The sequence below is a fragment of the Schistocerca serialis genome, chromosome 9, assembly GCF_023864345.2.
Source record: "Schistocerca serialis cubense isolate TAMUIC-IGC-003099 chromosome 9, iqSchSeri2.2, whole genome shotgun sequence".
Taxonomy (NCBI): domain Eukaryota; kingdom Metazoa; phylum Arthropoda; class Insecta; order Orthoptera; family Acrididae; genus Schistocerca; species Schistocerca serialis.
In genome coordinates this window covers 90,529,568-90,584,439 of record NC_064646.1, presented here as the reverse complement: position 1 = coordinate 90,584,439, position 54,872 = coordinate 90,529,568, and the positions used below count along the sequence as shown (strand labels likewise).

The window sequence follows — 54,872 nt, the reverse complement described above, 5'->3', positions numbered from 1 at the left end:
GATGGTATGGGGTGCCATTGCTTACATGTCTCGGTCACCTCTTGTTCGCGTTGACGGCACTTTCACCAGTGGATGTTACATTTCAGATGTGTTACGACCCGTGGCTCTATCCTTCATTAGATCACTCCAAAACCCAACATTTCAGCAGGATAATGCACGACCGCATGTTGCAGGTTCTGTACGGGCCTTTCTGGATACAGAAAATGTTCGACTGCTGCCCTGGCCAGCACCTTCTCCAGATCTCTCTCCAACTGAAAACGTCTGGTCAATGGTGGCTGAGTAACTGGCTCGTCACAATACGCCAGTCACTACACTTGATGAACTGTGGTATCGTGTTGAAGCTGCATGGGCAGCTGTACCTGTACACGCCATCCAAGCTCTGTTTGACTCAATGCCCAGGCGTATCTAGGCCGTTATTACGCCCAGAGGTGGTTGTTCTGGGTACTCATTTCTCAGGATCTATGAACCCAAATTGCGTGAAAATGTAATCACATGTCAGTTCTAATATAATGTATTTGTCGAATGAATACCCATTTATCATCTGCATTTCTTCTTGGTGTAGCAATTTAAATGGCCAGTAGTGTATCATGTTACGTGTGGTGCACTGTGAGCGGAACATTGCGTCTTCGTAGCTTACAGTATAACTGGCAATAGCACATTTTTGTAATCAGCATCACGAAAGTATTCATACAAACCGCAACTCAGCATCAATTGCGACTGCAAATTGCGCTATCTCCCTTGTTAGTTACACATTTCCCAATATTACCTCGATTGTGACAACGCCAGTCTTCGAGTACCAGCGTCTCCACTTCCACTCTATTCCCGATTACTCACAGAAAGGCGTTATACTTCACGTTCTTGCGTTCTTTGTCATTCAGACTTTTTTGGCCACACTGAAAGCATCAGCGCCAACGAGTCACAACAAATCTGATGATGCAGGGTCGCCACACATTTTCTCTCCAACTCAGCGTGGACTGTGGCACTGTTGCCTCCTACAACAGAATTGAACGTTGCACTATGCTTTACTCCACATTATGAATGTTTTCCTGCTCCATTTTCTGTTGCTTCCTCTAGAAGCGAGGTAAGGGAATGTTGCGTGGAGACATCGGTGCGTACCAGTATCAATGTAGATATGTACTTTGAAATAAATAAAAAATCTCTGACGTATCCCTACCTACGCTCTCGAAAGTTCAACAGGAATGGAGAGGGTTGTTTGAGATGGGCCCATTAAAGACTCGCGGTTCGTTGCGGCCAAATGCACCAGTTACCTGGGAGCGGAGCGGAGGGAGTCCCAGCTGGAATATTCTGGAGGAACAATAGGAAATGTGGTCGCAACAGGGGGATTGGGACTATTTTAATTTACTTCACGGACAATGTTAATAATTTTCTGAGAGGTAATTAAATTGTGTGTGTGTGTGTGTGTGTGTGTGTGTGTGTGTGTGTCTGCAGAGGAACAGCTGTGGGAGGCATCGCAGCAACCAGCATAATCAATCTCCAAACATATATTTACTTGTATGGGAAGCTGTATCCCTTGTGATCTCTTGAGGCATCTCTACTGTCTTTCATTCTCTTCTGAGGCTATATGTTGACTGATACATTGGGAACTATTACCGGTTTTCATTTCTTACTTTTTGATATGAGGAATCTAATAATTACGCCACTTCCATAAACACCGCAGGATACGTCACTGAAAGATAATAAACAGTTAGCAGACACTTGTATCCAGTCTTTTTACACATATTGAATGTTGTTTTCACCTGATGAGACATGTGGCCGTTTACCTATTCGCTTGGTGATTTATTGAATGGTATTGTAAATAAAATAAATAAAATAATTCCCCATTTAAGGTGAAAGTTTACCGTCTACCTCCTTGCCTACGGACGCCAGATGAAAGTTGATGTCGTCAAGCCCTGAATGAAAATTGCGCAACGGATAACTGGGAGGGGAGCTTGAGAGCGCTACCTAGAGAGCGTGCCCTTTCTGTACGATACTAGGCAAGGGGCTGGAGGGCTCACACGCTGATTTGTGGGTCCCTGCATTCTATAGCTTTTATTTTAAGTAAATTCTTTTAACTTGACTTCTTTGTGATTTTAAGGTATGTTAAAGAATGATGACAGTTGATTACCTATTTATTTGAAACATTATCACTCGACTTTACAGTGATTGCAGCAATTGTTTCAGTTTACAGATTTTACAATTTTTCAACTTATATCTCGGGTATATTATATACTAATCTGCACGCACATTTCTACGGGTAAGACGGAATTGCGTTGGCTAAATGTATACCACCAAAGTCTCCCAATATTTTACATAGGATATTCACAATGTGAGGAGGATAACGGGCAAACTGGGGACCAGATACTTTAACACAGGGGGTCAAATTTCCGGAATTAAACGAGCACATTCATTACCTTACACAATCCGAAGCTGGAAATAAAAGAATTAGTACAAATATTCAAATACCTCTCTGCCATGCTTAAACATTGAGACAGACGCACTGAAGGCACGTTTGCTCACTTACCCGTCTTCTGTAACACCCCTAGAATATGGCGGGCACCTGGAGGTCTTCCTGGGCCCCGGTGGAGGGGGTGGTCGAACCACTTGGCCGTGACCAATCTCTCCACCCCAAATCTTGTGGCACTGGAAAGTCTTTGACATTTACCTGCCTGTGATGTCTCTCTGATCCCCTAGCCAGGAGTAAGGTTGGCACTACTATACTACAGAACTACTTCCCAACAAAGATTTGGCCACGCTTTACGGAAAGGTGTGAGGAGGATTAGGAAAGTTCATGTGCAGATTCACATTCACGTAAAAGAAATGCATAATCCACGACACATATAAATACGTATTATGAAGCCTGACACATTTCTTTCCACCCGTCCACATGGGTTCTGTTGCACCCGCGACCGGCCGCGTCGTGCAATAAAATTGGCTGCGGAGCCGCCTCTGTTTCTATTTCCCGGTGCGAGCGAGCAGCGAAACCTGCTGCTTATAGAGCGGAAACTACTGTACCGTTTCAAAGGTACTACGACCCGCTGACTAAAATGTTCACCTAACTGCGTAATATGTTACTTGTTTTCTTCCCTATTCACATAATACACTAAAGACCTAAAGAAACTGGTACACCTGCCTAGTATCGTGTAGGGCCCCCGCGAGCGCGCAGAAGTGACGCAACACGACGTGGCGTGGAGTCCACTAACGTCTGAAGTAGTGCTGAAGCGAACTGACTCCATGACCCTACAGGGCTGTCCATAAATCCGTAAGAGCACGAGGGGGTGGAGATCTCTTCTGAACAGCACGTTGCAAGGCATCCCAAATATGCTCAATGATGTTCATGTCTGGGGAGATGCGGCGCCAGCGGAAGTGTTTAAACGCAGAAGAGTATTCCTGCAGCAACTCTGTAACAATTCTGGACGTTTGGGGTGTCCTGGGCTTGCCAAAGTCCGTCGAAATGCACAATGGACATGAATGGATGCCGGTGATCAGACAGGATGCTTAGGCACGCGTCACCTGTCACAATCGTATCTAAACGTATCAGGAGTCCCATGTCACTGAAACTGCACACGCCACACGCCGTTACAGAGTCTTTACCATCTTTAACAGTCCCCTGTTGGCATGCCGGGTCTGTGGATTCATGAGGTTGTCTCCATATCCGTAAACGTCCATCCACTCGATACAATCTGAAACGAGACTCGTCCGGGCAGGCACTATATGTCCAGTCATCAACAATCCAATGTCGCTGTTGAGGGGCCCAGGCGAGGCGTAGAGCTTTGTGTCGGGCAGTAATCAAGGCTACTTGAGTTGACCTTCGGCTCCGAAAGCCCGTATCGATGAAGTTTCGTGAATGGTTCGCACGCTCACAGTTGTTGATGGCCCAGCACTGAAATCTGCAACAATTTGCGGAAGGGTTGTACTTTTGTCACGTTGAAAGACTCTATTCCCTTGTCGTTGGTCCCGTTCTTGCAGGATCTTTTTCATGCGATGTCGGAGGCGTGATGTTTTACCGGATTCGTGATATTCACGATACACTCTTGAAATGGTCGTACGGGAAAATTTCCACATCATCGCTACTATCGGAGATGCTGTGTCCCATCGCTTGTGCGTTGACTACAACAACACGTTGAAGCTCACTTAAATTTTGATAACCTGCCACTGTAGCAGCAGTAACCGATCTAACAACTGCGCCAGACACTTGTCATCTTATATAGGCGTTGCTGACAGCAGCACCATGACATATATCTGTATTTGAATACGCATGCCTATATGAGTTCCTTTGGCGCTTCAGTGTATGAAAGTTTCAACTCCCGATGACTAATAATTCACTCCACGAAATAAAAGTCTTGCACCGTTCGTGATTACCTTTATGTAAAATCAACTTTTTCTGAGGATATTAATGAATAAATGAAAGTCACATTTCTGTTTCCACACACAATTACATCCAGTTACGAAGGAAAATAAATAAACTGCTATAATTCAGGCTGATGTATTCTGAAAACATTATATTACGTGTTTTAAATTCACTGCACCTCACATTCCCTAATTTACTTTAATTATTTCAATTAATTACTTTTTAATATTTATCAATAAAATATTGCCTTCTCGCCAAATAAACTGAACTGGACCAAGTAAAACACAACACAATAATTGAATATCCAATATTAGATATTTTTCGTTTTGTCATTCAGTAGAAATGAAATGAAGAAGATCATTGACACAATGCCAACGTTACTCTTGCAGCATATCTGGATACTGCCCGGCTCATTACAATAGACAACTTCTGAAACATATTGTGTCAGCTATTACACTACTAGCCATTGAAATTGCTACACCACGAAGATGACGTGCTACAGACTCGAAATTTAACCGACAGGAAGATGATGCTGTGATATGCAAATGATAAGCTCTTCAGAGTATTCCCACAAAGCTGGCGCCGGTGGCGACACCTAGAACGTGCTGACACAAGGAAAGCTTCCAACCGATTTCTCTTAAACAAACAGCAGTTGACCAGCGTTACCTGGTGAAATCTTGTTGTGATGCCACGTGTAAGGGGGAGAAATGCGTACCATCACGTTTCCGACTTTGATAAAGGTGGGATTGTAGCCTATCGCCATTGCGGTTTATCGTACCGTGACAGTGCTGCTCGCGTTGGTCGAGATCCAATGACTGTTACCAGAATATGGAATCGGTGGGTTCGGGAGGGTAACACGGAACACCATGCTGGATCCCAACAGCCTCGTGTGACTAGCAGTCGAGATAACAGGCATCTTATCCGCATGGCTGTAACGGATCGTGCAGCCACGTCTCGATCCCTGAGCCGAGAGATGGGGACGTTGGCAAGACAACAACCATCTACACAAACAGTTCGACGACATTTGCAGCAGCATGGACTATCAGCTCGGAGACCATTGCTGCGGTTACCCCTGACGCTGCATCACAGACAGGAGCGTGTGCGATGGTGTACTCAACGACGAACCTGGGTGCACGAATGGCAAAACGACATTTTTCCGGATTAATCCCGGTTCTGTTTACAGTATCACGATGGTCGCATCCGTGTTGGCGACATCGCGGTGAACACACATTGGATGCGTGTATTCGTCATCGCCATACTGGCGTATCACCCGGCGTGATGGTATGGAGTGCCATTGGTTACACGCTTCGGTCACCTCTTGTTCGCACTGCCGGCACTTTGAACAGTGGACGTTACATTTCAGATGTGTTACTACCCGTGACTCTACCCTTCATTCGATCCCAGCGAAACCCTACATTTCAGCAGGATAATGCAAGACCGTACGTTGCAGGTTCTGTACGGGCCTTTCTGGATACAAAAACGTTCGACTGCTACCCTGGCCAGCACATTCTCCAGATCTCTCACCAATTGAAAACGTCTGTTCAATGGTGGCCGAGCAACTGACTCGTCACAATACGCCAGTCACTGCTCTTGATGAACTGTGGTATCGTGTTGAGGCTGCATGGGCAGCTGTACCTGTACACGCCATCCAAGCTCCGTTTGACTCAATGCCCATGCGTATCAAGGCTGATATTACGGCCAGTGGTTGTTCTGGGTACTGATTTCTCACGATCTATGTACCCAAGTTACATGAAAATATAATCACATGTCAGTTCTAATATAATATATTTGTCCAATGAATACCTGTTTATCATCTGTATTTCTTCAAGGTGTAGCAATTTTAGTGGCCAGTAGTGTAACAAAACGATAAGGGCAAGTGGTGCGGCAACTGCCATCGTAGGGAACCTGGACAGGAGCAGAAATGATTAACGAAAAAGTTAACACCGTAAACTGAAGATTTACTTACTTGTACTTCTCCAAGCTTATGAAGACTCGTTACAGCAAATAATGCAGAAAGAAATAAGAGTCCAATTCTCAACATCAAGAAGGCAGAGACTCCCTGACTAAAGCATTAAATATGGTATAAGAGCCGCAACGACGTGCCCCCTGCATAGCATTAAATAGCATTAAATAGAGGAGAGGCTCCAGCTGCAAGTGGTCCATGTGGCGGCCGCTGGTCATCCTATACTCGTGGGGCGGAGCTGCTGGAGGCGTGCCTCAGCGGGCGTGCACCATTGGGTCCGCCGAATCCTGCACGACTTCAGTTGCCGTCTACAGAAACTTGCAGTTCCCTTGCCAACTTCGACGCTGATCGAGCAGTATAAATGATGTCACAAATATGTTCTCTTGCTTGCAGTTCGCATGGACAATCAGTGGTTTTTCTTGATATAAGTCTCCTATCTTTACGATGTATTCAAGGATTAAAATGGTGTACTGATGGTCGTCCTAGGCGATCTGTCATACTTTTGGACATATGTTTTAGTGGTTGTTTGACAGTTGCATTGAGAGGAATGGGGAGCTATGTAGGCATACACAGGGAATCATAACACTGAATGTAGTTGCCAGACATTTCGTGGTTGTCTAATGACGTGCAGAAAATTCAGTTCCTGCATAAACAAGTTACTGACGTATTAATGAGAATATGATGTTAGAATCTTAATGCTGTGAATCAGATTTAAGCAGATGAGTCTTTGCATTGGTTTTCTGATCTCGTTCTTTGTATTTTGGATGTTGTGAGGTGATGCTACACAACAGCACCCCAGCATAGACACAGGATTCGTATTGAGTCCTAAATTGTCTCATATGTACTTTCCCTTATGATACTTTCCCTTATGAATAGCTACAGATGCAGGTACGCTGACTAATATCACATGTTAATTAGACTTCGCTTTCTTTATAGCAGATCCACAAATTTTATCTAATAGTTTTTCAGGAACTGACTTGTTTGTACACCGAACTTTCCACTTTTATTGCTGACAGGATCTGATACTGTTCTCGCTAACAAAATAATATTGATGTTCCCTCCACATTGCTCTCTTTCTCTCTCTCTCTCTCTCTGTCTCTCTCTCTCTCTCTCTCTGTGTGTGTGTGTGTGTGTGTTATATATATATATATTTCTCTTTGATCCACAGCTTCTAGAACAGCGCAGGAAGACCGGCATGATACGAAACGACCTTATAGATATGCTCCTGAAGACGCAGGAAGACCATCTGTCTGAAACGGTCGTGAAACAAGACGTCACGAATGGATCCTGTGACTCATTTGACAAGGCATACAGTGAGTTACGCAACTCATGGTCTCTACAGTGATAAGTCAGTTTTATGTACATTTCAAAGACCAGGGACAGCACTGAATTTAGGAGGTGATTTCCTTCCTAAGATGCCATTGTCTCCACTTCTTCCTGAGAAGTGCATAACAAAATGACATCACTGAGTAGCTTAAACAAGTAAATTCGACATCTTTTGTTTCTGTAATTATTGCTAGTTTTGGGAACAATGAAATCAACGTCTTTACGTGTTTTTCATGTTGTTGTTGTTGTCGCCTTTGGTCGGAAGATGTATCTCTCCATGCTAGACTGTCCTGTGCAAGCCTCCTCATCTCTGCATAACTACTGCAACCTATATTCATTTTATGCTGCATACTGGACTCGGGCTTTCCTCTCCCTCAACAATTTTTTACTCTCCACACTTCCCTCAGTTACCAAACTGACCTTTTGCTGATGGTTTAGGATGTGGCCTAACCGCTGATGTCTTCCTTTAGTCCAGTTGTGCAGTTAACTTCCTTTTTCCCCACTTCGTTTCAGTAGCTCCTAACTTGTTAATCGATCTATCCACCCTATCTTCAACATTATTATATAGCACCAAATTTCAAAATCTTCTTCTAATTTAGTCTGAAAAGTTTGACGTCCACGTTTCACTTCCGCACAAGGATACACTCCGGACAAAATTGAAAACTACCTATAGAAATAGTAACAATTTACAACAGATGAGACAGAAACCCAGTAAACAGAGTGTTTTCCGCAGTCAGAAACATAGAAAATTAATTATGAAGAACGCACAAAACTTTAAATTGGAGAAACATGACACAATGTTAGCATACGATTTAAAGAACACATGACAACCAACGGCAACCTTTGCTGCATACTTAAGATACCAACAAGAAAAACCTAATATTAATAAAATACTACAAATATTACTTAAGTTACAGAAAGGTAAAGTCATGGATGTAGTGGAAAAAATTGTTTGCATCCACCTAAAAGACCACTCCGACAGAGTTGTAAATAGACAAAAGGACCTGTGAAATGGAAAAGTCATTGACAGATTTTCACCAGTTATACGAAGAAGCGTTGTAGGATCATAGAACGCCAAGTTATTGCTATACTCATTAATAAATATAACTGTCATGCGAAATATCAGGCAACCATAAATCAAGTCATGAAAGAATTTTATGACAGCACTGTGATTGACTTTTGCTTAAAAGATCTTCGCAACAGTTAATCGAAAGTGATGTGTTTCCATGATAACGGAATACATATTTGCAACTTCCTTTCTGGAAATTGCATGCAGTCATATCCTTATGAAAGAAAATTAAATATATGTAAGAGCAAAGACCTATAGTGCTTAATTAACAAATTTATGCAAAATAATCACAATCTTACTATTGTATTTACATTATAAACATCGACCTCATACATAAGAGCTCTAAGATTACGAAAAACGACTTTAAATTTATTTGGTGACAACTACATGCAGTCAAAGAAGAAGATACATATATGGCATAATATACCATTAACGCATCCTCTATAAATTAAGTTATAAACCTCCTAGTAGATCTTCACACATGAGCTGTTGTCATCTTTAATTGATTGGTGATACCAATGCCTACAACGTATATTGCTTCCGTTTTAGATACTTGAAAACTGACAAAGGCCGAAATTGTGAGATTGTGCAAATAAAGAAAATGTCAGCTGAATTCAACAGAAAATCATGTAAAAAAATTTCATACAAGACTTTGTCACACATTACTTTGTATGCGATGTTAACACACTTCTCTTTTCCAAACTGCTATTCCTGCTATTGACTGTTTGTATTTCGTATCCTCTCTAGTTCTTCCAACATCAGTTATTTTACTGCTCAAATAGCAAAACCTGTCTAATACTTTCACTGTCTCATTTCCCATCGTAGCCCTTCAGCAACATCTGATTTAATTCCACTACATTCTAATATCCTTGTTTTATAACTGCTGATGCTCGTCTTATAACCTCTTTACATGATAAAGTTTATTCTATACAGCTACTGTTACAAGTCGTTGGCCAATCTATAAGTTTTCGTTTCTTATCCCCAACTTTAGTATCTTATCGCATAAACTTTTTCGGTAGCTCACCACTTAATACTGAAATGTTGAATGCTCAGCAGCGAGCATTTAGACACATAATTACTGTCTAGAAGTCTCTTTAGGTAGACGTCTTAACACTATATGCGTGCCATCACCGAATAAACAATATTTGCTGTTTGGATGAATTGCGAATTGGTTCTGATACACGAAACCGGTATTCCGTTAAATAAAAAGAACTGAATTTGGAAAATTTGTCTGTTTTCTACATCAAACTGGTTAACGCAACTTGTTGTCTTATTATTAAGATTCCATGATGGAAATCCTAAATTAACAGCTTTTTTTTAATTTTTTACTCCTCAGTCTTCCTACTGGCTTGATACTGCTCACGACGATTTCCTCTCCTGTGCCAATCTCCTCATGTCAGAGTAGCACTTACAACTTACGTCCTCAGTTATTTGTTGGTTGTAATCCAGTGTTTCCCTCTACAGTTCTGACCCACTACAGCTCCCACTAGCACCATAGAAGTTAGTCCTTAACATCTTCACAAATGTCCTACCATCCTGTACCTCCTTCTTGTCAGTGTTTCCCACATATTCCATTCCTTGCCAATTCTCCAGAGAACCTCCGCATTCCTTACGTAATAAGTCCGCCTAATTTGCAACATTTTTCTGTAGCATCACATCTCGAATGCGTCAATTCTCTTCTTTTCCTACTGTCCACGTTCCACTGCCATTCAGAACTGTGCTCTAAAAGGACATACTCAGGAATTTCTTCCTCAAATTATGACCCGTATTATATACTGGTAGACTTATTTTTTTCTGGGATGTACTTTTTAGGAGTACTAACTTGCTCTTGATGATCCCTTTTTTCCGTCATTGATGGGTTATTTTGCTACTTAGGTAATAAAATTCCTAAACTTTATCTACTTTGTGATCATTAATTATGACAAATTTCTCGCTGTTCTCATTTCTGCTACTCCTCGTAACTTTCGTCTTTCTTAGATTTACTCTCGATCCATATCAGCACTCATTCCGTTCCACAGATCCTGCAATTCCAGTTCCATCGAGGGTAGCAATGTCTTCAGCGAATTTTATCGTGGATCTCCTTTCACCATGGAGTTTCATGGACTTTTGAATATTTCTTTTATTTCTGTTATTTCTTCTTCGAGGTACAGATTTAACATTTGGAGCGAAAGGATACATCCCCGTCTTACACTCTTTTTAATTCAAGCACTTAGTTCTGGACATTCCACTTTTATCGTTGCTTTTGGTTTTTGTGTATACATTGATGAGGGGTTGAACAGGAAAAACACACTGAGCATCTGCTGAAACGTTTCACTTCAGCTACTTATGCTATTAGGGTTATTGCAAATTTTGGCGATATACATCTTAGTCAGTTAGCTTACCATGCCTATTTTCCTTCTCTGCTTTCCTATGGCATCATATTCTGAGGTAACTCATCATTGAGTAAAAGAGTGTTCATTGCACAAAAGCGTGTAATCAGAATAATTGCTGGAGCTCCTCCAAGATCATCCTGCAGACACTTATTTAAAGAGCTAGAGATCTTCACTGCAGCCTCACCATATATATATTCAATTATGAAATTTGTTATTAACAATCCGAACGAATTCAAAAGTAATAGCAGTGTACATGGCTACAACACTAGGAGAAAGGATGATCTTCACTACTCAAGGATAAATCCTTGGCACAGAAGGAGGTAAATTATGCTGCCACGAAAGTGTTTGGTCACTTACCCAATAGCATCAAAAGTCTGACAGATAGCCATATAGCATTTAAAAGGAAATTAAAAGAGTATCTTAATGGCAACTCCTTCTACTCATTGGATGAATTTTTGGATATAATAAGGGGGTAATTTCCCCAACCCCCACCAAAAAGAAATTGAGTGTCATGTAATATTTTGTGTAATGTAATATCTTGTATAGACACCTTTTATTGACCTGACACGTTCGACATCATTACGAAGTGTCGTATTCATGATCTATGGAACAAGTGCTAATCTAATGTAATCTAATCTAAGAAACTTCCTGGCAAAGGTCCCGAGTTCGAGTCTCGGTCGGGCACACAGTTTTAATCTGCCAGGAAGTTTCATATCAGCGCACACTCCGCTGCAGAGTGAAAATCTCATTCTGGTAATCTAATCTAATTTGTACATATTGTATATTACCTGAGCTTCCTCATAGTTTACCCCTGTTTTCCTCGAGATTCCAAACATGTTGCATCCCCTTTTGCGTCGTCGAACGCTTCTTCCAGACCGAAGACTTGCATGAATATTTCTTGATTTATCTTCAGTCTTGCTTTCATTATCAACGGTGACGTCAGAATTACTTCTCTGGTGCCTTTATCTTTGCTAGAGCCAAACTGATCTTCATCTAACCGTGATATCGAGTTTGTATTTTTGGGGTTCTCGCAGAAGTGTGTGCACTATTTTCCGCAGAGATGACGAACGAGAGCATCGCGGGGTAGCTGATGTCGTTCCTGCGAGCCGGCTTCGACACGTCCGCCTCCGCGCTGGCGTTCTCCGTGTTCGAGCTGGCGCGCGACTGCGAACTGCAGCAGCAGGTGCGGCAGCGCCTGAGGGCGGTGCTGGGCAGGCACGGCGGGCGCGTCACGTATGAGGCGCTCAGCGACATGAGGGACCTCACCAACGTCATCAACGGTGAGTCGCAAACTCCGCTATGCGAACACAGCCAGGCAATTTACTTTGTCTTGTATAACAGAGTAGAATAGTACAATACTGAAATGATAAGATGTCGCCAGTTGGAATTTTTTGTGATTTTCTGAGGTGGCGGACTGCGTATATCGTGATACTCTCTTAGAAAACCTCCACGTTTTATGCAATTGATGGCTTCATGAGCACCTGGTCTGAATCATACTGGACAAACAGAATGCAATAGATTGTGCTGAATAATGCAGGCTTCGTCGGGAAGATAGAACATTATAGTGTATGGGGAAAAAGAAAAGTCACAAACTGGGTACCACAGGGTTCAAGTTTGGGTCCACTCCCATTCCTTATGCACGTGACTGACCTTCCACTTAACATTCAGCACGCAAAATTGTTAATTTAGCAGATGATACTAGTGTTACAACAGATTCCATTAGATAGAAACCCACAGATGAATATGTAAATTATATTTTCCTAAGAATTATTAACTGGTTCTCTGAAAATAAACTCTTCCTAAATTAAGGAAAGAAACCACAACATTCAATTCTGTAGAACAAATATTCATACCAGCAATTGATGTAGCACACGAGCAGGAGTAGGGTTAGAATGCTACATATTTTCGAATGCACTTAGTGATGAAAACTTGTACTAAAACATTCATACTACTCAGCTTCACAAATAATTAAGTTCAGCTACTATTTCTCTTCCTACAGTTCTTAATATTGGAAACAAATTTATCAAAATTCTGACATTTTTTCCACTCAGTAATGCTGTACGGAATAATTTTCTGGGGTAACTCATCACTTACACAGACAGTATTTATTGCACAAAAGTGAGCAGTAAGAATATTACGTAGCGTTCAACCACACACGTTATGTTAGTATCTCTTCAAGGAGCTAAGAAGTTTAACTGTGCCCACAGGATACATATATTCGCTAATGAAATTCGTCATTAATCATCCATGACAATGTTAAGAAGAATTGCAATGTACATTTCTGCAAAACTAGAAGGAAAAATGACCATTATTGTCCATTGTTAAAGCTGTAAGTGGCTCAGAGATGAGTTCAATACGCAGCAAAGAAAATTTTGGTTATTTCCCCAATAACATAAAATGTCTAACAGGTAGTGAAGCAAGTTTTAAATCTAATTTAAATAATTTTTCCTGGACAATTCCTATTCCAATGATGAATAAAGCTGGAAGCAACACTTACGCTCATAAATTAAGTATGATTCTGATACATAGTGAATGCTGATACATAGGGATGCTAATACATAGTGAAAAAACGCTCTGGTGGGCGGTTTGCGGACTATATTACCTCGGGGTATGACCATGTGGTACATTTGACCTGCGGTAGTCGCACAGTGACGCTGGCAGCAGTCGACATATGCAGAGCTGTGTTGATGCATGTCAGAGTACGGTGCAGCGAGTAAGTGTGCATACGTTTCCAGACATGCTAATGGTGACTGTGTGTAGAAAATGACTCAAAGAACGCATATTGATGACGTTATGAGGGGTAGAATACTAGGGCGACTGGAGGCTGGTCAAATACTGCAGGTTGTAGCACGGGCCCTCCGTGTGCCACAAAGTGTGATCTCAAGATTATGGCAATGATTCCAACTGACAGGAAACGTGTCCAGGCGCTACAGTACGGGACATCCACAGTGTACAACACCACAAGGAGACCGATATCTCACCATCAGTGCCCGCAGACGGCCACGGCGTACTGCAGGTAGCCTTGCTCAGGACCTCACCGCAGCCACTGGAACAGTTGTCTCCTGACACACAGTCTACGGACGACTGAACAGACATGGTATATTCACCTGGAGACCTGCAAGGTGCATTCTACTGACCCCTGGTCACAGAAGAGCCCGTAAAGCCTGGTGTCAAGAACACAGTACATGGTCATTGGAACAGTGGTCCCAGGTTATGTTCATGACCGAGTCCAGGTATAGTCTCAAGAGTGATTCTCGCCAGGTTTTCATCTGGCGTGAACCAGGAATTAGATACCAACCGCTTAATGTCCTTGAAAGGGACCTGTATGGAGGTCGTGGTTTGATGATGTGTGGTGGGATTATGATTGGTGCACGTACACCCCTGCATGTCTTTGACAGGGGAACTGTCAGAGGTTAGGTCTGTTGGGACGTCATTTTGCACCAGTATGTCCGCCTTTTCAGGGGTGCAGTGGGTCCCACCTTCCTCCTGATGGATGATAATGCACGGCCCCACCGAGCTACCATCGTGGAGCAGTACCTTGAAACAGAGGATATCAGGCGAATGGTGTGGCCTGCCTGTTCTCCAGACCTAAACCTCATCGAGCACGTATGGGATGCTCTCGGTCGACGTATCGCTGCACGTCTTCAAACCCATAGGCCACTTCAGGAGCTCCAACAGGCACTGGAGCAAAAATGAGAGTGTATACCCCAGCAGCTGCTTGACCACCTGATCCAGAGTATGCCACACATTGTGCGACCTGTGTATGTGTGCATCATGATTATATCCCATATTGATGACTGGGTACATATAAAGGAAACAGTTGCGTTTTGTAGCACATGTGTTTCGGGACGGGTTTCTCAACTTATCACCAATACCGTGGACTTACAGATCTGTGTCGTGTGTGTTTCCTATGTGCCTATGCTATTAGCGCCAGTTTTGTGTAGTGCCACGTTATGTGGCACCACATTCTGCAATTATCCTTAATTTATGAGCATGAGTGTGGTTAATAATAAAAAAAAGAACAGTTAAGGGTGGCTGCACGAGCAGAAGTAAAAATAGTAATGTCTTCGTTACTGTTAACACCAGTTATGTATATGTATCCTGTAAACTGACTCATTACACATCATTTCGATGAAACAATCGATCATATGACCTAGGGAATGTATAACTAACTCATTAACTGACTTATGTGTTACTGTAAGAGCTACAATTAGTCACCTTTGGTTCCTGTTACTATTTGTTTAAAAATCAACTGAGACGATAATTAAATAACTGAAGACGAAGACCTGTCAGGACTGCCGTGGATACGGTGGATTATATATAGCAGAATACTAAAATACTGTGCCGCATATGTTAGTACAGCAGTTAGCCACATGTGTAGTTTTTCTTTTGAGAATGATCAGTTACCTGAACGACTGAAGTACACAGTGGTATAACAATTATTGCAAAAGTTGTCATGATGATATAATTTTATGTAATACTGTAATTTTAGACTTATTTTGATGCCATCAGTGTTTGTAAGAGTTATTTGAAGGGTTTATACGTAAGGGTAAGTGATCATTTCACTACACATAACTTGCTGTCAAACATTCAGTTCCGATTTATAAGAGATTTCTCAACAGATAATGATGTATCCTCTTCTGTTTGTGAGGCATTAGAAGGTTTAGAAAAATCTGCGAACGTTACAGCTCTACTTCAACTAAGGCGTTTGTCTCTGGTGATCACAAAATATTACTGCAGGAGTTGCACCATTATGTAACAAGAGCTGCAGCTCACAATTAGTTTGTCTCATACTTCAGTAACAGACAGAAAAAAGGTCATCTACTGCAGTAATGAGAACGGCTGTTGGGTGTATCCTGATGGAGGCACGGTAGAGTGAGTGGTACTGCGGAAATGGAAAGTGCTATTGATGTGTGGTTTTCACAGAATAGATTCGTAGTCAATGACTTGTACTGTCTGCCAATAAACACAATGTGATAATACTTAGAAAGTCTATGTTTTGTTCAAACATACACCTTTACAAATGGAACAATGCATATTGATATTAACAGAGTTATAGTAGGTTGGCTTAGAATGCCAGTGGTGTTTGTTGTAGGATTCTACAGTGAGTCGTTTACGAGATATCGTGTTTTGAAAAGTTCCCACACCGACACTTGTACGACATCTGTTGTGGCACACACTAAAGAACAAGTTTATACACTAGTTGTGTGGATGCTGGCCAGTAACGAGACAACTGACCATCAGAGGTTGTGTTCAAAATGACTGCCGGCAGCGGCAATACATGCTTCCTCTCTGGTATGGAACGACTGCTGCAGGCGTGCAAGCATTTCAGCGGAGATGGCCTAGCAGGCTGCAGTAATACGACGATGCGTACCGTCGAGTGCATCTGGTGTGTCCTTGTAGACGGTATATTTCAACTTTCCCTACAGCAATAAGTCTATAGACGTCAAATCCGATGAACGAGCCGGCCAGGGTACAGGTCCTTTGTATCCAATCCAACGATTTGGAAACAATTCGTGAAAACATGCTGTACATGCACAATGGGCCGGACAGTCATGATGTTGGTACCACAGGTTCCTCCTACTCTGTAGAGTACCGATTTCTAACATCTGTGGAAGGTGGTCTTTCAGAAAACTGCGATTCTTGTGCGCATTCAGTGTTATGTCTGTTTAAAACTGGCCAATGAGCTAATAGTTCACTATCCTACACCACGCATTTACACTCATGGACGGTGACGTTCCACATGAAGAAACCAACGGGAACTGTCAACAGAAAAATAGTGCATGTCTCGGCGGTTTACCTTGCCATGATTGGTAAATGAGACTCCATCACTTATCATGGTAGTTGATACATCTGGGGTATCCAGTAAGTTAACACGAATCTGGTAATCATTTCCATGCAGCTCCTGATGAAGAGAGATGTGCTATGGATAGAATCTATGGCACTGGAGAATGCATAGAACTCTTGGCTGACTCACGCCACTTCCTCGAGCTACTCCGCCGGAGCTCACGTGCAGACCTACTGCAACAACAGCAAGAACATTAATTTCCGCCTCTTCTGTCATTACTTGTTTCCTTCTGTTATGTTGTCTGCGTGTTACGCACTTCCACGTAACTGGCTGTAGGGGTTGCTAAATAAATTCCGGGATGATTGACATCTACTGGGATTTCATACCACATACACTGTACAAGAACGAACTGCATTCTTCCTACACGCTCCGTACACCCTGAGCGTGTCGGCTTATTCTGTTTTGGTAAATCCCATCCTCTACACTTCAGCTACTACTAGGACTGTCGCGCACTAACTAATTAGCAAGTCGCAGTGCACTAAAGGAGCACACAAGCACAGTTTAATCAAACGAGACATCGTACCTAGCAACTACACAGGTTGAATGGCATAAACAAGTGTTGGTGTGGAAACTTTTCAAAATATGATATCTCGTAAGCGTCTCCAGGGTGTATACGATCGGGGACAACCAGGAGATCCGGGAAAAACCCGGGAATTTTTTAATCCGGTAGAAAACCGGGAAAAACCCGGGACTTGTTTAATTCCGGGAATTTTTCATTGTTTCAGTTTTCAGTTAAATTTTTGTGATTTTGACTGGAAAGAACCAATACTCTGACAAAGGATATTACTGTATCCCGCTACTGCAGAATAATACTGCTGCAACGAAACATGAACGAGAGAAAAAAAAACAAAATAGAACTTAAGTTGCAAAGAAAATGCGCCGTGTACAACAACAAAACGGTGCTCATACAAGCGTCTGCCAACAGCAAAGTGTGTCAAAGGCTTTAGGAAGACTATGCAATGCTTCATAACAACAAATTGCGTCCGATGAGCGTGACGTGACAACTGTTTAAATTAGATTCGTTTGAGCAGTTGCGGGCGGACCCTTGCGCATGCGCAGTTGAGTCGCGTGTGAGTAGTACCTTCTCCCGCTTCTGGTTATAGAAGTGTGGCTGCGTGCCACTACTTAATATTGCCCCGGTTCTGAAATGTAGTAAATCTGGGGCTGATGCACAGAGCAGTCTGAGTTGTGGTGGGGAGGTGGGTCGTCTCCACGTGACCTGTGTTTACGTTGAGTGATTTTGTTGTTTCCTCTTCGTTTATTGCCGGCCGCTGTGGCCGAGCTGTTCTAGGCAATTCAGTCCGGAACCGCTCTGCTGCTACGGTCGCAGGTTCGAATCCTGCCTCGGGCATGGATGTGTGCTATGTCCTTAGGTTAGTTAGTTTTAAGTAGTTCTAAGTCTAGGGGACTGATGACCTCAGATGTTAAGTTCCATAGTGCTTAGAGCCATTTGAACCATTTTCTTCATTTATTTCTCTCTTGATAAAAGATAACAAAACGGATTTTTGTACCTGGAGCTATCAAATGAATTTGAATACGTTCGCATATTTAGGAAAGCATCTTTCTTGACAGTCAAGCATTAATCGCCTTGCAGAAGAAAGAAGTTATTTTTGCCAGTTTGCTAAAGAGATTTGGTTTTTATTCATCTTTTCTGCTGAGGCAGTCAATTTATTTGAAACGAAGTCCTTAATTTCACACTGTTGGCTAGTTTCAAATGTTCACTGCATTTCAAGTGCACGTATGGCATTATGCCATAATAAAGAGCCAAAGATGAGATAATACAGTACTGGAACTCCCAGAGAAAATTACATACAAATGTGCATTTTAAGCCGAGTTATGCATTTTAGTATGGTTCACGAAATTCCGACACTCTTGAAGAAACCTCTGATTTCTTGTTTCTTTTACGACTTAACGTAAGATCTCCTAATGTTTTACACATACGAACATATTGGGTTCCTGCGTCATCGTAGCTGCGCAAGCGCCGTGACGCCTGTTATCTGGCACTCTCTTGTAACTGCTGAAACGAATCTATTTCTAACAGGTCACAGGAAAATGTTGCGTATGGTGATCTGAAAAGCGTTACATTCAAAGCAAATTTCCTTTTACGCAAGAAGAGCAATGTCTGAGACTGTACAATGAATTTCTTAAATCACAAAGTATTCGACTCTCATTAAAAAATCAACTCTTTGAGGACGACCATTTAGAAGAATTTCGAGGACAGAAGATCAGACATTTACTTCGTTATTAAAAATTTTACTGGCACATTTGTGTGATGTATCTTAAAGTGTAACTCGCTCAAAAAAGGTCAACATTATATGTGGAAGCTTAGCTTCTCTTCCAGCTTATTAATCTTCGAGACCAATATTATATGTGAATGCTATGTATGTTAATTTAAACCATTAACTTTTCTTATCTGTGTGTTCGCGCTACTTAAGAGTGATCTTGCTATTGGCTGAGTAGATCACGTGTCCTATACTGCCATCAGCTGGCGGGATCACGTGACATGAGCTATGACTGGCTTACAAAAGCGCATCGCAATCTCGATTTCAATGCTTCGGAAAGTGACATGCGGTATTTGGTGGAATTCAAATTTATACTTTCGTAATACGAAAATATGCAGCGTACATGCTGCTGCACATTAAAGGTCTTTCAAAACGTGTTTTTCCCCCTGTGTTTCGTTTTCTTAAGTGCCAGGAAATTCTACGTCAGTTCATAAAACCATAAACATTCAAAGGACTGATGAATCTGAAACTTCCGCTTTGAAAAATTAATGAAATACTGTGCTGATAGACCTCTTACATTACTTGATTTTCAAACAGCTGAGCAGAACTGAACGTACTCAGACATTTCGCTCTTTACCTATTCTGATCAACACTAAACTGACACACAATATTTTTAGCGCAACGCAATCTGACTTTCAAAAATCCCTACAAATGACTGGCCCTGACTAACAATAACCTATACCTTTCATGAATCACTTACCTCATAAAAATATTCGTTACTCGAACTACTGCAATACAGCGAGCGCCACTACTGCCAGCTAAATAAAAGATTGAAACTACTGAAGGCACTAACTACTGATAGGCTTAGTTAGCAAATGAAAGATTTTGATAGAGAACAAACAATGTATTTACCTTAATAGTGTTCAAAAGTCATTATATATATCAGTTCATGACATCCAGTCTTACAAATTTACTGTCTCTGATGGACACACGCCCAGATCATCCGCTCTCATAACTGCGCCATCTCTCTCCCGACATCCACCACTGCTGGCAGCTCACCTCCAACTGCGCAACGCTATGTGCTGTTAACAGCCAACTGCCCAACACTACAATAGCGACTTCCAGCAATGCCACCCAGTCACAGACTGCACACAGCCAGTGATTTTCATACAGAGCGCTATGTGGCGGTGGCGTTACCAATATAAGAACCTAAACAGCCTACTTACAAATTGTACAGTGCCGAGGAAGACTATACTGTCACTTAACACGGAAAAAGTTTTTTTTTTCACCAGGGAGAAAGTGTATTTTTAACCGAGAAATCCGGGAAAAATCTGGGAATTTTTTTTCCTTGTCCACGTATACACCCTGGTCTGGCAATAAACACCACCGACATTCTTTTTTTTCCTTGTCCACGTATATACCCTGATCTGGCAATAAACACCACCAACATTCTAATTTACCGTACTTTTACTTTATTAATATCAGCAGGGATTGTTCCCCTTATAAAAGTGTAAGTTGGCACAAAAATACACTCTCTAAGTATTTGACTGGCTAAAATTACGAGCCCCTGCCTACCACTTCATTACGTGAAAACCACACCTCAACAGCATTTTCCATTTTCGTAAAATGTGCGGTGCAGAATACATATGGGCATTCTAATATGACAGATTGTTCTAAAATATTCCTGTTTGCTCACGACACTAGTTTGCTTCTGAAGGATAATCAGCACAGTATAGTTTATGTATCATATAATGCAGTTCAAGGCACAAATTCATGGCTTGTAAAACATAAATTGGTGCTAAGTCACAGTAAGACTCAGTTTTTACGGTTATCAGCATACAATTCAACTAAAACTCAAATTATATGGTCTGTGGGGTTGCAACGCCAAAAATTTGTAGGTGTTCAGATAGATGGTGAGATTTCATGGAAAGCCCAAGTTCAAGAACTTGTTCAAAAACTGAGTGCTGCTATATTTACCATTCGGACAGTACCTGCAATAAGTGATAATCTAACAAAATTAATCTACTTTGGTTATTTTCATTCACATGTGACACACGGGTTACACTCTGGGGTAACTCTTCCCAGTGACGAAGGGTATAGTTGGCTCTGTGGGTAGTTCGAGCAGTGTGTGAATATATATATATATATATATATATATATATATATATATATATATATATATATATATATATTCAATGAGCTGCCACACGAATCAAAAAATCTTTGGCGTAACCTACACACTTTCATGTGCAGACTGAGCAATTTGCTTATGACCCACTCCCTCTAATCTACTGGGGAGATCCTGGAAAAAATTAAGCAAATTCCTGTGTTATATATGTACATAGTCTGTAGCTTGTCGTCTGAATCGGATCCGTGTAAATTTCATTTTATGTACTACCACCTTATCTGTACTGAATCATTCCTTGACCTTGGAGACTTGCTCCTCAGCTTGCTCCTACAGAACTATACATGTAAAGTTAACTGATCGGTAAAGCTACGCTCTTGGTGTAGTTAAAATCCTCAGTGTTCTGAACAAATCTGAGCAACTGAAATTTCAGTGTAACAGAAAGGATCTCGTATGAATCTTTCATTTATGTACCATTTCTAAAGAAACTACTATCGTGAGGTACGCTGTAACACTGCGGCACGTTGTAAACGGTTATCAATTTTCAGCCTGCAGACTGAATAACATTGGCGAAAGGTTACAACCATATCTCATTGTCTTCTCAACCACTTTAATGCCCTTCGAATGTTGTACCTTAAGTCTGGTAATCGTACAAGGTTTATATAAATTCCCCTCCCTGTATTTTATCCAGTCTACCTTCAACTTCCCATATTACTGTAAAAATCCAAGTTTCGTCTTTCCAAGGTCAAGTTTATTTATTGTTATTTTATACACATTAAAATAACGTTGATAGTTACTGCACAAACGGCTCTGTCCGTGCTGAATTAGACTGAACTTAAATTTTTCAAAAAAGAATGAACATAAAACCCGAAATCGTACTTTCTTCCCAGGAATAAAATGGTACACTAAATTGCCCAAGGCAACTTCACTTATCTGAAAAGGCAGTTCAAAACTACTTATTAAACAATACAATCTGTTAAGTGAAGAGTTATTTAGATAATACAGAGTAGTGATTTTCGTATAAAATATAACAGCAAATGATAATAATAATAATAATAATAATGATAATAAGAATAATAATAAACGTCAAACATTGCTTGTTATAAAATGGTAATCATGACCCACGCAGTTTTCTATTTGTAACTTTGGCTGGTAAATTGCTGTACTAGAGCCATTGGTATTCCTACTCGGTATAAGTTAAACAACGAAGGTTTGGCAATCTGTTACTTGTGGATTGAACGAAACGATGGTGATCACTTCCCCAATTGTTTGCAAGCATACTTTATTTTCAGCATACGATTAAGTTCCCAACCAGTTGCACATAAACGGTAGGTCCACTGAACTGGGCTTCGACACGTACAAGGGGTGTCTTCATCAGAATAAATGTTGCTAAATTCATAAAATAATACACAGGAAATGAGGTATGACCAAAGCACATTAACCAAGATGACAGTTATCATGATGCGCAGAGGTTACTAACGTAAAATTACGTTGTTAAAAAGCAATAGTCAGAATTTGGAGCAGCTGTGATACTGCCAAAGGGAAATATAAGGTTTAGTTTTTACAACGTAATTTTACGTATGTAACTTTCGCACATCATGAAAACTGTCATTTTGGTTAATGTGCTTTTGGTCATACCTCATTTTCTATGTACTATTTTATACGAGTTAGCAACATCTATTGTGATAAAGACATCCCTAGTAAGTGTCGACAACTAGGCCCATATACCTACCGTTTATGTGCAGCAGGTTGGTTGTTTATCCTCTGTTGAAATTTTTATACGGTTGCTGAATAACAGCCACGTTCAAAACTGTAAATATACGTTATTGTGTTTGCTTCCCACTTTGCGTCAAACAGGAGACGATATGAGTGGGTATAAACGACAAAACACTTGGAAAGTCCTAAAAGGCGAAAGTGAAATGAATGTTGGGGGAGGGCATCACTTCCAGCGATTGTGGATTCAGCTTGTATTAGTAATTCCTCTGTAAGTAATGTGTGTAATTTATATGATGAGGAGATCATTGTATATGAACATTATATCGGTCATTTGATGAACAGAAGTCGACATCTAACGGACAAGAAAATATTTCAATGGCTAAAGTGCATCTGGGTACCTCCTACCAAAGTTTGTTTTCCTCAAGTTTCAGAAGGTAATAAAACGAAATGATTCTAGAGGTAACGGAAAGAAGAAAATATTTGACTGGCGTACAGCAATAAATTAAGGAGTAGATTTTGGAAAGCTTGCGTTCTCTTCGGTAGGGCTGAAAGAAGCAGCACTTATATAAAATTTGAAAGATTAGTGAATGCACCAATGAAAATGTGTAGGAAAGCAAATGGAACTATACATAATCATCGAAATAAAAAGTATCACAAGAGAACTTTCTCCATGTGATTGAAGTCAATAAATGTTTTAACAACAATAGATGATAGGAAGAGAAGGGTGGACGAAAACAGAAAAAAACTAATCCCCATCATAAAGACAATAACTTTATGTGGGGTCCGGAATACAGGGTGTTACAAAAAGGTACGGCCAAACTTTCAGGAAACATTCCTCACACACAAATAAAGAAAAGATTTTATGTGGACATGTGTCCGGAAACGCTTAATTTCCATGTTAGATCTCATTTTAGTTTCGTCAGTATGTACCGTACTTCCTCGATTCACCGCCAGTTGGCCCAATTGAAGGAAGGTAATGTTGACTACGGTGCTTGCGTTGACATGCGACTCATTGCTCTACAGTACTAGCATCAAGCATATCAGTACGTAGCATCAACAGGTTAGTGTTCATCACGAAGGTGGTTTTGCAGTCAGTGCAAATGTTTACAAATACGGAGTTGGCAGATGCCCATTTGATGTATGGATTAGCACGGGGCAATAGCCGTGGCGCGGTACGTTTGTATCGAGACAGATTTCCAGAACGAAGTTGTCCCGACAGGAAGACGTTCGAAGCAATTGATCGGCGTCTTAGGGAGCAAGGAACATTCCAGCCTATGACTCGCTATTGCGGAAGACCTAGAACGACGAGGACACCTGCAATGGACGAGGCAATTCTTCGTGCAGTTGACGATAACCCTAATGTCAGCGTAAGAGAAGTTGGTGCTGTACAAGGTAACTTTGACCACGTCACTGTATGGAGAGTGCTACGGGAGAACCAGTTGTTTCCGTACCATGTACAGCCTGTGCAGGCACCATCAGCAGCTGATTGGCTTCCACGGGTACACTTCTGCGAATGGTTCATCCAACAACGTGTCAATCCTCATTTCAGTGCAAATGTTCTCTTTACGGATGAGGCTTCATTCCAACGTGATCAAATTGTAAATTTGCACAATCAACATGTGGGGGCTGACGAGAATCCGCACGCAATTGTGCAATCACGTCATCAACACAGATTTTTGTGAACGTTTGGGCAGGCATTGTTGGTGATGTCTTGATTGGGCCCCATGTTCTTCCACCTACGCTCAATTGAGCACGTTATCATGATTTTATACGGGATATTCTATCTGTGCTGCTATAACATGTGCCTTTACAAGTACGACACAACATGTGGTTCATGCACGATGGAGCTTCTGCATATATCAGTCGAAGCCTCTCAACAACAGATTCGGTGACCGATGGATTGGTAGAGGTGGACCAATTCCACGGCCTCCACGCTCTCCTGACCTCAACCCTCTTTCATCTATGGGGGCATTTGAAAGCTCTTGTCTACGCAACCCCGGTACCAAATGTAGAGACTCTTCGTGCTCGTATTGTGGACGGCTGTGATACAATACGCCATTCTCCAGGGCTGCATCAGCGCATCAGGGATTCCATGCGACGGAGGGTGGATGCATGTATCCTCGCTAACGGAGGACATTTTGACAATTCCTGTAACAAAGTGTTCTGTTGCTGTGTGTTTCTATTCCATGATATTCCCTGTATATACTTATGGGGCACAGATATGGTGGATTATTGCTTGGTGAAGGCAGTCAGGAGATGGACTTTGAATAATTGGAATTTACGTCACAGGGAAACTTCCGTGCTTTACTGAAACCTTGTATGGACGCAGGCGATGAAATATTAATGCAACACATGCAGTATGTCTCAAAAATGCCATTTACACCAGTAAGTCAACACAGACTGATTTAATACACTGCTGTGCTGACGTTATTGCTGGACATATGATTGATTCCGTAAAGTAATTTTTCGCCCTAATAGCAAATGAGACAGCTGATATATGCATATCTGAACAATCATCACTATGCATACGCGTCTTTGGTGTTGAGAGTAGTGTTGTAAGACAAGAATTTCTGAAAATCTTTACTGTTACTGACATGCCTGATGAAAACTTAGCAAACACCATTCTGCAGAAGATCAAAGCAAATGGCATTGATGTTGCTTCTGGCCAAATATAATCCTATAGTGGAGGAACGAATGTGAGTGGTTTAATTTAAAGGAATTATATCCCAGGAACAGTCATTTGCAGTTTGCAGCCACTGTGCTAGTCACAGGCTCAATCTTGCACTAAGAAAAGTCTATACCTTTAAGCAGTGTACGAATTGCTATGGGTAGAAATGGTTCAGTAGCGGACATCGTCAGAGAATCTTCTCAGTGAGAGTAAAGAAACTGTGTGAAACACGTTGGTTAGAGAAGCATGATGCTGTCCTGCATTTTCAAGACATCGTTTCTCCCCTAACTATTGCACTACAGGAACTAAGTAACATTCGCAATGGAAGCAGTACTGCAGCGACTGCATTTTACTTACTTCTTGCTGTGGAGTTATCAGAATTTATTTTAAGTTTACGTTTACTTGCCATAGTGCTTGGGATAACAATGCCTTTCTCGAGAACTGCAAGACAAGGAAATCAGAAGAAGTGTCGGAGAAATTTGGAACTGAGATAAAACTTCCTAGAACAACTGCCCTACATAAGAATCGAACCAATGCTCCAGCTGAGTCACATAATAAATACTTTAGAATGGCAATCTGGAATTCGTTTTCTAGATTTTCTATGTATTGAACTGGCTTTTAGACACCCCAGAGCACACCTCGAAGCCGTTGGTCATTACAAGAATCTAATACCAATGTACGTTTCCGATGGGACCACTGCGCTAGTGTTAAACAAAGCTGCAGTATACAAAAATGTTTTGCCATGTTTCGCAGCTTTGGAAGGGGAGCAGATGATCTGGATCCGGTTGGAAAAAAAAAAAAAAAAAACAAGACCGGAGTCAAAACTGTCCAGCAGAAACTCATAAAAGTTCATCTTGTTTTCCCAACATCGCAGTTCTCCTTCAGCTCCTGTCGATTCTACCCATCACTACTAGGACAGAAGGAAGATCCATTTCTGCGCTGCGATGCATAGACACCTGTCTTCACAGCAACGCAACCGAAAACCGACTGAATGACTTAGCTTTGATGCACATCAAGAGGAACATCAATTTTACAATAGAATAAGTGCTAAAAGTCTTCTGCAGAAAATTGAAGAGGAGAGTTAACTTGTAGTATTTTTGATAGTGCAAATTGTTATACATCTATAAAAATGTTTATTTCACTTGCTTAAAATCGGCAGTAAAACAGTAAAATTGGATTAAAACAGTTCAGTTGATCTTTGTGAAGACCACCTTGATCTTAAAATATGGGTACCGTATCACGGGCGGGTACATTGCGCTCCACTCTGACGTGGGCAATTTTCGACGTGACGTTATGACGGACGTTGTGCCGTCTCCCCCCGCCCTCCCCTCCCCCGCCCTCACTCCCACCCCTCCCTCGACTCCTCTCTGACACCCCCAGAAAAATATTCTAAAGTAGCCCCTGTTTGTGAGAATAGTGTGCGCAGTGATTGGCGGAATTGAATTAACAGTATTATTAAATACAATCCTGGAAATTGAAATAAGAACACCGTGAATTCATTGTCCCAGGAAGGGGAAACTTTATTGACACATTCCTGGGGTCAGATACATCACATGATCACACTGACTGAACCACAGGCACATAGACACAGGCAACAGAGCATGCACTATGTCGGCACTAGTACAGTGTATATCCACCTTTCGCAGCAATGCAGGCTGCTATTCTCCCATGGAGACGATCGTAGAGATGCTGGATGTAGTCCTGTGGAGCGGCTTGCCATGCCATTTCCACCTGGCGCCTCAGTTGGACCAGCGTTCGTGCTGGACGTGCAGACCGCGTGAGACGACGCTTCATCCAGTCCCAAACATGCTCAATAGGGGACAGATCCGGAGATCTTGCTGGCCAGGGTAGTTGACTTACACCTTCTAGAGCACGTTGGGTGGCACGTGATACACGCGGACGTGCATTGTCCTGTTGGAACAGCAAGTTCCCTTGCCGGTCTAGGAATGGTAGAACGATGGGTTCGATGACGGTTTGGATGTACCGTGCACTATTCAGTGTCCCCTCGACGATCACCAGTGGTGTACGGCCAGTGTAGGAGATCGCTCCCCACACCACGATGCCGGGTGTTGGCCCCGTGTGCCTCGGTCGTATGCAGTCCTGATTGTGGCGCTCACCTGCACGGCGCCAAACACGCATACGACCATCATTGGCACCAAGGCAGAAGCGACTCTCATCGCTGAAGACGACACGTCTCCATTCGTCCCTCCATTCACGCCTGTCGCGACACCACTGGAGGCGGGCTGCACGATGTTGGGGTGTGAGCGGAAGACGGCCTAACGGTGTGCGGGACCGTAGCCCAGCTTCATGGAGACGGTTGCGAATGGTCCTCGCCGATACCCCAGGAGCAACAGTGTCCCTAATTTGCTGGGAAGTGGCGGTGCGGTCCCCTACGGCACTGCGTAGGATCCTACGGTCTTGGCGTGCATCCGTGCGTCGCTGCGGTCCGGTCCCAGGTCGCAGGGCACGTGCACCTTCCGCCGACCACTGGCGACAACATCGATGTACTGTGGAGACCTCACGCCCCACGTGTTGAGCAATTGGGCGGTACGTCCACCCGGCCTCCCGCATGCCCACTATACGCCCTCGCTCAAAGTCCGTCAACTGCACATACGGTTCACGTCCACGCTGTCACGGCATGCTACCAGTGTTAAAGACTGCGATGGAGCTCCGTATGCCACGACAAACTGGCTGACACTGACGGCGGCGGTGCACAAATGCTGCGCAGCTAGCGCCATTCGACGGCCAACACCGCGGTTCCTGGTGTGTCCGCTGTGGCGTGCGTGTGATCATTGCTTGTACAGCCGTCTCGCAGTGTCCGGAGCAAGTATGGTGGGTCTGACACACCGGTGTCAATGTGTTCTTTTTTCCATTTCCAGGAGTGTAACTTCCGTGTAAAAGAGCATAGTGCAGTAGGGACAAACCGAACAGGGTAGCACTGAATTAGACAGACTGTCGTTGTATTTGAGCTGATGGTGCTTCTACTCACCATCCGGCAATCCTGATAAATGTATTCAGTGTTTTACCCCAAATAACGTTTGGCAAATCGTAGGAAGGTAACTGCCATATACTTGCCGTTCGTCTCAAGAAGTCTGCAACCTCTCAGACACTACAGCATGACGGGTTGCATATGCACAAGGCGCTGCCTATCCAGACTGCGTCGACCCCAACAGGGACGACAGACGACAGGGAAAGCGCCACCAGAGATTTGGTTGGGCTGTTTAGGGAAGGAGACCAGACAGCGAGGTCATCGGTCTCATCGGATTAGGGAAGAATGGGGAAGGAAGTCGGCCTTGCCCTTTCAAAGGAACCATCCCGGCATTTGCCCGGAGCGATTTAGGGAAATCACGGAAAACCTTAATCAGGATGGCCGGAAGCGGGATTGAACCGTCGTCCTCCCGAATGCGCCACCAGAGGTCCTCCGTGCCAGGGACCTGTTTCCTTCGCCGTGTCACGTGTGCGGAACTGGATCGACACGAATCTCTCCGCGTTTCGTCTGTAGAGGGTGGCGCCAGCCAACACCTCTTCAGTTCGTTCCAGCGGAGCTCAGGACCGATTCACGCGCTCAGCCAGAGCCCAGTCGGAAGCCGCCGCAGTGGGACCTACGACTTTCCAGCGATATTCCGAGTCGTAAATGTCGGCCGATTACGTCGAACGCTAACCAACTCCGTCGTTTTAGATTATCAGTGACACGGCCCACTACGTTTATTCACTGTGTGTTTCAGGTGTATGCCTGTCAGTCTCTGAGAAGTAGTATTACTTTTTATTGAGAAGAGTTTCTTTTGTTATTAAATCTCTGTGTTGTTATCGTAATAGACTCTTGTTCATGTTTATCTTGGACTTTTTATTTCGAATCAAGCAGCTCCCCGTAAGAGATATAGCAGTTCTGCCACGATCGACTACCTGTAATATCTCGTCAAACTACGATGGATCTGTACGTAAATTTCTATGAGTCATATTTTGTTTTGTTCAGTCTTTGTAATACTTTTAAGAGTCCTTATAAAATAATCTATCGATAAATAAAACTGCTACATACACTAACATTACTACAGCTAGTACTGCTGCTGCGACGACGGCGGCGTACCCTCACTACCTGAGCATTCACATCTGAACCTTCGAGAAGGTACGGCAATAAACCTCCCTAAGTCCATTTATCACTAACTCTTACGCTACTGAAAGGATGCTTGCCTTTCCACCTTACCTATTGCCCTTTATACAAGCTCCACGTTCAGAGTAGCCACCGTTTTCATGTTGTTCACAAAATAGCTGGGGAAATAAGCAGTCGCTACACTCCTTATGCAAGAGCTGCTTCGACGTGCGATAAAGGGAAAGAGACATCGGTTCTTGCTCACCCACAGCAGATATTCAAAACGAGCGTTGCAATTGAAAATGCCACCAAATGAAAAATCTGTTTTGGTTGAAGGGTTGTCCGCTGCAATAAAAAAGATTACCACGTTAACTACGGAATGTGTCTTAGATATAGAGCGAATGGGACGGTAGAAAGTATTGTGCATAAATGGTGCTGTTTGTTTAATAGATGGCACAGGTGTGGCACCCGACTATAGCCAGCTACAAAATAGTGCATAAAATTTACGAAAAAATAAAGAAAACCGGCTTTTCATGGCACGTAATCCAACATACTACCTTCATCAAATTTCTAAGAGTGTTTTACACGATATTGTGACTTAACAATTAGTTCTGTGCTCGTTGGATTCGAAAACTCTCCAGATGACTGTCTCTGTACTTCCATGCAGGAGGACGTGGCCAAATAAGGAGAATCGTGACTCGTGATTCCTACACCAACTCGGCGCCGTCTCGACCACTCCCCCCCCCCCCCCCCCCCTCCAAAACCGCTCCACCACATGCACTCAAATAATGTTAAAAAAATGGTTTGAGCCAGAAATCGTATGTAAGTCTATTGTATTTCTAGATGGATTTCACGTTGCGTTGCTCGGGTACGTTTTTATTCGGATTTTCTATTAGTCCATCCTTCTCCCTCACTCTGTCCATCTACTCCTCCCACTCTCTCTGTCCATCTCCCCCTCCGCCCTTCACCAGCTCATATCCTTGTCTTTCCGTTCTTTGTCCATCATCTCCTCTCCCCTCTCTCAGTCAATCTTTTTTCCGCTATATCCGTCAATTTCCTCCTCCTCTTTTCCTGTTAATTTCATCCTCTCCCCCCTCACTCTGCCTATCTTTTCCTCCCCCGGTATCTGTCCTTCTCCTCCTCTTTCCTTTCTGTCCAACTGCTTCACTTCGGTCTCTCTGTCCATTGCTGCTTCCTCCCCGTCTGTGTGTACCCTTCCTCCGCCCTCCTCCCACCACATCGTTGTCCCCCTAGCTATCTCCTCATACCCTTTTTTCCTGCCACGTTGTTAATCTCACACAAATAGGGGCTCGTGGTTCTTACCCCCACAGTATTTCTTTACCGATCCTAACTAATATGTGTACCATATTTGGTTGAAATCGTTCTGGGGATTTGCGATGAGCTTGATGCCCACGTACGCACATGTCAAATACATTTCACATATATCTACCGTATTTCATACGTATTTGTACGCATATTTCACCTGTGTCTCGAGACTTTCGCCCTGTAGTTTCATTTCCAAACAGCTCTCTATCTGTGACGTCGTACCTATTGAATTATTTTTCGTACATTTAAATAATCTTTCAGGTGCACCCACTTGCACATGTGGCTACTGTCTGCGAAATGTGTTGTAAATAGAGTTGGTAGTAAAGAAGAAAAAAAATTAAAACGCCTTGCATGATGCGGCAGTTTTTCACGTCTCGTTCTTTATGACGTCATATCTCCTGTATTACAGATTGTACAACGTACAACAATATATTCTCGTATGTACATTCAATGACATATGAGGATATTATCTACGAAATGAGTCACGAATATAGTTAGTCATGTATCATGATGCTGTTTCACTGCACGAAAAGCGTAACGTACAAAGGGATTAACTTTTTTCTGTCACCGTTTTGTAGGGATCGTCAGGGAGAAAAACATTCGTAAAGGTTTTCAATTATGTGTAACGTCTGTTACAAGTGTCAAATGGTTCAAATGGCTCTGAGCACTATGGGACTTAACATCTGAGGTCATCAGTCCCCTAGAACTTAGAACTACTTAAAGCTAACTAACCTAAGGACATCACACACACCCATGCCCGAGGCAGGATTCGAATCTGCTACCAGAGCAGCAGCGCGGTTCCAGACTGAAGCGCCTAGAACCGCTCGGCCACACCGGCCGGTTTTACAAGTGTTAGTCTCAAATGAGGAATAACTAAAGGTTAAATAAATTAGGTTAAATAAATAAATAAATAAATAAATAATGTGTGGGTAGTCCGCATCATCGGCTACCTTTTTTTCACACATACCCCCAGCCCTGCAATATCTAGGTGGTTGTTACCCCCACGGCGATTCTTTCCAAACAGTAAGTCATACGTGTACTAAGTGCAGTGGTTTAGGAGGAGATGTGGAACATATGTGAGTTACTATGCATGATTATACGACTTTCTTGTGTTCAGTTACAGTGATACACAATATATGGCAATTGTTGTATGGCATACTGTGTGGACTGCCACTTCCTGGTATCCAATTAGCCACTGCATCCACCAAGAGGCGCCCTCATGCAGCCCCCTCGTGGAGACTGCTTCTAGAACGTGACATCACTCTCAAGTTTTCCTTTTGTACCCGAAAAGTGCAGAGTACCTTTATATGACAGGATCCAGCCGCCCAGATACAATTCCAATTCATATTGTGACATCTTTTCAGAATATTTGTAGTAGGTCATCCAGTATTCAACTATTCCTAACTATATCCATAACAATATTGTTTCTCAATCCCTTTCGATCTTTTATCTGCAATCTTCGTCTCCTTCTCCCTGTCTACATCCGTGCTATTTCGATGTACTTTATAATTTCATACCCTGGCAGCAACAGAGGTGGCAATAGAACCTTACTCCCTAGATTAAAGAAAATGAAGCACTTGAAGATAAAAATTAAATGAAATAGTTATGTAAATAACGAATATTTCCTAGCTCCATTGACACATTACTGTAAACTAATAATATGGTCCCATACTGGGCGCCAAAATGTCATAAAATGGAACAGATAATGCTATTGAACAAACACTGATTGCTAAATGAAATAAAATTTCGAACTGGTAAAGCAGGAAGACATTCACTTTTACTATCATCTTTCACATATCATCGATGCAAAAATAAAACCATGGCCGATTTGACTGCACGGGGGTTTCATTCAGTAGTTGTGCATATCATGGGGAGACCCACTAACCATTTTGTCTCATCACATGGTGGAGTTTGTGTTACATGCGTGTGTGGGTGGCTGACGTAACGTCAGCGTGATGTGCCGATGTGGTACCGAATTTGTCTTGCTGTCGCGTGGGAGTTGAATGACAGCTGGCAACTGTTCCCTTCGTGTGTTCAGTGGACATCCATCCTGCCTGAAGCCCAAGAGTCAAGCATCAGACCACAATAAATATCATCCAACACACAATTGATGCTGAGGACTTCACAAAGTGAAAACAGACACAGAAATGAGTGCAGAAATCGGATTCCAAGTCTGAAAATATAGTCTGACGTGCCTCCAGAATGTTTCATGCAAAACAGTATGTAAATCAGCATGATGGACGACAGTCTCCTGAAAGTATCTTCTATAGGACTCTTGAGTCGCTTCACAATGGACTTCGAATCATATCTGCATAGGGCATAAAGTCTCACAGCATGGACTCCAGGTGATCCTAGACTGATTTCTATAATCTCCGAATGACTGTTCCTAAAGAGTCCCAGTCTGGACTCCAGCTGATCACGAGACTGCCCTGCTCAGTCTGCAGTGTCACCCAACGACCAATAGACGCTGTGTAACCAGGCCTGTCACTTTTACTTACAGGAAGATAAGGTTTACGTCATACCTTCAAAACGTATATGTGTTGCTGCTAGTGTACAACACTGGAACTCAGCATCAGTCTCACACCATTCCTGTTGTAGTAACTTCTATATGTAATCACTAGTTACCTAGTGACACAATGGCGATTTCTTCTTTTTTGGGGGTGGGGGGGTGGGGGGTGGGGGACCATTCAGAATTCCTCCAGCTACTCCTCGGTATTCCTGAGCGGTCTAGAATAGAACTCTACAGCTTAACTATCGCAATATGAAAAGTGGTGGTGGGGGAGGGAGGGAGTTGTATTTAGTGCCCATCTTTTGAAAATATAGTTATCGAATCATCTTCATTTCCTTTGTGCCTTTATCCCACTTCTAGTCCTTGTTACCATGGATTTGGCGGTGTTAGTGTCAGAGGGTGGCCAGATGCCCTTCCTGTCGCCACCCCGACAGGGAGTTGCGTTTAGTGCCCATCTTTTGAAAATATTGTATCGAACCATCTGTATTTCCTTTGTGCCTTTATCCCACTTCTAGTCCTTGTTACCATGGATTTGGCTGTGTTAGTGTCAGAGGGTGGCCAGATGCCCTTCCTGTAGCCACCCTGAACCTCCACCCCCCTCCCCCTAGACGGAATTAGTGTATCCGAGTTGTCTGCGTCTAGTGTAAGCCATGAAATTATGCGAACGTTTTCAAATGTCTGCGAGTCGTGCAACTGAGGTGGAACATGGGGACAAGCCCGGTATTCACCTAGAGAGATGTGGAAAACCGCCTAGAAATAACATCCAGGGTGGCCAGCATACCGGCCGTTGTCGTTAATCCGCCAGGCGGATTTGATCCGGGGCCGGCGCGCCTACCCGAGTTCGGGAAACAGTGCATTAGCGCCCTCGGCTACACTGGCGGGTTGCTGGATTCTAGTCTAGTACTTTATATTTTAAGACTTTGAAAAAAAATTACTTTTTTTATTGAATTCTTATATAAGATTCCGCAACTGTTTTAAATTTTCCAGTGAAACTTAATCCAATTTTATTAAATATTAATAGAGACTGAGACTTTCCACAACAAACGTCATGTTCATCCTTTCAGGTTCAGGACCCTTCTTACACAAGTAGATATCTTTAAAAGGTACTTTGTGAATGAAAATCAATAACTATTAACGAAATTTGTAATTTCCTTTAATTTTTTGTGGTAGTCATAAAGTACCTGACCACTCGGAGTAAACATGACGAATAATGCGTTTTTGTGGCTAATGTTTTGCTAAGAGATAACGTCATGTTCTTTACGCTATTTAAACATCAGTACTTATTTAACAAGTATTTTCGTAATAGGAGTTAAACCAGTTTAACTTAAGTTGGTTTCATTAGCTTTTTAAAGCGGTGGGCAGTAAATACCCTCTCCTCTTCGTATTACACGTTATGGATAATGCTATGGTTAACAATAACCCCGTTTGTAAAGGGAGTGCTTTTAAGAACTCGTCCAACTGTCAGTTCTTAAAGGGAACACGCCTTTCGGAGCGAAGCAAATAGTTGAGTTAAGCAGTACCGGTCCATCTTCTGTGTCTTAAGTGGAGCTCTTTCTCTGCGAAGTTGTAATTAATTATAAAATAGGACACGCATTTCAGAGAGAAGCAAACACTTGTGTTAGTCAGCACCTGTCCATCCTCTGTGGTTCAAATGGAGCAGTCTATCTGCAAAGATGGTAATTTCTGTTAGAACCGACTGTTTTTAGGAATATAAGGGATGTACCTGCAAGATGAAATGGGCCGTTAAAAGGCATTAGGATTTCCTAATTTGAGGTTCGAGCAGGATATTTCTGGATCTGCTGCAAAAGACACAATGGGTGGGACGATAAAAAAGTACTGCCACCTGGGGCCGTCAACTTTCTTTGGGAGCCGAAATTACAACAACCAACCATGCTCTCAAACGTTTACAGCTGGGATCTCCGTGAAGAAGTCAACGTGTGTATCCGTGACAGACGCTGTAGCTTGAAGGTCACATTGTCAATCAGGCTAGACGCCGTATTGGTGCAGTATGTCGAAGTGTCGAAGCCCATCACCAAGAAAACTTAAAGAAGAAAAATTTCGTTAAATGTGCTTAGCTTTATTTTAACAACACGCTTTTCAGTAAATCGGTGCTATTGTACAGGGTACAGAACCTGATAATATCTTCCAGCACAGCCTTAGCATTACGAAGGCATTTTTCGTGATGTTTACACCGAGTGGTACTATATGACCATCACAAAAAGTTAAAAAAATACAAATATCGTTAACTGTTTTTTATTTTCATTCACAACGTACTTTTTAAAGTTAAGAAAGATTCTGAACCGGAAGATATGCCATTCACATTTGTTGCGAAAACTTACATTCACTACAAATAAAGTATCGGTTAAGTTTTTCTGAAAAAATTAAGTTACGGAATCTGATGTAACAAATCATTAAAAACAAGAAACTTTTTTGCAAATTTTGAAACGTAAAGTACCAGACTAGCTTACGATAATTTGAAAAGGAGGGCAGAAAGTACCGCGCGCTCCCACTCTTTGGAATTTCGAGGGTTAGGCATATTGTTGGTTGCTCTATGCTACAACTCGATCAGTGAATGTTACGAATATAGACAGAAAGTACAGCCACAGCCGAGCGTTGGAGTCATTTATGCTGCCGCTCAGGTAACCACAAATCTTCTGCTGTCATTGTAGGGTCATTCGACGTAATCTCTCTGTCACTTGCGTTCATTTTCTCACATACACTTATTCTTCGATATCTTCTCTTGTTGACCGAGCAGTGACTGCTGGTCCAATAAACTGTTGAATGGAAAACTACGCTTTGTCATTAATTTCAGCGTTATAGTGTCACTTGATGAAGTCAGACGCTTGAAACCGTAACTCATGGCCTTATTTATTAAATCTACTTATTTGAGTGCGACTACAACTCTTAATTACGTAGCTTCGTAATTTCCCAAACTGACTTTCGCGTGACCCTTTACAGTTAGGTAGTACATGGAGCATGTCCTCACTCATAATGTGAACCAGAAGCCTTGGCAGATAAATATATGCCATTAATAGTGAATCCTCAACATTAAGAAGTATTTCATACATTCGTCACCGGAAGCACTGTTTTCTGTGGGTCCTTGAAGCTCTGTTAGTGACTTATGATTTCTAACGTCCTGTCTTCATATTCCCCTAAAATAACTTGAAATTTCTATCTATGCATTTTTCTTTGTTAACACATGGCGCATCAATAACGTATGACGCAATATATTGCCCATATCCCAGAAACAAAGAAAAGACCATATGTTAGTATCATTTGAAATCCACCTGTTAATGTCCTCATCTACCTTCGCATTTCCTGGACCGATGTTTTTTGTCCTCAATCTGTTCAAAAAATGGTTCAAATGGCTCTGAGCACTATGGGACTTAACTTCTAAGGTCATCAGTCCCCTAGAACTTAGAACTACTTAAACCTAACTAACCTAAGGACATCACACACATCCATGCCCAAGGCAGGATTCGAACCTGCGACCGTAGCGGTCGCGCGGTTCCAGACTCTAGCGCCTTTAACCGCTTGGCCACCACGGCCGGCCCTCAATCTGTGAATCTTGTTTTTAACAGATAGGCCACGTACGCTGCGCTAGTACAAGGGGTGCAGAAATGCCATCGTCGATGTTACCTGAGTGTCTGATTTGCAAATTTCAGAGGCGCTGCGGATGTATCCGCCCGCTAACTTCCTGGACCGCGAGGCTTCGCGTGACTACCAGATCCCGGGGAGCGATATTGTCCTCCCCAAAGGCACCGGCGTCGTTGTGTCCGTTACAGGCCTTCACCACGATCCCCGCTACTGGACGGAACCGCACCGGTTCATTCCAGATCGCTTCAAAGAAGCGAACTCAAGGGACAGACCGAACTATACATTCCTGCCCTTCAGTGCTGGGCCCAGGACGTGCATCGGTGAGTACATAGCGTAACACTACCATGAAGCGCACACAGGGTGACAGTTATTGAACTATGTGAAACAAAATCGTCGTACCTTCTGAGAGGTTTGCAACACGACGTTGAAACACACGGTTGGCCGCCGACATCGATGGGAATTAGTATGTGCATGGTGTAGCGACGAAGGCCACTTTCATTTGGATAGCTTCGTCAGTAAGCAAAATTGGAGCATTTTAGGACTGAGAATCGGCATTTCGCGATGGAGAGTACATAGTCAGTGGGTGAATGTGTGGTGTGGAATGTCCAGTCAGGAATAGTTGGAACGGTGACTACCGAACGGTACGTGAAGGTTTTGAAAGATGATTTAATCCCTATTATCCAAAGTGACCATGATTTTGACAAGACCTGGTTCATGCAAGACGGAGTTCGAACCCATAGAAGCAGGAGCACTTTTGGAACCCCATTCTGACTCTTGGGTACCTAGGGGCCACGGGTATGGGCCCGATTAGCCGCCATATTCTCCGGATCCGAAGACATTCGACTCCATTTTTGTGTGGCCATATTAAGGACAAAGTGTATAGCAATAACCCCAAAAACCATTGTTGAGCTGAAAACAGTCATTCAGAGGTTATCGACAGCATCGATGTTCCGACACTTAAGCGGGTCATGCCAAATTTCGCTATTCGTCTGTGCCACATCGTCGGCAATAGTGGCAGGCATATCGAATATGTCGTAACCTAAATCCTGCAGTATTGAATAAATTGTGTGCGTCCCGTAGTTTGTAACTAATGTACTTTTTCTGTAATTCAGTTATGGTCATCCTGTAAACATGAATTTTGTGACTGTGAAAAATACTGCTTATTAAATACACACCGTTTACTGCATAAATCTAACTGAGATAAATTACGCCACAGAATTAAAGAATCACTGTTTCGAAACCCCGTAATTTCTACACATTACGACGCTTAAGTTTCTGATTTGCTTCAAAAGTATGTACAACGTCCTTATTTAATGGTACAAAAGGGCGGCGCTCTGCAACGTCACATTGGATTTGACGACGCATCAAACAGTAAGGTGTAGACACACCTCGGGAGTTCGTGTAACGTTAAAGTGGGTTGATTAAATCACATAGACACCAAATTTCACCGCAGGTGTCCCTAACGCTATTGCGGACGCGTCACACTTTTATTTTTCTCGCTTCTGCGATGGAGGCCAAAACCGTGACATCAACCATTGATATCACGCAGTTTCCTTCCAGATACACCAACGTTCAGAATCGGCACGAAAAGGCTCCAGGTGGTGGCGGTGGCGTCGAAGACTAAAGTTCGAATTCGATGCCCAATAGGAAGACGTTCTTCACAGTCGTCGAGACCGTTGACGCCCTCGAGCGTTTCATCCCTTCTCTAATGATCTTGTGAACCTGCATGTTCATAGAACGTGATGACACCATTTTTCTCTTGAGTTCTGGAACCACTGGGGACTGTTGAAAACCATTTGATGAAATTTGAACATCATCCGAAGGAGGAAAGGATTCTTACGTTTTTCGACACATCTGCTTTGTGTCCTCCTGTGCTATGATCACGGGGGAATGCGGTATTGACTCATGCGTGAAAAAAAAGGGGAAAGGGTCCCCCTAAGACCTCTCAGAAAAATTGTTGTTGGCACTCACCCATCTTTACTGACAGCCTTAAAAACTTATCTATACATATAGAACCCGTGACGAAGCTCTAGGAGCTTGCAGGCTGGCAACCCCTTCCACACTGTCGATTCCGGATGGCCTGCTACCAGGTGCAAGGGCAACAGTGTGGCGGTGAAAGAGCAGCGGCGTAGTCTGTCTACAGGCGTCTGGCACTCTCTTCGTGGTACAGGTACAGTTTCAAGGTGGTCAACAAACGTGGGTAGTTGGAACGGAGGGTTTACCGGACTTGGGGGGATCTTGGAATGATCATTCACCGTTTTATTCATGCAAGTGTCAATGTTACGTCCATTACCTACCCCTCCCATCCCCGCGCCCCACCTCCTAATCGTGCCAAAAGACAACACGAAGTAGGAGGGATGATAAAACATAACCCCCCTTTTACTGCATTGGATCATATTCAGATTTTGTCGAATGATGTTGAACAATCCCTAGAGGATCCAGCTTGTGCAGTAAGACATGGGGGTCTCCTGACCTTCATTGCTTACATATTCCGCCCTCAGAATCATATTCCACACATCAAGACGCTTCATTCGAACCCAAACTCGGTAGGATAAAGTCAATGTTGTATGAATTCATGTAAACATGTAAACTATATGCAATTAACAAGTAAGCACACCGTGGTTGAAATACTCAAAGCTGCCATACACACATACATTCCACACACGACGGTCACAGAAGCTTCTAGTTCGAGAGAGAAACCGCACAACGGGACGCCGGTTCCTTCAGAGGACGACCCAGCCTATGTCAGCCGGTGACTGCCCGTGTAGCGGACAGTGAGGGCCCGAGTGAAAGGGGGGAACGACCCCGTGTTCAACTTAAAAGCAAATTCCGCTACATTGAGTGGGAGCAGCCATCCTACGCATTCTTTACACATAGCACACAGTGTCAGAGATTTTCACAGGGAGACAGCAAACGCCAAATGCCAATGCTACAGGTTTCTGTGTTGGTCGCTTTAAACGAAACGTCATTCTCCCGTTTTAGAAGAGCAATGCTGATTGGCAGACGATATTTCTGACGCCTTGAGCTGAAGGAAAAATGGAAGAGACCAAAAGATATACCCCTTCATGTTTGGCTTGGAGAGGCGCCGTTCCGTTGTCGCTCTTGGAGCAAGGAACAAGTCTCTCCTCAGTACTTCACTGGGAGAGCACCTTTGCCTAGAGCGAATCGAAGTGCTATTCTATACTGAGTTGGTTGGTTGGTTGGTTGGTTTGGGGAAGGAGACCAGACAGTGTGGTCATCGGTCTCATCGGATTAGGGAAGGATGGGGAAGGAAGTCGGCCGTGCCCTTTCAGAGGAACCATCCCGGCATTTGCCTGAATTGATTTAGGGAAATCACGGAAAACCTAAATCAGGATGGCCAGACGCGGGATTGAACCGTCGTCCTCCCGAATGCGAGTCCAGTGTCTAACCACTGCGCCACCTCGCTCGGTATACTGAGTTGTTCACTGTGTTGGCCGACACACTTATTGTGCGGTGTGAAAGGACAGAGTTATATTTAAATGCCTGTGACCAAATTCTGTGTGGCATCACGGTGGACTGGTTATCTGACCGGTGTACCACGCCAATAGTTAGACTAGGGGCGAATAGGAATCCTTGACTTCATGAAGGCATAGGGAGAATTTGATTGGCGAAGGTCAATCCAGATAGAATGAGAGTTATCTTATTTGTCAGCAGCAAGTGGCGTAGGCAGCAGTCATCACAGCTTATCGTATTGTGCCCTACAGCTATTGCGAGCCCTATATTTCCTCCACAACAATACTCTTCACTGCATTTCACTTGCGACAGCCTCGACCATACCTAGATACATTCTAAAGGATAATTATTCAAGTTGAGTAGGTGCACCTCTCTGTCATTCTGCCAGAAATTTCATTAACGAATCCTATCCTTGAGAGGTAACTTCACATTCCGAAAAGAACCAGGGTATAACTTGTTCAATTCATAACTAAAAGTGACATTGTGATTTCTCAGAATTTTTGGAAAATAAATAATAACTTTCGTTAGTTTCATGTTTTTCTTACACTAACTAGCACTACTCCAGTACCCAAGTATCTCACTAGTTATGTAAGAAAGTTTGTGAATTTTGGTGTCATTTCCTTACAGCGGACGTCTCCAGAAGATATTTATTGCTGAAAGTTTTTCAGGCACTTCTCTTTAGAACGTTAAGAGCGTCTGTCTGACTTCTGTAGTAGCGTGGGGGTGGAAATTTCATCTTGCAGGAGCCACAGGGTAAAGGGTACACCTCAGATTAATCCGTTGCGCAGAATAACAGAATGACAGATCAACCCCACACCTCAGAATAACCCCCCTTTTACTGCATTGGATCATATTCAGATTTTGTCGAATGGTGTTGAACAATCCCTAGAGGATCCAGCCTGTGCGTGAAAGCAAAAGCCGGCCGCAGTGGTCTCGCGGTTCCAGGTACGCAGTCCGGAACGGTGCGACTGCTACGGTCGCAGGTTCGAATCCTGCCTCGGGCATGGATGTGTGTGATGTCCGTAGGTTAGTTATGTTTAAGTAGTTCTAAGTTCTAGGGGACTGATGACCACAGCAGTTGAGTCCCATAGTGCTCAGAGCAATTTGAACCATTTGAAAGCAAAAGTTGCGGTCGCGCTGTGGTCCAAATGTCAGATCACGTTCAATGGGGACGCTGACTTTAGTTTCCTTAGAGAAAGACTGAAACGCCCGAGGGCGTCAGCATTGTCAAAAGTTGCGAAGAATCTCACTCTTGTTCATCACACAGCGAACCGTCGGTCTCGTCAGCGAAATGTGTGGAATCAACGCCGTGGGGAAAGGTGTGGTTTCATTGACACTCTTCACGCCACCCTCTGCTACCTTTCCTCTTTTATTTCAAGTCTATGGTCACCAACTTGTAGGTCCTCAGACTACCGGTTTCGGTCAACAGTGACCATCTTCAGATATATTCTATAAAAACATGTCCCAATATACTGGAGCCATAGTAAATTAATATATTAGGACATATCTAGAAGGTATGTGCACTGTACAGGCAGGTCTCAGAAACCCGTTAAATTGTTGCATCCCAAAGAACGTGATGTACCGGATGGTAGAATAACAAAACCTTTTTTCAATGTTACCAAAGTCTATCAATGTTTCGTGTTATCGTAGGAAACTATCCCAATACTGAATGGACTGCTAGAGAGTGCCTACTTAACACCAAATCGATCTGTTGATTTTAAGACCTATGAATTCTTCATGCCAAAGATTTGGTTTAGTTTGTAGATTAATATTGTTTATAGAAGTTCTAAATAGTTTTAGTACTGACGGCTGTTGACGTGGATGGACGAACCGAATAAGTCCCGGCTATTTCCTCTTGTGTGGCTCTGTAATGTCAGATCTAGGAGTACTGGCGGACTAGATTATTTCCAGTGACGTCATGGCGCAAGAGGAGACCGAAGGAGATGTCAGAGTACTACGGATACGTAAAAACCAGATGTGGTGATGATGTATTCCACTGAAGTATTCTACCATTTTTTGACAGCTCCTGCAATCATCTTCCGTAGTTCCACCTGTAGCTCGACGAGCCCAGTGACAGTCAGGCCTCTTCGACAATTAGACTAGGGACAATCAAGAAATTGTGAGTCGTCACATGTAAGTTGTTGCCCACAAACAATTTAGTGCTAATGACTTGGTACATTCTTGAAACTGAAAGCAGAGAGTGATGTATAGCCATCGTTATCAGTTGACCCAAACGCTGGTCACCAAGAGCGTAGGTATTTCTTATTAAGCTGAAGTTGACCCACCAGGATAGCGAAGACACTGATATTTAAGAACTTCTTTTTTGCAGTTTTTACACTTAACAGCTTGCTCAACCAGCAAGTTATTCGTTGATGTTTTAATCAAGTCCTGTCAATCTACCCGTTCTTCTTGTCAATGTTCTTCACATGTTCCTCTCCTCGTCGATCCTGCGCGGGAGAACCTTCTCATATCTTATCTGATTAATCCATCTGATATTCAACATCTTTCTTTAGCACCACATGTGAAATGTTTCAGTTTTCTTCTTTAACGGATTTCACAACTGACTTTCTTGCAATGCTGTACTCCCCATGTACGAATTTTTTCCTAGGATTAAGACCTATGTTCGACATTAGTAGTCTTCTTTTGGCTGGGAATCCTGTCTTTGCTTGTCCTAGTCTGCTCCTTATGCCATCTTGCTACGTCTGACATGAGTTACTTTGCTTCAAAGGCAGCAGAATTCATTCATTCGTCTACATTGTGATCCACAGTTCTGATGTTAAGTTCACAGCTAATCAAGTTTCTGATACACCTCCTTCTTTCTTTGCATTGCTCTCAATCCATATTCTGTGCCCGTAATACTTTGAATTCCATTCAGCAGGTCCTGCAATTCTTCCTCACATTAAATGTGATCTGTGGAGAGTCATCGTCGAATCTTGACGCTGGTACCGATTCACCATAAAGTTTCCTCCAACTTCTGTTTTAATTCTTTTCCGTCACTGCTTCTTCAATGCTTCCGTTGAACAGTAGGGGTGAGAAAAGACATCCCTTTCTTATACATTTTCTTAATCCGTTCGTATTCTTCCATTCTTATTGCTCCCCTTTGCTTTTTTGAGAAGTTTTATAGATGGTGATAACGGTAACATAGTTGCGTTCGTCTTTATGGGCAAAAATTATGTATCGAAGAAACTGTGTAGGTTCAGTTACAAAAAAATACATGCAAGTTAAATTTATTGTTGTAGAGTATGAGAAAGAAAAATGAAGACTGCACCCTGGTTTGCGTAAAGAGCGAAATAAGGAATACAGGAGAAACCATGTCACACGAGGAAAAGATAATACGATAGCGAAGCTAATAAACACCATTTTGACACGTGAAGTAGACCAAAATATGAAAGTAGCAGTGTTATGTTAATGCAGAAAGATGTAAAGTCGTAATACATCAAGGAAGAAGTAGTACTCCATATTTATTTTATGATGCTTAGCTGCAATAGCCAATGATTTACCGCACGTTCCTCAATACTTATTATTTTACATGTTCGTTGTACGCTTGGTATGAATTAGTAAAATAAAATTATAAGCTTAGTACTTTTTTGACTGCCGTTTACTTACTTTCTGCAACAGTGTTTTGTAAGCAGGTTTGATGTACTCTCGCTTTATCAAAAGTTGCAATTCTTGGAGATCTAGCTGCGGATCAGTGGAAGAAATTCTACATCGGAAACAACCGTACCAAACCGAAGGGATGCTATACAAAACTGAAATATCCTCACTGCATTGTGACTTCCAATCAACATCAAGGTCAATAGAATGCAGTTTACATCCATTGTATAAGAAACAGATTTCGTGCCATTGTTGAAAGAAGCATAACTTACTTCAGAACACATTTTCGGTTGCCAATAGTATGCAAGTCATACCACGTTCTCTTACACAATTTTCATGAATAAGGTGGTGGATGTTGAATATTTTAAGATAAGCCACTGTCTAAAATAACATAAAAAATTAAACAATTTTTACTGATTTTGTTCAACTCCTTTTGTGCAACATTTTGTGATTAGTGAGGAATTTAAGGTGTCGCTATGAAACAGAAAAATATTGAGCACCTAAATCCCGTTCCCTTTATTGTAATGACCTGCCTCAGCAACATCAGGTTACCGTCAGATATAAAATGTGGAGAGGTTGACAGTTATCATTGCCCACAGCTCAAGGTAGCCAGTGACTACAGTAAAAAAAATTACTCTAGGCTGTGCTTTATTCATAAAATTATAGAGTAACGTTTCTGTTTTCTCTCTCTTGGTTAGCTAGCGCCGCCATATTTGCACTTCTTCCTGATTTTCGACTCCAGCTTTGTTTTCTGTTTACCAGGGATGAGAGTTGCATACCTCCAGGTGAAGATCGGCCTCCTACACATCCTCAACAACTTCGAAGTGTACGCAGTGCCGGCGACGCCAAACATTTTGCGTGTCGACTCATCCAAACTGATCGTCACCCCAGCCGGCGACGTGGTCCTAGGATTCAGAAGAATCCCTTCGATGTGAAGGCTCCCGACGGTCCTCACTCCCAAGGCCAGGACAGCAACAATCATGAACCTGATGGAGCTGTAACGCTTTTTGTTACTGAGTGTCTTCTATATCATCACTTCGGTACCGAATCACTTGTCTTTCATAACAATTGCTATGAAGCTGCCATTTATGTCGGTAGAAGAAATGAAGGGTTTATTTCAATAGTGGTACAAGTCCATTACCTCCACTTTTTTTTTGTCTATAATGCTTCTGAAATTAATGAGCCAAACAAACAGAAAGAAAGGTTCATCTCTAGCAAGAAGCCACATGCTTGAATATTTCTGGTATCTCAACTGCAAATTTTTCAGCGCTCATTTAACTTTAGAACTCTGTATCTCAATATGAACAAAAATGGACTTGTACCACATATTATTGGTGAATTATTAATGTGTTATACGCTTTTGTGAGAAAATATGTCTCTCAGTGTATCTGAAAAATGAATCAGTTTTGTACTTTTTATGACAACACGTATCTCCCAATGAAATTTCCTCGAACATTAAAACCGTGTGCCGAGCCGAGTTAAACTTGGGGTCTTATCACTTAGCAGATAAGTGCTCTACCGACTGAGCTACCCAACCACGACTCGCGATCCCCTCGTCAAAGCCTTACTTCCACCCGTACCTCGTCTCCTAACTTCCAATCTTCACAGAAGCTCTCTTGCGAAACTTGCAAGACTAGAACTCCTGGAAGTAAGGACGTTGTGGAGACATGATATAGCCACAGTGTGGAGGATATTTCAAGAATGAGATTTTCACTCTGCATCAGAGCGTGCGTTGGTATGAAACTTCCTGGCAGGTTAAAGCTGGATCGTGAATCGTGCTTGGACAGCTCTGTTTATAAAAAAAATCTTAGTAAATGGATCTACGATGAACTTGAACGGGTGTCAGGAGACGTCCGCCTTGAACAATTTCAACGAATAATAACGAACAAAATGAGATTAAAAAAAAAAAAAGTTGGTTTATTCCCACTCCGCGCCTCGGGCGGCTAGGTTCCGTCTGTTCTCGTCTATACCGCAGCGACGCAAGAGCATCCGTGTTTGACTTCAGTGATGTGTGAGTCCTTGAGTACGTCGCGTCGTCGTTTGTCACTCACTGTCTCGTGTTTATGACTCGCATTTTCCAATGCGATGTCTTGCAGCCTGATGACATCCATGGCTCCCAGGAACATTCCACATGCATGCATCGTCAGCTTTAGTTTAGACATGCCCACGTGGCATGTGCAGCCAGAAATTCATGATTGGTTTGTTGTCACAACCGAGGTAACTTCAAAACACGTTCACACGGTTTAGAATTCCGGATTGTATGTGTTTTACGTCAAGTTTCTAGACTCTCTTAAGGATGACAAGCTCCTTTTGCAGCATGAACAACAAGTGCTTTTCGCTAATTCTGATGGGTCTAACAGTATGGCTATTCCGGCGAACGTGGAAGTCAGGATGTTTAACCTTCCGCTCCGAAGTTATCTCAAGACTATCCTGCTTCTGTTTGGTGACATATGGAATGTACGGTAGGAACACTGGTCCTCTCAAAATCGAAGATTATAGTGATGGTCGTTCCGTGGACATGGTGGTCCCCCTCAATTACAGATGTTGGATACCGGGTACATATAATTTACTGAGGACAAGTAGAGACCTGTTTTACAGGTTGTGAGAGTGGACATCTCCGCACCAATTGCCCACGTCGTATCATGGTCTTAAAACCCACTTACGAACATCGTAAAAGACTAACTTCAGCAAACCTAACGAGGTTTCTGAGGGGTAACGCGAGCCTTCGCTTGATGGCTCTAGTGGATTTCCGCCTAACGTATAGACTTAGCCGCTGTAACTCCCTCGTCACGGCCATCTCCAAATCAAAACAAGCATAGACAGACGGGAGATGGTGAGGAGTCAGAAGATACCTTTTCTATTCTCCGCTCTGCTGTAAAGATTCCGTCTGAGGAGGCTTCTCACGTCAATAATACTGGATGACAACATCACAGATGCTCTTCAAGAATCGAAAGAACCGAGCTCCGTCTCAGACCTGTCTCCCGAGACACAGACAGCCTCTACGAGATAGCATGATGGTAGACCTGTTCCGGAGCTCAGTACCATATCTACATCTCTTCCAGGCATCTCTGAGTCTGTAACTTATACCCACTGGTCTTATGCGCCCGCAGACGGGCAAATTGTGCCACCGGTTGGATCTGGCCAGACCCAGATCGGCACAAGTGTTCCAGAGCAACACATGGCGACGGCAAATATCCGGCCAGCTTTCGTTTGTGTTCTTTCTCAGGAGCTACAGCACTGCCCTGTGGAAGAGTCGGTTGTGTTTTCCACACCTGATACTGAATTTCCACAGCTTCCCCGCCCCCTCTCTCAAGTTGCCCCCCGCCATATCGCAGTCGCCTTTCCGCTAAGCCATAACAAACTGCGTTTTCAACATGAACGTCCGGCGTCGCGAAAAAGAAGAAAGAGAAAGAAGGTGGAAGAGAGAGAAGCGCTTTGCGCTCAGATTCATCCGACGGCTCCGCCATAAACTATGAGACACAACCTTAAAGGTCACTTGCAAGTAATCATATGAACTGTTTTGGTAATAAATGGATACGAATGCGAACAGAAGTAGTTTCGATCTTAGACCTGCAGCATGGCGATAATTTATTTACCATTCAGTTTCAGACGTGATAGTTTTACAAGATCGATTTTCTTTTCCCGTCTTTTCTAATTTCTTTAATGTGGCTTCTCAACTATCTACTGCTACTGCGTTATTTTACAGAGAGGAAATACCACTAACTGATTTCGAAGCTCTAGATAAAGACCGAGGGATAGCCTGCACTTTTTTTGACCTTACATTAATTCTATGCTCCTCCAGGATGTGGCCATACCACATATTGAGTGCGTCTTTACAAAGTGGATATAGTTTACTTACTTCGTCAAACCCTGCAGAAACTTCTGATAAGTGGAGATTTTACTGTTTTGCGTCCAGTGGATCAGACCTCCAATTTTAATTTCACTAAGGAACTAGACGATTTAGTGCGCCCTTCGCAAATATGCGCTGCATGGGTCTCTCGGTATCCCACAGTTGTCAGGTATACACACTTTACAGCTGTCTCCAGCAGCAGACTCGATCGTTTTTATCTTTCTAGTTCTTTATATTGGGTACTGTTAGAGATAAATGTGAATCCCTCTTCTTTCAGTGATCACTGCACCGTAGCTGTTGTTATGGCCTTTTGCTACTTGTTAGCAGCAGATGCAGTGGCTGCGCTAAAACTGAGACGGCGTGGAGTTTTACAGTTGTTTATTGAACTTTCTTTACAATTTCTCCCTCGTCGTCGCTGTCCAGCCCTGCGGATCCCTTCGCCTGGCTGCTGCTGTGTAGATTCTCCGACAATGCGCGCAACGCAAGCCGCCGATCGCACTCGGAGCCTCAGGCCACCAGTGCTCCGCTGAAGCCAGGATGCCCTGTGGTTGAGATGAACTCGTCGCCGCTCGGGTAGCCGTGTCGCCGTGAGGTCAGCTGCCGACGCCTGCTGCACTGGCGGCTGGGAAGCCGTCAGTCGCGATGTCCGCGAGCTCCCGTCATGGACGGACCACCCGGCGTGGCCGCGTTGTCGTGAAGTCTGGGAGTCAGTCCCCGGCGGCGCCTGTGACCAAGACCGCGCTGCGGCCGGTCCTGCTGGAAGCTCTCGCTGTAGTAAATCAGCCATCATGACGAACGAACTCGGGCCGATCCCCAGAGCTGAAGTTCACATCTGGAGGCGAACGGATGACTCCTGCGAGCTGGAAAAGACTTCCGGAATCGTCACCTACGAAGATTTAACATTCCGACACGGACCACGTCCGTCCTCAGATCCGAACTACTTCCTAATGGCTTACGTCTGTTGCTGCCTGCGATCCACTATGTATATCCGGCAGGAGGACGTTTTTTACCCTCGGTGGTAGCTTTTTGTTATTACTCCCGCAGTATATTGCAGCGTAACTTAGCGTGCTGGCCTCACTTCCCCTTACTCAGCACTCTCCGGGCTTCGCTCGGTGCTCGGTCTGTGTGCGTCCTTGGGTCAGTCTGTTGGTAGACTGCTGCTGTCAGCAGGGCTGTCTGTGCGCGATTACTTCGCAACGCCTCGGTCGCCGGCGTGCCTGTGTTTTGCCATTCTCCACTGCGTGAAGCAATGCTTACTACATGTGGCAGCAACACTGTAACCTTGCAACATTTGCGGCTCGCAGTAAAATTGTGTCGCCTCCCTTGGATGTTGAACACATCTCTCTTAAAAGCCCAAAAAGACCATTCCCTCGAGATTGCCGTTCTAGAGGTTTCGACCCGTAGTTTGTTTTCATAGGACAGTTTTCTTCCTCTTACGGAATGGTAGTAAGAGCTTGCAACAGACTTAAGGCGTTGCGGCTCTGAGAGGGCGAGGGATCTTCAGGATTCTCAAGAAGTTTATTATTCTGTCTTACGAAAAGTTTATGAAGCTGCCAGACAAGCTTACTTACGGATTATGGATGCCCGCCCTGTCAAGGTGAAGCTTCTTTAGTTAAAGAAAGATCAAATAGAAAGACTCAGGAAGCGATCAAAATCTTACTCATTGATAGAGGGTCTTATCATCTTATTCGGTTGCCAGTGCGTCGAAAAAAGCATGCATCATGTCCCTTACTCACACCGGTGTTCACCTACTGACGTGCCAAAGTGACATTTCCAGAGTGATCTGTAATTCCTCTTTCCGACATTTATGATGTTGGTGCTACTGGTACGATTTTCCTTGATGCATTTACTCCTCTTCCGGATTGCGTAGTTACTCCTAGATTCAATGATGAATTTCTGAGTGACTTCACTTTTGATGATATATATACGATGGTCCATTTATAGTGACCCGACCAAATATCTCACGAAATAACCATCAACTGCGTTTTTTTAAAAAAGGAACCCTTATTTTTATTACATATTCGTGTAGTACGTAAAGAAATATGAATGTTTTAGTTGGACCACTTTTACGCTTTGTCATAGACGGCGATGTAATAGTCACAAACTATAAGTACGTAGTATCACGTAACATTCCGCCAGTGCGGACTGTATTTGCTTCGTGATACGTTACCCGTGTTAAAATGGACCGTTTACCAATTGCGGAAAAGGTCGATATCGTGTTGATGTATGGCTATTGTGATAAAAATTCCCAACGGGCGTGTGCTATGTATGCTGCTCGCTTTCTTGGCCGACATCATCCAAGTGCCCGACCCGTTCTCCGGATACTTACGTTATTTAAGGAAACAGGAAGTGTTCAGCCACGTGTGAAACGTCAACCACGACCTGCAACAAATGATGATGCCCAAGCAGGTGTTTTAGCTGCTGTCGCGGCTAATCCACACATCAGTAGCAGACAAATTGAGCGACAATCGCGAATCTCAAAAATGTCGGTGTTGAGAATGTTACATCAACATCGATTGCACCCGTACCATATTTCTATGGACCAGGAAATGCATGACGACGACTTTGAACGCCGTGTACAGTTCTGCCACTGGGCACAAGAGAAATTACGGGAATATGACACGTTTTTTGCACGCGTTCTATTTAGCGACGAAGCGTCATTCACCAACAGCGGTAATGTAAACCGGCATAATATGCACTATTGGGCAATGGAAAATCCACGATGGCTGCGACAAGTGGAGCATCAGCGACCTTGGCGGGTTAATGTATGGTGCGGAATTATGGGAGGAAGGATAATTGGCCTCCATTTTATTGATGTCAATCAAAATGGTGCAATATATGCTGATTTCCTACATACGTCCTACCGATGTTACTACAAGATGTTTCACTGCATGGCAGAATGGCGATGTACTTCCAACATGATGGATGTTCGGCACATAGTTCGCGTGCGGTTGAAGCGGTATTGAATAGCATATTTCATGACAGGTGGATTGGTCGTCGAAGCACCATACCATGGCCCGCACGTTCACCGGATCTGACGTCCCCGGGTTTCTTTCTGTGGGGAAAGTCGAAGGACATTTGCTCTCGTGATCCACCGAAAACGCCTGGCAACATGCGTCAGCGGATTGTCATTGCATGTGCGAACATTACGGAAGGCGAACTACTCGTTGTTGAGAGGAATGTCGTTACACGTATTGCCAAATCCATTGAGGTTGACGGACATCATTTTGAGCATTTATTGCATTAATGTGGTATTTACAGGTATCCACGCTATAACAGCATGCGTTCTCAGAAATGATAACTTCACAAAGGTACATGTATCACATTGGAACCACCGAAATAAAATGTTCAGACGTACCTACGTTCTGTATTTTAATTTTAAAAAACCTACCTGTTACCAACTGTTCGTCTAAAGTTGTGAGCCATATGTTTGTGACTATTACAGTGCCATCTATCACAACGCGAAAAAAGTGGTCCAACTAAAACATTCATATTTCTTCAAGAACTACACGAATATGTAATAAAATATGGGGGTTCCCATTTGACCTATGGCAGTGCCATCTATCAGACCACCCTTAGCGCATTCTGGTTTGCCCCTTCAAGCTAGACAAGTTTCGATCTTTGTAGTTTTTTCGTTTGACACTTATTTCGTGAGATACTTGGCCCGGTCACGATCAATGGACATATATATATATATATATATATATATATATATATATATATATATGTATATATATATATATATATATATATATATCACGTTATTGTTCGGCACTACAGTACTGCTGTGGATACTTCACTGATAGAAGAGAACGCAGGGCTCAAAATCCTTTGGTTCCAGTGCCTGCACACGTTCTTTATGAGACATTTGGAGTACCAGTAAAGCCAGGTACATCCTTCGAAATGAGCGTTTCATGGGCAAGTTGACGGGTGCGTATTGCTAGGTGGTCGGGCACGCGATCCACAACCGTCTCCTCGAAATCTGGTGTTTGGGCATGTCTTCGACGGGAATCTTGGCCAGCTATGGTGGGCAAGACCCCAGATCTCGGAAGTTGGTACTGACGGGGATAAACTTTTTCCAGGTAGGATGACGCCCGTTGGAAAAGTGTTTTCTGTACATCTGTGCTGCTGCGGGCACTCCGCCTTGCTGCACTGTACATTAAATGTATTCTGCAAATTCTCGTGACTGGTAATGTTCCATCTTTGACTATGCGTCATTCACTGTATGCAGAAACACACCTCAACATGGACACATCACAAACTGCCTGAGCCGGCCGAAGTGGCCGTGCGGTTAAAGGCGCTGCAGTCTGGAACCACAAGACCGCTACGGTCGCAGGTTCGAATCCTGCCTGGGGCATGGATGTTTGTGATGTCCTTAGGTTAGTTAGGTTTAACTAGTTCTAAGTTCTAGGGGACTAATGACCTCAGCAGTTGAGTCCCATAGTGCTCAGAGCCACAAACTGCCTGATGCAGTTGGCAACTGACACCAGGGACAATGGTGTGCGTGCGGCACAGGTTAAAGCACCGGTGGCATGCGTGTGGTTGTCACATGACGCAAGTGCTATGCTCTGAATTGTGTGCAGTATGTCTCTTTGGTGTTGGGAGGTACTCACTATTTGTTAACCACTGCTTGTCCTAGTCTACAACATACACCCTCGACCCTCGCGGGAACAATTACTATGAGATACATTGTTGTTGTTTTCGTTGTTGTGCAGTGTACACTGTGTGTGTGTGTGTGTGTGTGTTCATGATAGAATAAATACGTGTCTCCGACCATTGGTTCCTTGTCTCAGTATAATCAGTTCTGGACCCGCTATCACTTGTTTCAGTTGGACGTAAAATGTTTGACGCAACTCGTAGAGGGTGAACCAGGACTCCACCGGCAACGAATCGCAGCTTGTTCGGAGATATTTTATGAGTAATTTAGTAAAAAGGAACCGTGGTGTGCGGTGGTGCATTACAGATTTTTTTCAATTTTGTACTACAGTTACGTTTGTTTCTGTGAAAATATGTTCATAATAATTAAGAAACGTAAACGTACAACTCGAAACAGAGGCTAATGCAACGCCTGTCAGTTTTACTACATTTTAATTAATTAATGTATTTATTTAAGAAACTTTGTTTAAGAACGTTCTCTGCTTCTTTTTTATTTTTGGTACTTTAGTTATGATTTCCAGTGGTTTTATTTAGGTTTTAGCTTCAGTCCTTTAAAAGCTGTTCTTAAGTCTTCAGTTTTAAATACCGCAGCACAGCTACATAAATGTCACGCAGCTGATGCTCCTCGTCGGAACTGCTCTACCTGAAATCTCTAAAATGTTTATTTCGCTACGAAGATCGTTCGGCACAACTAGGTGCTATGCTGTATGATGTGTATCGACTGACGTGTCTTTTTTATCAACGAAATGTTTATTGCTTCTGAGATATTCCTTCGAAGAGTATTGACCGTGAAAAGATGCAGGCTCGCACTGTCATTCCACACTGCACTTCCGCTCGATCTACGTCATGTGATATCTGATGAATGTTTGTCAAATCTTTTATAAATTGATAAATACCATGAATGGGTATTATTTTCTTGAATTTATTTATTGTGCCATCGACTAACTAAACATTCACAATGGAGCTCAATAGCGTCGCACAATCATAGCAGAAGCTCTCCAATACAAAACACGTCCGATCTCTGTAATTGCTTGACACAGTCTTCATATATAAATCTTTGGTTGCTTATTCCAAAGAGATGCGTCCGTAGCACGGAACGTACAAATCTCTTAGGCAGTTTATACTACTCTCGGTATTAATAATTCGCAGCACCTCAGTATAAGTTTTTCACCATTTATGATCCATAACACAGTGCTGTGACGTGTTTGCCGTTGCTACAGGAGACAAAATACAAAATATCTTAATAGAAAGTCCGAACCAGAATATCTTACCCGAAAGCCCGAACGTCTAAAAAGCGCACTCTTCCGTACCTGGTGACAGTTTTTGGCACACTTTCACTTTTGTAGCCAGTCACCTGACTTACCACCAACATTTGACAATGGCATAATTTTCTAATGTCGTTATTCTTTCTCCGTCGCTCCGAAAGATGTATTCTCCCAATCGCCGGCTTTATCACCCTTCTCTGTCCAAAAACTGGAACTCAAATCCATCGCTGTTAGCCACCTACCAATAACAGCATGCACATTTCCCACCGGCGCGATTTCGCCTTCGTGGAAAAACAAAAAAGATCTACCCTCTCGTCTTACGCTTGGCGGACCACCAGCCAACTAATAAAGTTACAGTGAGTGGTGTTTTTCGATGTGGTTTTTAAGGATGTTATCTCCAGCAGAAGCCTCTTCCTTCTGCACATCCCAACACCACCAGTCAGTTTTCTTCGTCAATCTGAGTGCACACAATCGAGTCCACAGTTTGGACTCGTGAGAACAGTGGTGGGTTGCATTTTTAGCACAGGAATTGTTTTCCACCATGTTGTCCTAGATCCTGGCAGTCAGCAGCCTTGCACTGGCCTAGCGACTGCCCATCCTGCCGCACAAATCGCGTTCTCTTCTTTTCTCTCTGCTGTGAGTTCAACTTACGAAAGGACTCCTCCATCTGCGTCCTAAGACAATGACCCCTGTGGCAGTCCCTTGCTCCCTCTCACTCACTTGACCGGAGGGCAAAGCGTCTCACTCTGCACCTCATTATGTGGCGTGCCCGAATTCCATCAGAAAAGAAAAAGCAAAGAAAGTCGGTACTGCCCTGCAATTACTGTCATGTCTGTTCTTACGATTCTAAGTATAAT

The 54,872-nt window shown here is 43.1% G+C and overlaps 1 protein-coding gene across 1 annotated transcript; it reads left to right on the top strand.

Annotated features, from left to right (window-relative positions):
• Positions 1–12,168: 12,168 nt before the first annotated feature.
• LOC126419389 (cytochrome P450 6k1-like) lies at positions 12,169–45,179 on the top strand. Its single transcript, XM_050086576.1, has 3 exons — positions 12,169–12,358; positions 37,245–37,496; positions 45,007–45,179. Exons 1-3 carry the CDS (start codon positions 12,169–12,171, stop codon positions 45,177–45,179), a joined length of 615 nt encoding a protein of 204 aa, XP_049942533.1.
• Positions 45,180–54,872: the final 9,693 nt, after the last annotated feature.

Bases quoted from the DNA above. Each gene is read 5' to 3' on its own strand.
- LOC126419389 (XM_050086576.1), top strand. From the start codon at position 12,169: ATGTCGTTCCTGCGAGCCGGCTTCGACACGTCCGCCTCCGCGCTGGCG. The intron at 12,359-37,244 runs GTGAGTCGCAAA...TGCAAATTTCAG, and splicing joins CCTCACCAACGTCATCAACG to AGGCGCTGCGGATGTATCCG. The intron at 37,497-45,006 runs GTGAGTACATAG...TCTGTTTACCAG, and splicing joins TGGGCCCAGGACGTGCATCG to GGATGAGAGTTGCATACCTC.